This window comes from Taudactylus pleione, unplaced genomic scaffold, assembly GCF_031769625.1.
Source record: "Taudactylus pleione unplaced genomic scaffold, aTauple2 ptg000180l, whole genome shotgun sequence".
Lineage (NCBI taxonomy): Eukaryota > Metazoa > Chordata > Amphibia > Anura > Myobatrachidae > Taudactylus > Taudactylus pleione.
This window is the reverse complement of record NW_028284582.1, coordinates 987929-1055030: the sequence shown is the minus strand read 5'-3', so window position 1 is coordinate 1055030 and position 67102 is coordinate 987929. Positions and strand designations below refer to the sequence as shown.

At 45.7% G+C, this 67102-nt stretch overlaps 2 protein-coding genes across 2 annotated transcripts; one reads left to right on the top strand and one right to left on the bottom strand.

Annotated features, from left to right (window-relative positions):
- Positions 1–6373: 6373 nt before the first annotated feature.
- Positions 6374–36093, bottom strand: ITGB1BP1 (integrin subunit beta 1 binding protein 1). The gene is made up of 7 exons (XM_088476012.1): positions 35948–36093; positions 32883–32982; positions 30442–30520; positions 23530–23666; positions 11721–11813; positions 11409–11558; positions 6374–8377 (listed from the first exon to the last, which is right to left on the bottom strand). Exons 2-7 carry the CDS (start codon positions 32952–32954, stop codon positions 8294–8296), a joined length of 615 nt encoding a protein of 204 aa, XP_088332138.1. The 5' UTR covers positions 32955–32982; positions 35948–36093; the 3' UTR covers positions 6374–8293.
- Positions 35859–62492, top strand: CPSF3 (cleavage and polyadenylation specific factor 3). The gene is made up of 18 exons (XM_088476010.1): positions 35859–36284; positions 36615–36678; positions 40356–40453; positions 41916–42044; positions 43586–43763; positions 44084–44173; positions 44495–44645; positions 44802–44977; positions 46338–46496; positions 46839–46985; positions 47092–47244; positions 55049–55157; positions 57458–57556; positions 58851–58945; positions 59559–59646; positions 60870–60939; positions 61240–61336; positions 61476–62492. The coding sequence occupies exons 1-18, from the start codon at positions 36214–36216 to the stop codon at positions 61578–61580; spliced, it is 2079 nt and encodes a 692-aa protein (XP_088332136.1). The 5' UTR covers positions 35859–36213; the 3' UTR covers positions 61581–62492.
- Positions 62493–67102: the final 4610 nt, after the last annotated feature.

Sequence of the window (67102 nt, the reverse complement as noted above, 5' to 3'; positions counted from 1 at the left end):
CCTCTGGATGAAGCGACCATTCCCCGGGATGCACGTCGTAACGGCTGAGGAAGTCTGCCTCCCAATTGAGGACTCCTGGGATGAAAACTGCCGACAGAGCTGGAAGATAGCGCTCCGCCCAAGCCAGGACGCGGGACACCTCCGACATCGCAGCTCGACTGCGAGTCCCTCCCTGGTGATTGATGTACGCCACCGTGGTGGCGTTGTCTGACTGCACCTGAACGGCCCTTCCGTGAAGAGCGGTGCCGGACGACTGCAGGGCTCTGTATACTGCCATCAGTTCCAGGATGTTGATGGGAAGAATCGCTTCCTCCGCCGACCAACGACCCTGAAGTGACAAGGAGCCTGTCACCGCCCCCCAACCCCGGAGACTGGCATCTGTCGTGAGCAGAAACCGTTCCGGGATCCAAAAGGGGCGCCCCTCTAGGAGATGAGCTGTCTGCAGCCACCAGGCTAGGGACAGACGCACCTCCGAGGACAACACCAGCATCTGAGAGCGGATCCTGTGTGGCAATCCGTTCCATTCCGAAAGAATCAGCCCCTGCAGGGGCCTGGAATGAAACTGGGCAAACTCCACCATGTCGAATGCCGACACCATGGACCCCAAAACTCTCATCGCTGAGTGCACCGACACTCTGCCACTGCTCAGACAGCCGTGAATCCGCAGCTGTAAGGAGGAGAGCTTCTCTGGAGTCAGAAAAATCAGTTGCTGACGAGAGTCCAGCAGGGCCCCCAAATGAACCATCCGCTGTGATGGGATGAGGGAGGACTTCTTCCAGTTGATCAACCAGCCGTGCACCTGTAGACAAGCGACCGTCAGGTGGAGATGCTGGATCAGTACCTCCGGGGAGCTTGCCAGCAAGAGGAGGTCGTCTAGATACGGTAGCAACCGTATCCCCTGGCTCCGAAGGTGAGCCGCCATGACCGCCATCACCTTGGTAAATACCCTTGGTGCCGTGGAGAGACCAAAGGGTAGAGCCCTGAATTGGTAGTGGTTGTGGAGAATAGCAAACCGCAGAAACTGTTGGTGCGATGTTGCTATAGGCACATGGAGGTAGGCGTCCTGGATATCCAGGGAGACCATATAATCCCCCGGTTCCATTGCCAGAATGATGGAACGCAAAGTTTCCATCCTGAATTTGGGAACCCTGAGAAACCTGTTCAGGGACTTCAAATTGAGGATGGGGCGATGAGAGCCATTGGGTTTCTGCACCAGAAACAGCGTAGAGTAATACCCCATCCCACGTTGAGACTGTGGTACGGGTATAATGACCCCCGCCGTCAGCAAGGCCTCTATGGCTTCCTGAACCTGCAAGGCCTTGGTTTTGTCCTGAGAAGGACTTGTGCAAAAATACTGGCAAGGCGGCCTGTGCCGAAAAGACAGGGCGTACCCCTGGGAGACCACTTCTCGCACCCAGGCATCCGTGGTGGTATTGTGCCAGCACTGGGCGAATTGAAGAAGTCGGCCTCCCACTCTGGGGTCCCCCAGAGGGAGGCCCGTCCCATCACGCAGAAGGCTTATCTTCTGGCTTGGAAGAAGGGCGCCTAGCACTCCAGGCTTGCTTCTTTGGCTTTGAGGCGGTCTTGGGTGCGGACTGCCTCGGGAAGGACTGACCTTTTGCCTTGCCCTGAACCCGAAAGGAACGAAAGGCCGAGCTCCGGACCTTAGCAGGTGTAGTAGCTGAAGGGAGGAAGGCTGACTTGGATTTCGCCAGGGTATCTACTATTTTGTCCAGGTCCGGACCAAATAGTAACTCTCCATTAAAAGGTAAGGCCTCCAAGCCTTTCTTTGAATCCGCGTCTGCTCTCCAAGACCGCAACCACAAGGATCTACGAGCAGACACTGTTGCCGCCGAAACCGTAGAGGTCGACAGGCTAGCATCCAAAGATGCTTCTCCAATGTAGGAGGCGGCATCTCTCATCTGTCCTAACAACGCCCTCTGGACGGCCGGAGCTTCATCCGTAAACGCGTCCTCCAAGGCGTTGGCCCACCCCTCAATGGCCTTGGCCACCCAGGAGATGGCCATGGACGGCCGGGCTACCTGAGAGAGAATAAATAGACTTTAAACAAGTCTCCACCTTCCTGTCCGTAGGATCCTTCAGCGAGGATATAGACGGCAATGGCAAAGTAGCACTCCTGATGAGCGTGTTACATGGGAATCGACTGCAGGCGGAGTTTCCCATTTCTTACAATGCGCCTCCGGGAATGGATAATTGGACGCCAAGCGTTTCTGTGGCAGGAAACGCTTACTGGGTGTCTGCCAGGCCACCGCCATGTGATCAGTCAACTGATCAGACAAGGGGAACGCTGCAGAAGTAACCTTAGCTCTTTTAAAACTAGGATACCTCGACTTGGGAGCGGGTGCCTCATCCTCAATCTGAAGAATGGCCCGCACCGCCTTAACCAGAGCCCGCACATTGATGGAAGACTTAGTGTCTACCTCCTGGACTGAGGCATCTGAGGCTGAGTCATCCTGCACCTCACCATCATCCGAGGACCCCTCAGAATCCGGAAGATGCGCAGCCTGCGCCATGACTGAGCGTTTAGATGCCCTGGAGGGCACGTCACTGCGCAACATCGACTGAAAAGCCGAAGATGTTGCCGCCAAATCTTGGACAGTGTGGGAAAGCGCATCCACCCAGGGTGGAGGAGTTGCCACAGGAGCCTGAAACGGCACCACAGCCTGCTGTGCCACAGGGGTGACTGAATATACATTGGCAACCCCGCATAGGGACCAACAGGCTGAGACCCCGGGGGAGTCTGCAATAATTGTGGGACACCCGGGGGATGGCAGGCTGGGGCAACGCCGTAGTAGGGGCGGCAGTCGGGACCGACAGACGGTCCGCGATGGACACCAGCACCTGGGAAAACATCGCCCATGGTGGCTCCTGCGACATGGGAGGTTTAGACATACAAGGGAGCGCCTGGCACCGTCCGCACAGGCCGTCCTGTGACAAATCCTCCCTATCCACTCCTGCAGAACAGCGCCTGCAGGAGAACAATACCGGAGCCCCGGAGTGCTCAATCTCCTCCTCGGACATGACGTTGGAAGAAAACGTGCGCACTCACCCGTGTGCTGGACAACAGCCCACAATATGGCACCGTGTAGCACACAACTGTATGTGACGGACCTCACAAATACGTGATCTATATAGGTGAGGTCAGTAGAAACACCCTTCCCCCGCACACCTGTAGGGCTTGTAGGAGAAGGAAAGGGATAGGTATAGGCTGACAGTAAGTAGAAAAAAGACACAGTCAGGCAGCACTAGCAAAAGTCACATAACATGCAGGAAGATATACTCACTGCACCTTTCCACTACAATCAACCTCCCAGATTCAGTGTCTGGGAGGGCTATAGCGCTGTGTACACTGTCCTTTTGCAGGGGAGAGGTACACAGGGGGACCGGTCCGCGTGCTCCCTGAGAGTATCTGCGCTGCCAGTAAGAAAATGGCCGCTGGAGACCTCAGAGGAGGAGTCCCCCGAGTAATCTGCAGCTCAGCAACGCCAGACTACGAGCTGAAAGGTGCGCTGAGCTGAGGAGCCGCTAGACAGGGAAGGCTTCCTCCCCTGGCTAGCATATTAACCCCCGGGTTGCCGGCATCCCGCTTGCCGCGATATTAACCCTAGTGGTCTGGCAGGGTATGCCTCCGCTGGAGGGGGGGCCCGCCGCCACCGCTAGCGCCCCCGGTCTGTCCCCTAGACCGGGGGCATGGGACTGCATTTGAAAGGAACCCGCGCACCGCCGCTAATCAGCGGTGCGCGGCTTACCTGATCTTCCCGGCGTCTTCCGGCAGCAGTCCCGGGGGAAACCAGAGTCCGGCTAGTACAGACTCTGGCTTCCCTCGCCGCGATCCCCAGTTCAGTGCTGGTGTCGCGGCGCCAGCAGGGAGGAGCGGCAGCGTGGGCGTCTGTACAGACAGCCCAGCGCTGCCGCTCTGGAGAAAAACTGTAGTAAAAAATAAATAAATAAATTTAACTAAGTTAAATAAAAAATTAAAAGCTTTAGGGGGTTGCTCCTGCAGCCCACCCCGCAGGGTGACCCGACTCCGGCCGGGCACCATCTAAAACTGAGGTGTATGTGGCTCGGGGGCGGGGTATAGGGGAGGTTGGACCCAAGTGCATCCTGGGAGCAGCTGAAAGCTTTAACTCCGTGGTGCCCGAGGATCCAGGATCCAGCTATACCCCAAGGTCACCCTGTGGACCCCTATGGACCCTGAAGTAGAAAAAAAAACACTTACCTGCGCAGGGTTCTCCACGGCTCCCGGTTGCTTCCCCTCTCTCTTACTGGAGAGGGGGCTGCTGGGAGTCCCAGGGAATGCTGGGAGTGGCACTCATGCACACACACACACACTCACATACTCACCCCTGCTGCAGAAGAGACGGCTCCCCGACGCAGGATGAAGAAGACAGCGCTGCCGAAGGTAAGTAATTAAGGACTAATTAAACTAATTGGACACTTCCAATTGCTTAATGAGTCCTCGGGGAGGGGGGGGGGGGGGGAGTCAGGGCAAGTCCCGGTGATTTTACCTAAAATCATCGATTTTAGGAAAAATCACGCTTGCTCAGGTGCGAGAATGAAAACCTCCCGGCGCATGTTTTAAAAGAAAAACCAAAACACGCACCTAATAGAATAGCCAAAAACCCGCACCTGCAGGAAAAACCTCTCACGTGAGGGGTTTTTGCTATTCTCGCAGCCTATTGAATATGCCCCATAGTGTTCAAACAGTACTCTAACTTTATTAGGCTTGACAGGGATTTAGATAGCTTCTTCATTACCTATCTTATCATTTCTGAGCAGGCATAATCATTGCTAACAATTTGATTAATAAACTTACATACAATATTAATTGGAATACAATACAGATTAGATTGTGGAATAAGTAGTACTACTTCTAGATATTTGTGTTCTGGCAGACCAAGAGACATTTGACACGGATACATATTTTTTATGACCGAAAACATCATATTTTTCAAGGTCTTATCGTATTATCTACTGTGTGTTTATGTATGTATTTAAATTATATATTACTTATTTAATAAGTACAATATAACTGTTTTTTTAAAAAGGCTACTTTCCTTGCATTCATTATTTGAACAGATAAATAGTCTGTGTCTACAATATGATTCTTTATGCGTAATCGTTTCTAACAATTTGATTAATAGTATACACTGGGAGCTATTAGTTGTATTAGAAGCAAGAGGGCAGCATTGTATTATTAATAAGTACTAATGCTAAACATTCATTGACACATAATTGAGGTTCTGTCATTATTTCTGAGAATGTAGACGATGACCTTCCATTCCAACATTTGTTTTTTCATCTCCGCTACTTCCCACATAGCCACATAGAACTCCTTATCAGCAGGTGTACATCCTGTCTTTCCATGTCAGCATAAATTTGAACAAACCAATAGTCAGAGTTTAAATCTATCGGCAGTGAGTAGGCGCAATATGCCGTATAATATGTCTGTTAGTGCATACTACGACTTACAGTTGTGCAATACCTTGAAAGCACAGAGATCTTGGGTTCGATTCTCACTCTGGCCCTAGCTGTGTGGAGTTGATCTGTCCTCCCCATGTCTGCGTGGGTTTCCTCCCACAATCCAAATACAGTATATACTGAAAGGTTAATTGGCTACCAAGCAAAAAAAACCTAGTTTGTGTATGTGGTAGGGAATATAGGGGCTAATTCAGAGATGTGCAGTAACCTGATGGTTACCGCGTGTCACGCCATCCAAAGCGGGGTGTGGAATGGATGACGCGTACATGCGTGCGTCATCCAGTACCACTGCTCGCCACTTGGTGACACAATCCAAGGGGGTGACCTCAATACAGCAGGAGCAGCTCTGCTATTTAGGAGTCACCCGGTGTGGGCAGCACCCCCTAGTGACACCACTGTTTGAAACTACACCCTACCACTGTTCAGCTGGTAAAGCATGCTGGGACTTGTAGTTTCACAATAACTGGAGAGAGTCACAGTTTGGCCAGGCTTGGCCTAACTAGTATCACAGTCAGCGATAAATCATTAAGTATTAATATTGTATTTTTGGTTTTCTCACAAAATGATGCAAGTTTTCTATTTTAATGTATTTAATGATACAGTGGGGCTGTACACGCCCACATGGCTCTGGCCACACCCACATAGTGATGTCACATATCTTCCCCTTTTCCATATAGGCCCTAAGAACATTTTCAGCCCCAGGCCCATGTGACCCTTAATCCGGCCCTGATGGTGAGAAACACCAATATGGGGCACCGCATGTGCTCTGCACCTTCCAGCCACTCATGTCCATGCACATACTCACACACAACTCATATCACTCACATAACAAAAATATTTGGGGGAAAGTTATAAAAAAAAAAAAAAGGAGTACACATTTGTTTTTATTTCAGCAGAAAACTTTGTAGTTTAAGTATACAATGACCTCAGGATACAGAAGACACGCAGCATGTTTCAGAATAGTCGCATATTTCACAATAAATATTCGTGACCTTTACTAACAGATATAAAGCAAAGGAATAAATTATTGCACTCCGATAGCCCGCTTCCAATGGCAAGAGCTATGGTTAGCGATTACAGGCAAGCTCCAAAAACCAATTAGATTCCATTTAACATTTAACCAGCACCTTCTAGATTAAGATAATAGCTAGAATCTGATTGGTTGCTATGGGCAACATCTCCAATTCTAAAAACTCTCACTTTAGTAAATTTAGCTCCTGATCTTTAGAGTTGGATAAATAACCCAATGACAATATCCCCAGTGTGTTCCAAAAAGCTTAATAGGCTACAAAATAGCTTGAGCTAAAAACCAACCTGCATTTCTATAAGAAGCACTGTGGCAAATTGTAATGCAATGAGAGAGGACAGAACTGGAGCACAGAGTGAAACATGTTTAACATCAAGGTAACATGGGGCTAATGTATTCCTGTTATGTACCTTTATCCTATCAACTCCGTAGGAACCAGTGACATCGCTGCTACAGACTGCATAGCAAGAGCACTTCTAGGATTCAATTCAACCAATGGGGTTACATAAGAAAACATTGGAAGAAATACAAGGAATGTAGTAAAATATGTAACAAGGGGAATCAGGTGAGCAAAGACTGAAGCTGATAAATGGATTACTAAACTCTAACTCCAAATCGCTGTAAGTACATAAGCAGCAGAAACAATAAATGTATTGGGATACTAAGGGGCCAATGCAGCACGTCGGCTGTAATTACACCCTATTGTGTGCACAGAACTAAAGGCGAATATTCAGGTGTACGTATCTCTGCCACCACACCGCCACTATACCTACCTTTGGTTTCATAGCAGTCATCAGTCAGTGGGCACTTGTAATACTTGGTGCAAGAGAGCTGTCTGACAATAGGCGTATTTACTCTCCCGCACATCTCAGCTGAGCCCGCCATTCCGTAGTCACGCCCTCGCCCAGTTTATATCTGCAGACGTATCAAGCACACTAGGAGACGTCACAAAGATATTCATATAGCAGCAATGACAACACTGTGCAAACCTAATGGGAAAGTGTATTTATAAATATATGCAATCAGCAGCACCTGGCACATAGGTGCGAGCAGCAGGGGAAGGTGATACTATCTGTATGGAAGGACACTGAGGAAATGTACAGTGCATTATGGGCAGCGGGATAACACACAAGAGCCCCCTGCAAGTCAGATAGTCCGGAACTAGAGATTTGCTGTAAAAGAGAATGGCTGGAGAAGATGGCTAGGGGAACATTACTGCGATCCTCAGCCCTAACCTGTCCTTACAGAGGGCAGAGGGTGTCCCAGGAGACAATGAACATACGCTTTAATGTACATCTATACATTGTACACGTTGATGTGTCTGGTCAGCCAAACTTATATCGTACAATAGGACTGTAAGAACAACTTATAAGGATATAATGCTCAGAGATTGTACCGACAGCTCTCACATTATAAAGATAACACTAGACATAGGTACCCTGACATATATTATTACATGGATAATACTGTACCAATGCACCACTAAGCATCTGTTTAGTAGGTGGCGTAATATCTTATACCGTCTACAGAACATGGAAGATCGGACACTCTCTGAATTGCCAGAAACACAAGTTTGTGAGTCATGTCTACAATGTTCCGAAACTGCAGCAATAGTTGAATACAAAAATATATCTATGTGATACACAATTTGTATCCTAGGCCTGCATTGTGGCGGGCTTCTGCATCATTGATATGTCACAGTGACAGGATAGCGACTCTCCTGGTATGGAAGGCACGGCTGGTGTGATTACTGGCTGCTTGCCGTCATTCTGCAGGGACCCGGCTCTTCTCAGTTAGAACAGAGTCAAACGCGGTGGAAAGGACCTTGCAGATGGCTTGAGCGTGCTCCTGTACAGAGAATGCAATGAACAAAATTACAGGTGGTTTGGGCGTGCTCCTGTACAGAGAATGCAATGGACAAAATGACAGGTGGTTTGGGCGTGTTCCTGTACAGAGAATGCAATGGACAAAATTACAGGTGGTTTGGGCGTGTTCCTGTACAGAGAATGCAATGGACAAAATGACAGGAGGTTTGGGCGTGCTCCTGTACAGAGAATGCAATGGACAAAATGACAGGTGGTTTGGGCGTGTTCCTGTACAGAGAATGCAATGGACAAAATGACAGGTGGTTTGGGCGTGCTCCTTTACAGAGAATGCAATGGACAAAATTACAGGTGGTTTGGGCGTGCTCCTGTACAGAGAATGCAATGGACAAAATGACAGGTGGTTTGGGCGTGCTCCTGTACAGAGAATGCAATGGACAAAATGACAGGTGGTTTGGGCGTGCTCCTGTACAGAGGCTGCAATGGACAAAATGACAGGTGGTTTGGGCGTGCTCCTGTACAGAGAATGCAATGAACAGACTTAATCACATTGTTTCATCAATAAAATGAAGGGTAATAAGCCATTGTTGTTTGGGGAAAGGTGTATTCTTGGGAATGGCTATGAAATACCGGCGGCTGAATATATAATATTGATTCTCACCAAGTACCAAGTAGTATATTAAAATAAGCTACATTTAAACAAAATGAATAAAGTTGTAATCATTACATATTGTCTCCATAAGGATTTATTTTCTGCACCTGTATATACATTCATCTAGCTTTTTATTTGCATTTTCTGGCCCAACTACTGCTGTATGGAATAGTTTAATGAATGGACCTTCTTGAATGAATGTGCTTCTTTATATTCACTGGTTTCAACCTCCCTGTTGGACTCCATCTCTTGCTGAACTTACTGAATGGTGACTTTTATGTATTATATTATATGTATTTTGTCTTTGCTGTCATTGTTCAAATGCGTGTCAATAAAAAATTTGTAACAAAAATAATAATAATAATAAATATGGGCAGCACAGTAGTGTAGTGGTTAGCACTGCTGCCTCACCTGCTTGACGTTAATCTTGAAGGCACACTGTGTGTGCAGTTTGTATGTGAAGAGAAGAGGCGGGGTGAGGCACATTATGGGAGCAGAAGGAGGCGGGATGAGGCACATTATGGGAGCAGAGGGAAGGGGAGGCGGGATGAGGCACATTATGGGAGCAGAGGGAAGGAGGCGGAATGAGGCACATTATGGGAGCAGAGGGAAGGGGAGGCGGGATGAGGCACATTATGGGAGCAGAGGGAAGGGGAGGCGGGATGAGGCACATTATGGGAGCAGAGGGAAGGGGAGGCGGGATGAGGCACATTATGGGAGCATAGGGAAGGGGAGGCGGGATGAGGCACATTATGGGAGCAGAAGGAAGGGGAGGCGGGATGAGGCACATTATGGGAGCAGAGGGAAGGGGAGGCGGGATGAGGCACATTATGAGAGCAGAGGGAAGGGGAGACGGGATGAGGCACATTATGGGAGCAGAAGGAGGCGGGATGAGGCACATTATGGGAGCAGAGGGAAGGGGAGGCGGGATGAGGCACATTATGGGAGCAGAGGGAAGGGGAGGCGGGATGAGGCACATTATGGGAGCAGAGGGAAGGGGAGGCGGGATGAGGCACATTATGGGAGCAGAGGGAAGGGGAGGCGGGATGAGGCACATTATGGGAGCAGAGGGAAGGGGAGGCGGGATGAGGCACATTATGAGAGCAGAGGGAAGGGGAGACGGGATGAGGCACATTATGGGAGCAGAAGGAGGCGGGATGAGGCACATTATGGGAGCAGAGGGAAGGGGAGGCGGGATGAGGCACATTATGGGAGCAGAGGGAAGGGGAGGCGGGATGAGGCACATTATGGGAGCAGAGGGAAGGGGAGGCGGGATGAGGCACATTATGGGAGCAGAGGGAAGGGGAGGCGGGATGAGGCACATTATGGGAGCAGAAGGAGGCGGGATGAGGCACATTATGGGAGCAGAGGGAAGGGGAGGCGGGATGAGGCACATTATGGGAGCGAAGGGGAGGCGGGATGAGGCACATTATGGGAGCAGAGGGAAGGGGAGGCGGGATGAGGCACATTATGGGAGCAGAAGGAGGCGGGATGAGGCACATTATGGGAGCAAAGGGAAGGGGAGGCGGGATGAGGCACATTATGGGAGCAGAGGGAAGGGGAGGCAGGATGAGGCACATTATGGGAGCAGAGGAAAGGGGAGGCAGGATGAGGCACATTATGGGAGCAGAGGAAAGGGGAGGCGGCATGAGGCACATTATGGGAGCAGAGGGAAGGGGAGGCGGAATGAGGCACATTATGGGGGCAGAGGGAAGGGGAGGCGGGATGAGGCACATTATGGGAGCAGAGGGAAGGGGAGGCGGGATGAGGCACATTATGGAAGCAGAGGTAAGGGGTTAGGCACGTCTTGGGAGACACTTTTAATTGCAATAATTACTGTCATTAACATCACTGTCATTGCAGCATTAAGAATTGCTGTCATTGCACCGTTGTGCTTGTGTGACCAGCTGAGTGTATGTACTCCACATTTTACTTATTTGTAATTGGGCACCTGAGGCATGTACACAGGCCCTGCTGCATACGGACATCACCGGATCTGCTATTTGGAAGTATCAGGGCGATATTACACACTCTGTGATAAACTAGAATAAGGGCAAATAGAAAATTTCACCTAAATAAAATACATAGAGTATGCATGTCAATACACTGCACAGCAAACGTATTCATAGATCAATGAATGATATTAGCATTATGTTAAATAAGCAGACACAGATTTTAGGGTTAGTGGCTTGTTGAGAGTTGAATATGAAGTTTTGTATAATGAGAGTACGTCACACTTTTATTGTAACCCTTCCTGTAACACATAGGGAAGCACTGCGGGACATCTATGCAATGGCAATCCTGCAGTAAGGTGCCTGGTCTCATAGCAGCCAATCAGGCAGTTTTCTAGTGCAGCTCAGACAATGACACTGTGACCTACACACTGTACTGAGCCTGTACCCACCAGATTGTTACACTGATAAACCCACAGGCTGCTCTGGTCCTCGCTGGCATCTTTAGTCTTCAGAGCCAACAGACTCTTCCCGGCCACCAGCCCGTCATCGTAGCACACCATGGACACAATGAGATAGAGGGGGTGCCTGTGCAGCACATCCTGAAACACAGACAAGTGTTTATTGCCTAAGTACTGCAGGAAGATCCTGAAAACATGCCCTATCTGGAGAATGACAACTGACAGTGGGGACACCAGATATATACATAGGAAGAAGCAATAGTCAGCAACTTTTTCAGTTGAAAATATGTTACAATCACTTACATACTGGTCGGAGGTAGTTACTTTGATGCCATATTTTGAGACGACCATAATGAAGTCTTCATCCGGGGGCACAAAGGGAAGTTTTCCATCTTGCTAAAATAAAGAAAAAGACATTAATCAAAACCTATAGGGACTTTAACTGTATTTAAAGGGACATAAACACCAACATTTTTCTATACAGATCCTAACAGATCGCTTTTCAAAGGGTCGCTCATTATAAGTCATGATCCCACTCCAGGAAAGAAAACCTGTCATAGCTGCTGAGCACATACCATCCACTGCCAGAAGGTGGAGCTGTAATTCAGCAAAAGACGACTATGAGCCTGATTCAGAGATATACGCTATTAGGAGATTTACGCCGCGGTCACACTGCGCATGATGCATGGTACCTTTGCTATACCATTCGCTGTGAGGGTTATTTTGCAAAGTGATTGACGGTCAGGGATCGTATGGGGGAGATAACAGGGAGTGGCGCAAAAAACGCATGTGTGTCCCGGACATTTTTTTGGGGGGTGTTGTAGCCTGCACCTGCGATCCTGTATGTAGATATAGTGGTTCTGACGTTTCAGTTTAGGCACCCATTCTGCGAGATGTCGAAGCTGGATAATTGGCTGAGACAAGATCAGTTTAAAATTGGATCGCAGCGACGCAATCTTGCGACTGGTCGCAAGACGCCATCTTGGAAATGAGATCGCAAGACGCCATTTTGCGAATGACCGCCTAAGCGCCATTTTAGATAAACTCACACTTTAGTACATGTGGCGATATTACTATTAGCATCATGCGATTGCATCTGTGACCATCGCCATAAGTTACAGCGATTCATCAAAAGCCCATTTCATGACTTTACGTAGTTTGGGTGCTCTGGATAAAGTGTGTGTATTATTATAATTCCCCTAAAGGATATATTTCAGAAATGGCTGTACAGTATGTCGAAATTGGATTGCATTAGCTAAACAGAGCAAATGGCCACGTGACAACTACCCTGTGTAGACAAGCTTCATGGACAGAACGTCTGCTCTCACTCCAGGTGGTCCTGCTCGAATACAGCAAGAGGGTCGTTTGTAGCACCTTACATTAGCAGGCTTCCTACAATAAAATACCTTCAAAGCCAAGAGTGTTATCTGAGGTTTGGGTCTTGTAGCTGTGCTAATTTGCATCTACACAGGCCCTGGGAGAACAAAGACCAGTATTTTGGAGCCTGAAAAGGGTGGGGGCTGCTGGGGCATGAGCAAGTCATGGAACTATAATGCTCAGCATTCCACACTGCTAGGTGTTCACTTCTAGGGATAGCTGAGAGTGAAGAAGTGCTCCCCATGTCGGTCTATGGTGGTCTCCCTCCACACAGATTCTCTAAGACTTCAGATCAGCGTTATCTCTGTGCTCTAATGAATTCATGTGCCTGTAGAGGCACATGCTATAATTGCGTAATCACCGTGAGTTTAAGTGAGATTTAAGTGCACCATTTCTCATACACACATTAATACGCACAATTGCGCTGTTAACTAGTCGCATATTAGCAAATGCATAAGACCCTGTATGAAAACGCTGAATATTAGCTCCATGCACACGCATCTGCCCCAAGTTAACTAGCGTCTTTACATCAAACCCCACATACTCACACATTACATATTCACATACAAGGTTCCATAAGCTTTAAGGTATAAGATTCGAGTATGCACATTTATTATCATTGCTAGGAAATAAAGGTTATTTCGTAACTAAGGTTTTATACGTGATAAGTAAGCCATGTTTGGTATTGTACTGATGCGTACTCTCTCAACAGTATTCCGGTAATATCGATGGAGAGATCGCAACATGCATTCTCAACTTATGGACCGCAGAGACTTCAAGCAACAAAATGTACATTATATGAACAACTGTTAGGATTTGCATGAGACGGGAAACCAGAGACCACCAGTTGTTAGAGGCTGGATTGTGTCTATTTGAACCAACCTGTTAAATGCCTTGTAACATATGCCCTCTCCTTTAGGACCAATGGTATTAGCAACAAACTTCTCTATTGTGTTGTTATTTCTGGGGGGTATAAATACGTGTGCTCTGACCCTGAGTTCTTAGTCTTCGTGCTGAATGCTGATTGACGAGGGGTTTCTTGCTGATGCCTACATCTGGACCAGAGAGCGCTGCATATGTATAATTGTACTTGGGTCTGTATAATCTCTTTGCGCTAAGATCATATGAGGATCATAGCGTGTAACTGCTATACTTTTACTTGAATAATACTTTGTGCTTTGGAACCACAGGTTCTAGGTCTGGAGTCTTTATTTACTGTATGACTGCGTACGCAAATTAGCGTCATCCTTAGAGGTTTAGAGGAAGGATATTAGATGGTATAGGCAGGGGTATTTATAAGGTTCAAAGACAGAATCTTTAGTTGGGGGCTCATAGTGAAGTCACTTACCCACTCACACGGCACTTACGGTTATCGATTTCTCACCAAAGGGTGGAGTGGCCACATGCAGGGTTTACCTGCAACCGCTCGGTGCTGAGAGATCGCTACCCGTTTTCGTGTGAGCCAGGCACGCTGACTAGAATCCAGGGACAAGAGAGGAAAAAGTTTGATTTCCTTTGTTGATAGAACCTAACATTGAAAGGGGTGCCGCAGTATTGAACACGTGGTTGAGTCGCAGTTTTGCGCACAGTAAAGACGCACTTTTGTGTACGCAGCTAAAGGTTGTCATACGGTTGTGTGGTAGTCGCATTATTGTGTATGCGACTGGTCGCACAATAGCGTATACGTACTTCCGGTCGTGCTGCCACGTATTTAAACAAAACCGTTGAGGTTTACATTCTTTTCAATTGTTGTCAATATCTGGGTTAACATGTATTTTTCTGCGCAGGAAAAAAGTGTGTAACAGTGAGTATTTGTTGGTAGGGGTAACTTGTTCCCTACCGTATGACCTTTAAGGGCTAAGTGCTAGCCGCTCGGTTAAGCAGCTTACCGTTCTATACACAGTAGCAGGTGTACATGTCTTTGTTGTAGAGAGGTGCGTGGAAGTAGCCGACTTAAACTTCCATAGGTGTGGAAGTTGCCTTCTTAAATCTTATCCGGGTGTGTGGAGTAGCCTTCTTCAAATCTTCACAGGTGTGTGGGCGCTGCCGTTTAAATCGTCCACAGGTAAGTGAAAGTATCTTGACTGTCTTTCACCAGTTTAAATCTTTATTGAAAAACATAGGAATTGTCTCAGAATGGGAGCCACGCAAACAATAGAGATGTTAGACAATGATGTGCTGCTAATGGAAGCGCCATTTGGATCGGCCTGTCGTATTATGCATACTAAGTACGGTACTTATGCAATAAGGTATTGTGATGTATGGTTTAAAATGACGATGAAGAGTGTTAGACCGTTTCCCTGAATTGGTAGTTTTGATAAGGATGTATTAGATAATGTCCGGGATCACATCAGTCTGATGCGCTCCCGAGAGAAAAATGTCAAATATTATGAATGTATAAAGATGTGGCAGCATGAAGGGGATGCGTTGGTTAAAAATGCGCAAGCGTCGCAAACTAGCATTGCCAGCGCATTGCTAGAGAATACATCCGCGACGCTGATTTGCAGTGCGGGCGAGCCGCAAAATGGCACGCACGTGCAGAAAAGTAGCGTTGCGGAAGGTATTGCCAGCAGTTCACGCGCACCACCCCCACCTTATGTGGATGGAGGTGCAAGTACAGTTATCAAAAATACCCATAAAAATGTAACAAGCAATTTGTACCCTCTCTTAAGCAACTGTAAAGAAAATGCTCATGATGTGGATGACGAGCCTATGGTAATGTCTGCCATTTCCCATGCTGTACAGATGATAGATGCTGCATCACAACAATCACGAGTGGTGCCGTCATCTCCATCAGTAACAGTAAGGGAAGTGCTAACACCCTCTGCACCCGTAGAGGAAGTTGTTAATACCAAACGTAGCAGCAACACATTAAACCCCCAGCCAGGTAACAAGGCCAAAGGTAGCAGCGCTACCGGTCTGCATCCCATTCGGACAATAACTGTTCCAAATGGAAATGTAGATGCGAACGGTGTAGTGCCCACGAGGGAAGTAGTAATGCATTGTCCTTGGACAAGAGCAGAACTAAATTCCATCATAAATGATTTCCCCGATCACAAAAAGGAACTAGCCAAATGTCAGAGATTTTTGAGGAATTTGGGTAGTTCACATGAGCCAACTAATAAAGATTGGCGTGTGGTGTTAAGGGCCTGTCTACCACGCAATACCGACGTGACAAAATTTATCCCGGATTGTGTATTGGATGGTGACGTTCCCTTAATAGACCAAGTAAACCAAGATAATATTACCCGGGTTCAGACCTCACAGCCTGGCTGGAGGGGAGTCACAGTAGATACCCTCGTAGAATCTGCCATAGAACATGATAAAAACATCTCAAAGAAGAGAGAGACCCAGAGCAAAAAACTAATGGCTGTCAGTATCCAAGCTCTGGAAGGAATGACTGTAACATCACAGCCAGTAGACACACCTGCACTATACACACACTTGCACCTGAACAGTTACACGTCCTCACCAATCCCACACCACAGCAAACACATCCTTACCCCACATATCATACACAACCACAGGTCCCATGGTACCCACAAATTTCATACCTCCCACCATACCCTTATCCTCCATATTCCTACCCATACCCACCATCTTTCCCTCTTGCTCAACTCCCACAACAATCCTTTCATCCACCCCGTTCAAAAAGATGTTTTAACTGTCACCAAGTGGGACACATAAGTAAGTACTGCAAAGTGAACATAGGCAACCCCACTATCTTCTCCCAGGCCTTATATGACTGTTTACAATCTTTTCAACCTGCCAATGGATCTGTTCTAATGTAAAATGATTTATTGTTGTATTTAGGTCATGTTTAAATTATATTTAACTGTTGTGCTTTATCTCTCACGCACAGGACACAAGGTTGCTAAGGATAAACGGCAGCCATGCCAGGCTAAGGTCAAATACTCGGAATACTATCTAACCCAGGGGTCCAGGCATTATTTAGAGCAGTAGCTATTAATAACAAGATTTAATTGCAGGAACCTGTATGCAGATATTATATCCCTAGAATTATTTAAAGTGATAGGGGGACTCATTTTACAGGTGACGTTTCCCAGAACATGTGTAAGGTGATGGGTAATAAAACCAAGATCGTTCCAGACTGTCATTTCTTTTATCTGTCCCCCCTTTGAGATACGAAGATGACTAAGAATAACAGAAATTGAAAGTGTTATTAACTAACATGTCTAATGCAAACTGTCATGATGTCAAACCTGGGGAATTTGTTGTGATTAGAATCTTTTTAGCTCAGGTCGTTTGACTGATTGGTGGAAAGGTCCGTATCTGACGATTGTTGACAAAGTACCACATCCTCAAAGGGTGGCCGGGGAAGATACGTGGGTCCATTCCACTCACTATAGGGAGGTTAACCAACCGGTGGAGATACAAGGCGGAGACGAGGCCGATAACGTGGACCTGTCAATTGCGAGCTTGTGCCGGAAGGATTAAAAAGGTGACAGTGAGATACCTGAGCTAAAGAAATGTGTAGATCAGTGCTCCCAGCAATGGAGTGGTCTGCTGTGGTCATCCTAGTTCTTTCTTCCAGAGTTTCTGTCGTGATGATCTGTTTGGGGATACCCAGTTTTTGTGATGGAGGACCGATAGAGGAGATGGGAGCTGATGGCAGTGCTGATGGAGTGGAGTCAGGAGGAGTGCTATGCCAATAAGGGGAGTGTCTGACCAATTTTAGTACTGTTATTGTTAAGAGAGCTGTTATTCCGGATACTCGGGGACGGTGTGAAAGTTTATCGTCTGAAGATTCCTGTATTTGTGAGTTTTGTGGGTCCCTAGTTGATGAGAATTGTATCCAACGGTGCCAGCCTAAATATAACCCGTACTGGGGTGGGTATCCTTTAGAGGATTATCATAGCATGGTAGGCAAAGTGTTAAATCAAACTGATTGCTGGGTGTGTTCACATGTGCCACAGGGACAGCATAATGTAGGGTTGGTGCAATTTCCGCTGAATATCACGGAAATTTTAGAATTACAGAAAGGGAAAATTCCTCTCATCCAAACCACCTCATTTCAAACTCTATCAATTCCAAGTAGATAGATCACTTTTGTATTTAAACATAACCAACCCCAATAAACCCGGGAGTTGGGAAGTGACAGGGAATAATCAGACGATGACCTTCTCAGAAAGAGCTGATAATGAGTCCATAAACCATGATCTGTTACGCTCAATTAAATCTAGTGGGAGACATTTTAGCTATCGGTATGCATTGAGTTCCACCAAAGAAATTATTGGTAAGGTGCCAGATGGTTATTGTGCTAAAATAATACAGCCAGAAACTTGCATGTACCAGATGGAAGACCCAGAAATAGAATTGTTTGCAAGGGAAATATGCTTAATGATAATGATGCATACCATTCCTTATGTTCTCCCTGATAATGTATATTTTATATGTGGAAGAAAAACGTATAAGTGGTTCTCCCCGAGTTTTGTGTTACCTGGGAAGAGTAGTCCCAGAGGTTATGACCCTCACACATGTTGAAATGCTTGGTATACATAAAAACACACTATCACCATATCTTCACACACAATATGAACACAGAGGCAAACGAAATATGATACCTGCTGACGTGCACAAAGCCACTCAGTTAATTAGTGAGACAACTGGCTTTCAAGTTTTAGTCGCATTGGATCCCACCAGGATCGCTCGAAGTGCATTAAACTTTAGATATATTCAGGAACTTGCTAAATTGATAGATAATATCACCGAGATGTACGATGACACATTCAGGTATACAGGGAGAGAATTGCAAGCGTACAAGAAAGAACTGGTGCAACACAGGCTAGTGTTAAATTATTTAACTGCTGTTACTGGAGGGTATTGCGTAACGTTGGCCACCCAATATGGAGTAAAATGTTGCACCTATGTCACCAATGATACCAGCGACCCTAAGGAAGTGATAGACCGGAAGATGGATGAAATTCTGCAGCTAAAATGGGAATTTCGTAAGAACCATAATGCTTTAGTGGCTGAAGTAGGGGAGAAGATAGAAGGATGGGTTTCATGGCTGAACCCAGTGAAATGGTTCTCAGGTCTAGGGGAATGGGTCCAGGAAGTGATCACCAGCATCGGCAAATTCTTAATCCTTATACTGATTGTCATCATAATAATTGGCATATGTGTCCGGTGTGTTCCTATTGTGTTGAAGTGTGGAAAATGTAAAAATAGAGTAAAACGAAAGAATGAAATCATGATGATGGTCAGTATGAATACTGAGGTAAATACAGAACTGCATTACAACCCTGAACTAGAAAATACCATCATTTAATGTATTATATTTAGACATGCATAGAATGTATTATTGAAATGTTATTTTAAAACAGCTCAGATAATGTAAAGTCTCAAATTTCCCCTTCAAGACTGCCTTTATAGGACTGGTGTATCCCCACACCTTTCACATGATCTTCCAAGATCCGCGGTGTGCGTATAATAGTAGTTTTATGTCCCCACTCAGAGACACATTATTGATGGATTAAGAACCACCTTGTGCCATCCCATAATAATACTAAGAGGGGTATTCAATATGAAACGTTAACTTCACTGTCGAAGTTAACGTTTCATATCGGAGTTTTTACCTGCGTTAAAGTATCGGGCGCGCTCCCGCTTATCCCCGTATTCAATATAAAATTAACGAAAACGGGAAACTCCGAAGTTGGATTTGCGTAAAGTTACGAATTTTTCCTTAAAATAATTGTAAGACCCCCCTAAAGTTGTAAAAACATGGGGGAACACTATGGGTACCCCCGTTTTAGCCTTTAATTGAAAGTCGGGGATTTAAATAGCCGCAGCAGGTGTTTTTTTCCCGACATTGAAGAAGTGTTGCAGAAGAGCACTTAGGTTTTTTTTCTTGTTTTTTTAAGTGGTCCCATCAAATTTGGGGTACATGAAAATGGGTACTAGCATATTTTGATGTCCCTAAAGTAAGTTTTTAAAAATTCTGCATTTGTGCACCTGCCGCTATAATTCTATTCTTCAAAACACCTGCTGCATCCTTGCAGAATAGCCCTGAACCTATTTCCCTATTGTTAAACAATTTTTTACCACTTTTTTTTTTCACCCCAATTTTAAAATTAATTTTTTGGGGTGTCCCTATATATTTTTTTTGACACAGTTCTTTTTCAAATGTCAGTCCCAGGGGTGCAGGCTATTTTTTTTAAGTCTGCACCCCTAAACCCCAATTCTGCACTTTTTTTCGACACCTATTCAATGGTGAAAAGTTATATCCGTTTTTTATCAAAGACTTTTCAAAACTGCGATAAGTCTTTCATATTGAATACAGTGTAAAACTAAAACCTGCAATAACGACGTCATAGCTCCGATATTAACGCAAAAACGATGTTATCGCACCCATATTGAATACCTCTGTAAATAGTATATAAATGTAAGCCTAAATTATATTTTAAAATCAGATTGCGATAGCATGTTGTTCGCTATCAAAGGGTGGACTGTCGAAGCTGGATAATTGGCTGAGACAAGATCAGTTTAAAATTGGATCGCAGCAACGCCATCTTGCGACTGGCCGCAAGACGCCATCTTGGAAATGAGATCGCAAGACGCCATTTTGCGAATGGCCGCCTACGCGCCATTTTAGATAAACTCACACTTTAGTACATGTGGCGATATTACTATTAGCATCATGCGATTGCATCTGTGACCATCGCCATAAGTTACAGCGATTCATCAAAAGCCCATTTCATGACTTTATGTAGTTTGGGTGCTCTGGATAAAGTGTGTGTATTATTATAATTCCCCTAAAGGATATATTTCAGAAATGGCTGTATAGTATGTCGAAATTGGATTGCATTAGCTAAACAGAGCAAATGACCACGTGACAACTAGCCTGTGAAGACAAGCTTCATGGACATAACGTCTGCTCTCACTCCAGGTGGCCCTGCTCGAATACAGCAAGAGGGTCGTTTGTAGCACCTTACATTAGCAGGCTTCCTACAATAAAATACCTTCAAAGCCAAGAGTGTTATCTGAGGTTTGGGTCTTGTAGCTGTGCTAATTTGCATCTACACAGGCCCTGGGAGAACAAAGACCAGTATTTTGGAGCCTGAAAAGGGTGGGGGCTGCTGGGGCATGAGCAAGTCATGGAACTATAATGCTCAGCATTCCACACTGCTAGGTGTTCACTTCTAGGAATAGCTGAGAGTGAAGAAGTGCTCCCCATGTCGGTCTATGGTGGTCTCCCTCCACACAGATTCTCTAAGACTTCAGATCAGCGTTATCTCTGTGCTCTAATGAATTCACGTGCCTGTAGAGGCTCATGCTATAATTGCGTAATCACTGTGAGTTTAAGTGAGATTTAAGTGCACCATTTCTCATACACACATTAATACGCACAATTGCGCTGTTAATTAGTCGTATATTAGCGAATGCATAAGACCCTGTATGAAAACGCTGAATATTAGCTCCATGCACACGCATCTGCCCCAAGATAACTAGCGTCTTTACATCAAACCCCACATACTCACACATTACATATTCACATACAAGGTTCCATAAGCTTTAAGGTATAAGATTCGAGTATGCACATTTATTATCATTGCTAGGAAATAAAGGTTATTTCGTAACTAAGGTTTTATACGTGATAAGTAAGCCATGTTTGGTATTGTACTGATGCGTACTCTCTCAACAGTATTCCGGTAATATCGATGGAGAGATCGCAACATGCATTCTCAACTTATGGACCGCAGAGACTTCAAGCAACAAAATGTACATTATATGAACAACTGTTAGGATTTGCATGAGGCGGGAAACCAGAGACCACCAGTTGTTAGAGGCTGGATTGTGTCTATTTGAACCAACCTGTTAAATGCCTTGTAACATATGCCCTCTCCTTTAGGACCAATGGTATTAGCAACAAACTTCTCTATTGTGTTGTTTATTCCTGGGGGGTATAAATATGTGTGTTCCGACCCTGGGCTCCTAGTCTTCGTGCTGAATGCGGACTGACGAGGGGTTTCTTGCTGATGCCTAACATCTGGACCCGAGAGCGCTGCGTATGTATAATTGTACTTGGGTCTGTATAATCTCTTTGCGCTAAGATTATATGAGGATCATAGCGTGTAACTGCTATACTTTTACTTGAATAATACTTTGTGCTTTGGAACCACAGGTTCTAGGTCTGGAGTCTTTATTTACTTTATGACTGCGTACGCAAATTAGCGTCATCCTTAGAGGTTTATAGGAAGGATATTAGAAGGTATAGGCAGGGGTATTTATAAGGTTCAAAGACAGAATCCTTAGAGACCATAAGACTAATCAGATAGCCAATTATCTAATGATGCAAAGGTGACTGCATATTTGTACGCGCTTGGTGGGCCCTGTGAAGCCGCCGGTGGGAGTCTCAATGCATTTGCTGCCGGTTACAGCATCAGCGTATTTCTGTACAGCAGCTGCGATCCCAATTAGCGCCACAACTGAATCAGGCCCAGTCCGGCCCTATGGACAGTCAGTAGCATCAATACCATTTTCCTATGCTAATGCAGCAGGAGGTTTCTGGCATAATTAGACGTCTCCTGCACGCTTGTGTGATCGGCAGCTGCATCCAAGGATGCAGCCAGCGGATCACTTGCAAGACCATGGGTCACCTAAATAACCCGTAGGTTACTCAGATGGCAGTCTCTGAACCATAGCCAATGCTAGGAAATCTGCGTCGGAAGACGCAGACCCTGGCAGCGTGACGCCCCCGTTTTCCGGAACGCTGCCCGACCCCTCCCCGCCCACAAATGGCTGCAGCCTATCAGGCAGCGCCATCTGAGCACTTCGAGCTCGCAAAAGATATGCACATGCCAAGTACAGATCCTGTGCAGATCTTCTAACTTTGGAGTTGTGCGCAAACCATAGGTTTGTGTACAAGTCTGTATCGGACCCTATGTCCATCAGACCCAGGACCAATGGACATAGAGATTGATAACTGATAACCTGTTGGTTCGATGTGGTGAGGCTGGGCAGCTACTACCAGGTGGATCACTTTGTGAATATGCCAGCTTTAGCTTGACAAGTTCTGCCCATCCCTGAAAATGTGAAGACACATTCTACCAGGTGGGAGAGAGCTACCTGGGCAGCACTGCACGGGGTTCCTGCTGAGCTAAGTACCGGGAAGCTACCTGGTCCTCCATGTACATCTTCACAAAAGTCTACAGAAGTAATACTTCTGCATCTAAAGAGGCCATACCCTCCCATAGTGACAGCATAGGGGCGCCCTCAGTATATGGAAAGTGGGATTTGTGAACCTATGTTAAATCCTTCTTTCAGTCCATTGCAGTCCCCAACCCTCCCCTCCTCCCTCCACGCTCTTTGTGTTTCTGCTCATGTTCATCCATTTATCGCTATCATAGTTAGGACACTCTGACCTGTCTTTTGGGGGCTTTGTTAGACAACACTGAGTTCCCAGGCAGCCAATGGAGTATAGAGGGGGAGGAGCTTGAACTTTCTGCTGGTAACATTAAAGTACGTAACTCTATACCCATAGTAATCAGTGTCTCTCCATGGACTGAGAAGATAACAATGCCATTATTAAATCTCAGCCATCTGACACAATGGTTCAAATAATGTTTTCTTTACACAAAATGTGATGTTATTTAACAGTAACTCATTTATTAATGGTGCTTGATGTTAAATCCTTCCATACATTTCACCTTCCACATCCTCACTGCACATTGTTATGGAGATTTCCAGCCCCACACCTTACGGTGACTGTTACCTGTGCATTATCAATGTAATGTATGAGATCCAATGACACCTGGAGCGATTTGCTTTCTTCCGCCTTCACTCTTTCAATGGATCCCACATATTTCACCTTAAACTCAGCGCACGGTTCAGAATTACCCCCGGCGTGTCCTGTGGGCAGCAGACAGGAAATATTTAAGGGATCACGGCATGTACAAAAATGATGATAGTCGCTAATTCCTAGTTACGTCTCAAAGAGGTCTATTTACTAAGCATTGGATGGAAAGTACCAGCCAACCAGCTCCTGTCATTTTTCAAACGCAGCCCGTGACATGGCAGTTAGGAGCTAATTGGCTTGTGCATTATCACCATTAAAGGCTTAGTAAATTTACCCCTTAATCTCTTATTTGCCGATGGCTTGTGGTGTGCAGGCTGCATAGTCTGTACAGTGTTGCACTGTCGGTTACATCTGCAGCGATAAGAGGAAGGTCGCTTCCTGTCAGCTTGTTCCATGAGATCACAAAAGGCACAGATTATTATCATCCTTTATTTATATGGTGCCACAAAGGTTCCGCAGCGCCTTACACAGTACATAAATGAGCACAGAAGAAAAACAGTTACTAGTAATACAAAACAATGCAGGACAAGGTCATGGTTTATACACACAGCTGCATAACACAAGCAGCAGGACGTCAGCAACCAGGTGTTAGGTGCCGTTGTGGGGAGTTAGGAGTAAATGATACTATAAGTAGGGGAAGAAGCACGTGAGGGACAAGGGCCCTGCTCGTAAGAGCTTACATTCTAAAGGGGAAGGGCAGACAGACAGGGGCGACACAGATGGGGTAGATAGTGAGGAAGGAGCATGGAGCAGTGGGTCAGGATATGTGCTGCGGAATGTGTGTGTATAAGGTGACCTGATGTTATGTAAGTCCTTCATACATCTATCTCTATGACAGAAAATAGATTTTGTTTATGTGTTATTTACATGAGAGATGTACAAAATAAAGTTGTAGCACTTTAATTATAGTGTTACAGATCTATATTTCTATTATGTATCATGTCAGGCATGTAACATCTCTTGCTGCATGCAAATAAAATAGGGGGGGGTGGGACAAGTGCACCACAGCAGAACCCTACCCACTAGAATTGAGTTGCAGTATATCCGGCCAGACAACAAATGTACTTCCCCCATGCAAACTCTGGACCACAAGGTAACCCCCACTCACCGACTGCTGCAGCCATCAGCACATCGCCCCTCAGAGCTGCTCTATTCAGACCACAGCTGTACCCCTAACTCAGCTCCATAACATTAACCTGACCTAGTCCTAGAACTCCGCCTCTGCTCTGTCACAGCCCTAGCAGCACAACGTGCTCATCTCCCTTCCTCATTGCTGGGTGCTGGCAATGAATGGGTGTAGGAAACAGGATGTTTTCTGGGCTGTGTGGCAGACACTACGATACACTGGTAAAGGGGGAGGAATTTAGCAGCATTAATGGTGGTTAGGGCCACTGTGGCTTTGGGAGTGTTGGGCACAGTATACGGTAGCACCATGAAGCGGAGATAGGAAATGACCACAAAGAGGTTTTTGTTTCTGTAGGCTTACTACATCCGAGTAATGACTGCAGCAGCCAGAGTTTTATGTAGGGTAGGCGCAATGGCTTCTATCCCTAATCTTGTACGGTAGTGATGCTGTGTGTTATTGACAGCTGTTAGGTGATGACCCTCTGTGTGTATGACAACCATTAGGTGGTGCCCTACTGTGTGTGTAGGACAGTGGCCCACTGTGTGTATGACAGCCGTTAGGTGATGGCCCACTGTGTGTATGACAGCCGTTAGGTGATGGCCCACTGTGTGTATGGCAGCCGTTAGGTGATGGCCCACTGTGTGTAGGGCAGCCGTTAGGTGGTGGCCCACTGTGTGTAGGGCAGCCGTTAGGTGGTGCCCCACTGTGTGTAGGGCAGCCGTTAGGTCCTGGCCCACTGTGTGTAGGGCAGCCGTTAGGTCCTGGCCCACTGTGTGTAAGGCAGCCGTTAGGTCCTGGCCCGCTGTGTGTATGGCAGCCGTTAGGTCCTGGCCCGCTGTGTGTATGGCAGCCGTTAGGTCCTGGGCCGCTGTGTGTATGGCAGCCGTTAGGTCCTGGGCCGCTGTGTGTATGGCAGCCGTTAGGTCATGGGCCGCTGTGTGTATGGCAGCCGTTAGGTCATGGGCCGCTGTGTGTATGGCAGCCGTTAGGTCATGGCCCGCTGTGTGTATGGCAGCCGTTAGGTCATGGCCCACTGGGCGTGATTCAGACCCGCTCGCGGTCGATGTTGCCCAAGTGCGCATGCGCACAATGGAGGCGGCTCTGTCGTGCACATGCGCGAGACCCGAATAACGATGGCCAAGCCGTCGTTATGGGTCTCGCACCAAAGGGGGCGTGCTGTCGATGGTGATTGACAGCACGCCCCCTTTGGTGGGTGTGCCAGGGGCGTGGCTGCCCAATATCTGTCAGCGATAATTGACCAACATGTTGGAGAGACGAAAGACACAATTTGTCGGCCGCGGGAGTGCGCATCTGTCATCGTTCAGGGCCTATCCATGACAGATAAATTGAACGACTGAACGATATATCGTTCAAATTATCTGCTAATGGATAGGCCCCTTTAGGTGATGTCCCTCTGTGTGTATGTCAGTCTTTAGATGGTGGTCATCTGTGTGTAAGATAATAAAACCTTCCAGACACCACACAAGTAGTCCGTGGTCCCACAGTTGGGGAGCACAGAGAAGCATAAGTTCATACTAGGGCAGAGTACCAGTATTAAAGGTAACCTACAGATGATGAGAATACCTGTTACTTAGATGTCACTGAGCTGCATTCACTCTGATAACAGATAATAGGAGGACGTCAAACTGGTCCCAGTGGCCCCTCTGCTGCACTACTATAAGTATGGTTAGGAGGAGGAGGTGTTGTGTGTGTATGAGAACTATGAGCTGGTGGAACTTTGTGTTGCGGGTAGTGATAGTCCTGTGTGTGCTGCCAGGAGTCTGTGTGTGCAGTAAGTACTGTGCAGTACAGGTGGCGCTCCCTTCTCCTGCACCACTGGAAATGACACACTGTAATTTAATTAATGAGGCAATGGACCAAGGGCCTGATTCAGACACGGTCGCTAGATGCGTACGCTCGCACTAAGCGAAAGCAAATTTTCCAAATTGACGTCATGGGATGCGATCGCTCGCCAAGGCATAAGCACACCCACTTTGCAGACACCCACGTATGCAGACACCCCTTAGCGTATGTACAGACGCCTACTGGCACACGTCATCTCCAGGAAGTGTATGAAAACATTTGTACATCGAGGACCATCGGATCCGAACGCAGTGCTTGTGGTAACCTTACCCTACCGCAAGCTCTGCGAGCATTACAGTGTAAAAAAAAGGCAAGTGATGTGTACTATGACGCTGCCTGTTAATTAAGCACGCCTCTGAAACGGCGTTGAAACACTCATTCACGCCTGCGTTCGCATCGCCAACCCCCCGTCATTAGTGTCCTGCCCCTGTTACCACCCACAAACGGCCTCTCCTCTCACTCATTACACTGGGCTGTCTTTGCAGGGTGAGCGAGTGGTATGAGATCACAGTGAGTAGTTCATGCACACGCACAACGACGCGTACGCAAAACATCGGGCCGCTTGCGAGCACACACATCTAGCGAACGGGTCTGAATCAGGCCCCAAGAGTGCAATGAGTGCGACATCCATCTTTAACATTGTATGTAAACCAGGGAACCTAGAACGCCAGTTTGAGGAATTCAGTCCCATGAAAGGGTTATAGTAGTTATTACCAGTTATATAGTGCACACCTATCCTGCAGCGCTTTACAATGAATATTTCAGTCATTCACATCAGTCCCTGCACCAGTGGAGCTAACAATCTATTTTATATATTTTTGGTTATTGGAGGAAACCAGAGTACCCAAAGGAAACCCATGCAAGCAAGGGGAGAACATACAAACTCCACACAGTTAGGGCCGCAGTGGGAATAGAAACCAACACCTCAGTGCTGTGAGGCAGCAATGCTAACCATTACACCAACCATGCTGTTTATTGTGGCAAGACACTTTTCCTATATAGGGCCGGATTCAATTAGATTCGAAAAGCCTTAATCGTTTTACCTATTGTCGCTTTTCGCCTGTTAGCGGCTTATCTCCATATTCAATTCCAGGACGTTTTCGCCTAAGCGGAAACTCAATGCATTGTAAGAGGCGGAAACGTTTCTCCAATGAATGGCAGGCGGAAAAAAGTGCAAAATCTCTATTTTGGGGTGCAAATGTGGAAAATTTATTCAGAACCCTTTGGACAACCTTTCCGCCCCCCAAAGGACAAATCAGCCAAAAAATAAAAAAGAAATCCCCTAAAAACAGCCCTAAAAAAGACATGGCCTTTTTGGGGAGAAAATGAAAAAAGTGGGGGGACAAGGATAAAAACTAGCGAAATAGGTTTCTTGGGGGGGCTGTATTGATGGGGCAGGTGTTTTAGGATTGCAGGTGCATGCAGCAGGTGGATTTTTCACATTTTTTTTTTTTTTTAAAGTGCACTTTAGAGACTCAAAAATATGCTAGCACCCATTTTCAAGTACCCCAAATTTGACTGGACCATTTATTTTCCCCAAAACATACTGTTCTATTCTATTCAGTACTTTCCGCCTGTTCTGCATTCACCTATTCTGCAATTGAACAGGGCAAAACGCGGGGACACGCAAGCCGCGAATTTGCCTCCCAAACAGGTGAATGTGGTGGAAAGCACAACAGGCGAACAGTCCGGGTCTTTACGCAGCCAACTGAATACGGCCCCTAGTGAGAGTTGCTAATTTATGCTGTGCTATAACCAAATACAATACTAACTATATATATATATATACTGCCAGCTATTAACATAAAAGAAGCTAGTTTGGTACATTAGAAAAGAAGGAGGGTTTGGAACAGTGTGAGATGTGTGAAGTCAGTTGGATTAAATGATCTATTCAGCAGAATGTAGTGTACATGAGCTACACAAAGATAGCAATGGTGATATACTCAGGTATATAGTTATATGGGTAACGGTTTAAGAAAGTGAAAATGGTTTTAATAAAAACTCCTAAGTATAATAAAGAGATCACATATATCTGTGCACAAGAAAAAACAGCAATAATCTAATCACATCCGCTACAATGCTGTATAACAGGACATAGGCTCTAGTAATAGGAAGTTGCAGCACTTGGATAGGAGTATAGAGTTCTCCAGAGATCTGTGTGGCTGGAGTCTCTAATTAGAAAGTGAAGTGGTGTAATATCACCAGCTGTAAGTACAGGCGACTGGATGTAACAGCAATTGAATCAAAGTTTGGGTGCCAAAACCCAACAGCAGAGATAGGATGCAGAAGTATCTGTGTGTATCACAGTAATGGCCGCCTGACACGTTTCCCTGAGTATCTCAGCTTCCTCACAATAAACTGCTGCAGTTTCCCTTTACAAGAGTCTCTGGACCTCATTCAGACCCGCTCGCAAGCACTTGAGTGCTCGCAAGCGGGTCGATGTATGGCTGTGTGCACGCGCAGGGGCCGCACTGCGCGAGCGCCAGCCCCGGAGCAAGAGAGAAATTCTCTTGCTCCGTGGCTCACTACAAAAGGGGCGGCTGTTGATGTTGATCGATAGCTCGACCCGTTTTGTAGGCGTGGCGGGGGGGTGGCTTCACAAACGGAGGCGTTCCCAAGCGAACGCCTGCCGTCTGTGGGCGGCCCCACTGACATCACCCCAGCTCTCCCACTGACATCACCCCAGCTCTCCCACTGACATCACCAGCGATGTCAGTGGGAGAGCTTCCGGCTCTATTAGAACCGAAAGCTCTCTGGGACTTGCGGCACACGAGACCCTACCTCAAGAGTCTCGTCGCAAGCCCCGATGGTCGCGATGGCATCATCCTGGTCGCTCGTTTAAGCTGTGCGTGGTAACCCACAGCCTAGCGAGCGTTCAGGAGGCCGGCTCAGAAAATGGAAGCGGCCGCCCTCATTCAGAGCGAGCATGTGAGCGGCTCTGAATGAGGTCCTCTATCTACACATTCTAAGTTCTATTATTATATAGAATTCTGTTTTTTAACCATATTAAGGTACCGTGTACATCCATTTTATACTAATGGCTGGTACTGAGTTCTGCTATACACTTCTTATCTTGGCTCATAGCAGCCCCCAGAGCACACCTCTCTCCAGTTTGGTACATTATACTCCTGCTTGTGCTGTAATATACATTTTCCGCTAAGGAGTCTTGGTGCCTTTGATAAAATAGCATATACATACATAAATTGTACACGTAATATATTGGAGACCAGCACTGTGAAATCTATTACGTTATCAGCGTTCACATGGTAAGGTACAGCAATGGCCTCCTCACTAGTAGCCATGTGTTTGATCACATGAGGCATGTGTGTACGTACAAGTCACACACACACACACAAAATACATATATGTTAAAGAAAGGAATAGGGCAGAAGTTGCAAGCCATTATGCATACACGGATGAAAACATAGTTTCTGTATGATATAATGTGACATAATAATGACTGAGCAACGTCTGAAATTGGCATTATTTGTAGAAGAAATGAAAGTCCAACCCGGGTGTGCCATCATCTCACAGAGAATAATAGATTATCAGTTACTGTTAGACTGAATTGTATAGAACACTGCTTCTCAAATACAGTCCTCGGGACACACTAACAGTGCATGTTTTCCATATCTCCTTGCTGGAGCTCAGGTGTATTCATTACTCACTGACACATCCACAGGTGGTTCTAATTATAGCCCTTGTGATTCTGTGAGGAAACCTGGAAAACATGCTCTGTTAGTGTGTCCCGAGGACAGGATTTGAGAAGTACTGGTCTAGAACATCAAAAGTTGTAACAAGGTGCAGGGCCCTGTTTACCAATAAGGACATGAACTTACCAAAGCTTTTGGCAGAGTCAGTGTCCAGGCTAGCCACGGTGCTGGATCTGGAGAGGCCCCCAAGGCTGGAATCTACAGACTAAGAAAGCACAATGTTACCTATATAACCACACTGTATACAGCACTCACCCTACTAGTGTCACTCAGCCAAATGATTATGTAGAAAGTAGTTGGATGTATGAATTTGCTCCCATAGAGCTGTGCTTCACACCACAATCTTATCTCATTAGTTTGACTGGAGCCTCATATCACTACTCTGTACAGTTGGGAGACCCTGCACCTCCTGCTACCTATTTCTCAGTCTGTTGCTTCCAGCTGCCATCATTATCCATCTCACATCATGTCATATGCAGCCCTGTCCTCACTGATACATCAGTTATATCCTGATATACTCTGTGCACCTGGAATACCCTGGGCCTTCCTCTATATAATTCTCAGTCTGAGGCTTCCTGCGTCCTCATCCTCACATCAAGTCACTGCACCTGTCGTATGCAGCCCTGTACAGGCACATCACTCATCTCCTGATATACTCTGTGCTGCTGGGGACCCAGCTCCTTTCACTATATAACTCTCAGTCTGTGGCTTCCTGTTGCCTCCATTCCCCTCCTCACATCATGTCACTGCCCCTGACACATGCAGCCCTGTCCTTACTAACATATCACTAATTTCCTGATATACTCTGTGCTGCTGGGCACCCTGCTCCTCCCACTATATAATTCTCAGTCTGAGGCTTCCTGCGTCCTCCTCCTCACATCATGTCACTGCACCTGTCATATGCAGCCTTGTACAGGCACATCACTCATCTCCTCATATACTCTGTGCTGCTGGGCACCCTGCTCCTCCCGAGGATTCCTGCGTCCTCCTCCTCACATCATGTCACTGCACCTGTCATATGCAGCCCTGTACAGGCACATCACTCATCTCCTCATATACTCTGTGCTGCTGGGCACCCTGCTCCTCCCACTATATAATTCTCAGTCTGAGGCTTCCTGCGTCCTCCTCCTCACATCATGTCACTGCACCTGTCATATGCAGCCCTGTACAGGCACATCACTCATCTCCTCATATACTCTGTGCTGCTGGGCACCCTGCTCCTCCCACTATATAATTCTCAGTCTGAGGCTTCCTGCGTCCTCCTCCTCACATCATGTCACTGCACCTGTCATATGCAGCCCTGTACAGGCACATCACTCATCTCCTGATATACTATGTGCTGCTGGGGACCCAGCTCCGTCCACAATATAACTCTCAGTCTGTTGCTTCCTGCTTCCTCCATTCACCTCCTCACATCATGTATCTGTAATATGCAGGCCTGTCCTTGCTGGCATTCCATTCACCTGCTGATATACTCTGCGCTGCTAGGGGACCTTCTCCTTACACTATAGATCACTCAGTCTGTGACTTCCTCACTGCTTCCCCTCCTCACATCAAGACACTCCACTCGTCACATGCAGCCATGTGCTTACTAAGACATCACTTGTCTCCTGATATACTCTGTGCTGCTCGGAGACCACATCCTTACACTACAGAATACTCAGTTTATGGCTTCTCATTGCTTCCATTTCCCTCCTGAGATCACTACGCTCCTCCTGTCACACACAGCACTGCCCCCACTAACCCACATCTCCAGATATATTATGAGCTGCTGGGGACTCTGCTCTTTCCACTATATACCACTCAGCCTCTTCATTCCAGTTATCTTCATTACTCTGCTCACATCATGTCACTGCTCCTATCACATACAGCCTCACTAACATAAATCACGAGCAGACAGATACTGGGCTCCAAGATCAGCACACTTGTCTCATGAAACACTATGTACTACTGTGAGCGTTCTGATTATCATATTCACTAAAAGCTGATCTAGACCCGCATACAGCAGCTTTAAAAATAACTATACAAATGGAGGAAAGAAAAGCTTGTTCCATATAAACTACTCCACTGAGGATGAGTATAATCAGAAGTGAGTGCAAGGCGCAGAAGAAGTACATCTCTCTAAATCCAATTCCCCACAGGCCGTACAGAAGCCAGGGTCTTTCAGGTACCCCTGCTGTCTTGTGTAAAGGAGTAATGCTTTTTCCAGACTATTCTACTCATATAGTGTATTTGTAAATGGCAGAAATCAGTTCGTGTGAATGGAATTTGCACAGTATAGTATTTGTTAGGCTGACCATGCACTGTGATCTGCCTGTCCTGGGCCATAGGTGAATGAACAGTGAATAGACCTGCGGACAATTTGACTACACATGCAGAAAGTGAAATTTGGGAGATCAGATTGGTCACTGTGCAAGCTCTACAGACGCCCAAAACACAGCGATACACTGGCAGACAGGATTTACCACCTGGCTCCATCAATCTTCTGGCGGGCATGGAGGCTATTCTGGGTCTACCTACCTGACGATGTGTGGCCACCTTCCCAACATGAAATAGTGAGTACAAACCTTACTCTTGGTGCTGATCTCACTGCTCTGGGAGCTGCTGCTGCTGTGTCTTTTCTTTCCTTTGCGGAACATTCTTTTCTCACAATTCCATCCAGGCTTCCTGAGGGGAGAAGGTAAAACATAATGGGGGACATGGAGAGAGATAAAGTGACAACCAATCAGCTCCTAACTGTCAGTTTACAGGTTCTGTTTGAAAAAAGAGTTAGGAGCTGATTGGTTGGTACTTTATCTCTCTCCAAGGCTCCATACATAGACCCCATTGTGTGACAGACTCACGGTGATATTCTTGCTTCCACCACTTTCTACGCTATGTTACAGACCACAGAGAGCGACACTTATTAATTTCTCTGCACTTCATGCGCACTACGAGATACGGAGCCATATCTAAGGTAGGCATGGGACATACAGAGCTGCAATATGCTTCACTATAATATAGAAACACTGTATACAAATAATTATGCCTACATAAAAACCTGGGGGGAAACTCTGCCATTCAAAGGTAACAAATTCATACTTGTCCAATGTCCGACAGACTCTTTCTGTGCAGCATTTTATCCACATCTGCCTAAAACTTTTGCACAGTGCTGATACATACATACACACAGACGTATATATACATAAAGAAATAAAAAATAAAATGACAAAAATTTTAATTTTAATGTATATAATGGTGAAATAATTAATCAAATAAATTTAAACCAAAACTAAACAAAACAAACAGAAGAACAATAAATATGTCGATAAAGAAAAAAATAAATGGTGCAAATGTGAGATAAATGAATCAATAGATCAACAGAGGGCTTTGTTTACCCTAATAAGATTGGAACCATAGGGAAGTGAAGCTGGCTGAACGGATTTCTGACTGACGGCCACTCGGCTAATGCACATCCAGTGTGAAAATACTAACCCGTGGCCAAGGAAATGGGGGCAGGATTTGTGGCCAAGACAATCGGGGCTGAACCAGTGTTTTGTTGGTTCTCTCCACAGTCAGTCAATTGGTGTCAAGGTGACAAGCAGTGATCATTGCCTCCCTGGGTGTGACCAGAGTCACACTGATAGGGGTATATTTACTAAAGTGAGAGTTTTTAGAAGTGGAGAAGTTGCCCATAGCAACCAATCTGCATAAAGCTGCATACACACACAACGATTTAGTAAATGAACGATTTTAGTAAACGATTTTCGTTCATTTTTTCAAAGGAAAATGGAACGAAAATAGTTTACTAAAATCGTTCATTTACTAAATGTAATGAACGATTTTTTTGAACTACAAATTAATTTTGCATATTCCCTTACTGAAAATCGTTGAGTTGGTCAGTCTGACTGAACTACAAACGTGAAGGCGCATGAACGATAATCGTTCGTTTTAACTCAGAAAGTGAGCGATTTTTTCAACCACTGAACGATAAACGATATCGTTATCGATAATTGTTCAAAAAAATCATTGTGTCTGTATGCACCTCAAAGGTGCGTACACACAACGATGTAAGTAATGAACGATTTTCAGCGCCGGCTAAATTCCGTGGCTGTTCCGGGTTGGAACCCTGTTCCAACTCCAGGTCAGACCCGGAATTTAGGTGTAAAAGTGGTATTACTGTGTGATAGCAGCATTGCCCTAATAACCGCTCAACAGATGAAAACTGCACAGTCTATTAATTATATGTCCTAAATGCTCATTTTATTTACACAGAATTCATGATGATTTAGAGCCACTCATGGTGCATTCTGCATCATTTCCATGTTTTGTCAGTAGTTTTATCAGTGAAGCGATGCCCTATATATCAGAGTGACTATTGGGAGCAGTATCTGATTGATATTCTGTTTGTCTCAAATTATCTATATATTGTCTGTAACATAATGGGATTTGAGATGCAAACATGGCAGGTTACCCCTGGCTAGAGGGTAGTCGCCTCCTGAAGCCTTCCCCAGTGGCTGCCCATTCCTGAGTGAAGTTGGTGGTCTAGGTGACTTGGGGTCTAGTTACTAAGCAGTGTTAGGAGACAGAGTGAAAAGTGATAAGGTGCCAGCCAATCAGCTCCCAACTGTCATTTTTCAAACACAGCCTGTGAGATGACAGTTGGGAGCTGATTGGCTGGCACCTTATCACTTTTCACTCTGTCTCCTAACACTGCTTAGTAAATAGACCCCTATATGACGTGATTCACACTGAATTGCATCATCTTGGCTCTGCCCCTGCTTTACAGTGCTCAGAGTGCTGGTAATCGCAGATATGGGGCCACAATATCACAGACGTGGCATCCCACTGCCCGCACCACCCACTTAGCTGCGCCCACGCTTCGCCGACCAGGCTGCCCCGCTCCCAGAGGGGACAGCTAAAAAGTCGTATTCAGGGGGTCACAGTGCGGCCTCGTGCAGTTTCTAAGGGCTGGACAAATGGGGGTGGTGCTGACAAGAGGGGGAGGGCCAGAGGAGTGGGCCTCCCTGTCTTAAATGCCCCAGGCCCCCCGAAGGCTCAATCTGGAGGACCTGCATATATACTTGCCTACTCTCCCGCAATGGCCGGGAGGCGCTTTTTGGCCGTCCGGAAAAAAGTTATTATACCCCCAGAAAAGCCAGATCCACACTAAATATATAGAAAAAGCTGGATCCATACTAAATATATAGAAAAAGCCGGATCCATACTAAATATATAGAAAAAGGCGGATCCATACTAAATATATAGAAAAAGCCAGATCCACGCTAAATATATAGAAAAAGCCGGATCCATACTAATTCGCACACACTCTGAAAAGAAAAATGTGGATCCGGCTTTTTCAATGTATTCAGTATGGATTGGTTTGTTCAGGATCTGCCTTTATCAATGTAGATGTAGAGGAGTCAGTAATAAAGCAGATGAGAGGCCAGAAAGGCTCATCAGCGGGTGGCAGCCGTTCCTGCACGCAGAGAATATTGACAATAACCACAGACTCATCACTAGGGGGAGTTACACCCTTGTTACACTGGCTGGAGCTACTACTGTAGTTGGTGCATCAGGGGGTAACCTGGGGCTGAGAGTAGTGTCAGAGAGATTCCCTGTACACAGCTGCACCCCCCGACCCTGCACTCACCGTGCACCCTGCAGGCGGAGGAGCAGCCGGGGAGAGCGCAGGAGGATCACTGTCAGAGCCCACAAGCAGCAGGGAACCCCCTCCACGCCATGATTGTGTCCATGTAGCTCAGTGTCGGCGTGTAGCGGAACCTGGCGGCAGGGAACTGGTACTCAGGAAGTAGGGGGGTAGTAGATGGAGACGGACCAGTTTAATAGGGGGAAAGAAAACGCGGCGGACAGGGAGAAGGTTGCCCGTCTGCGCCTGGCAGTGTGTATGGATGCAGCATGTCTGTGAAAAGGAAAGCAGAGAGTGTGATCCCGGCCGAGGAGAGTGACCAGCTCCTTATCAGACCGCTGTAAGTCTGGCTGTAGCTTCCCATATGCTCTGTATACAGGGGACTGTATTGTAGTTCTTATTATTTACACACCTGGACAGGGGCTCTTACACTGACCTCTCTCCCCCCGACCACACACACACACACACACTCACACTCTCTCCCTACTGTAACATTATGTTGAATTGAGGTGACTTTCCCTCTGGGATTAATTAGTAGAAAGGTACGGTTCTGAAGCATCCTATATATCTCTATTTGATATAATTAAGCCATCTTGCCTAAATAGAAATTGCCATTTAACCATCGGCTGGTAAAGGAACTTTGGTGTTTATTTGAATGTTCTTATTTCAGAGGTGCCGGTCAGGAAGTTGGGAGATCATGTATCATTTTAGAATTCAAAGGAAGGAAGATCATGGTGAGTGAGGTTCTCTGGGAGGCTGGCGCTGCTACACCAACTAAGGGCCATATTCAATTTGGAGCGAAAAGTCAGTTGTCGGACTATTCAGCGTCATCGGAGGTTTTGCTGTCGGAAACTTATCGTGCGTATCCCCGTATTTAATTCCAAATTGGTGAAAACGGGACCCGGCAAAAATGAAATCGGCGAAAAGTCCTGTCGTTTTTTGGGAAATCAGCCTGACACCCCCCTAAAGATGCTCTGACATTGGGGTTCACTATCGGTACCCCCGGATAGCCCTGCTAAAGGTATTTGGGGTTTTTAAATGGTCTCAATAGGTGCTATTTAGCGTCTTTGAGCAAGTTGTGAAGAACAGCATTTTGCAAAGATTTTTTTCAGTAAAATAGTCACATCAAATTTGGGGTACATGAAAATGGGTGCAAGCATAGTTCAAAATCACTGAAATAAAGCTTTAAAGTACACCAAAAAGCGCACCTTCAGCAAGCACCTGCAATCAAATAAAACCTCCCCCATACTTGCAGACCCCCCCAAAAGCTATTTTGCTAGTTTTTGAAGTTGTACCCCCACTTTGGACTTTTTTGCCCACTTTTTCAAAGTGCCCTTTGTGTGTTTTCAGCGTTTTTTTACTCATTTAGCGTCAAGGGGGGTGTACAAAGAGTGCAGAGTGGTTTCCGCACCCCAAAACTCCAATTCTGCACATTTGTCGGCCGGTAATAATAGGCAAAACTTTTTTACCCATTGCTTTGCGTTTTCACACCTGCGAAAAGATGCAAAAATTGAATACGGGGATAAGTGAAAAAGAAAAAGTTTTGCCGAAATCTCCTTTTCGCTCCAGATTGAATACAGCCCTAAATAACAATGTACCGGTTGTGTGTGTTCTGTTATTAATACTACAGGCTGAAGAAATTGTAATTGTGGTTTATGGTGCATACACACGGTCAGATTTTCCCTTCAGATCTGAACGATAACGATTTAAAAAATCGTTCAGTCGTTCATATCTGAAGGAAAATCTGACATATCTGTCAGATGAACGATGCGTGTTCCCGATAGTCAGATAACGATATCTGACATCTGATGTGTTTGCAGTCAGACTTGGACGATTTCCATTCATTTTAATGCAGTCAAAAATCGTTCAAATCGTTGGTAAAATCGTTCATCTGACAGATCTGACAAATTTGACAAATCTGACCGTGTGTATACTCCATTACAGTTTGATGATACCATCTTCCATTCGGTTTGGTGGGGTTCATTCTGTGTTATGTATAATGTGGAGGACCACCTACATTTTGATATCCCAGAAAGCACATTAGGAAAGCTTCTGCAATACTCATAAATGTTTGCTGCCTGCCCAAATAATGACTGACAATAACTTGAACGCATTATATATTGCTCACATCATGGGTGCTTGAATTGCAATATTTATAACCTTTCTATACACTAATAATGCTCTGTGGTGTTTACTAGGAATGCACAGAACCTAGCTTTTAGCTTAGATTTCAGCATATTAATGGCTTTAAAAAAGGTTTTGATTAATTAAAAAAAGGGACTTGAATTCAGCACAATGTGCTGCCGCAGTGGTCGTCTACGCACATTATTGCTTACTATGGAAACCAAACATCACTAATTTTCTTTCACACCTCTGTGGTGAGTGAGAGAAAAGCTGCAGTGTTAAGGGCCCCATACATCTGCGATGGATTGCCACGATGCTGCAACCCGACATCGCAGGATCGCAGAAATCCAATATGTTGGATTTTCCCGATTTGACGGTCGCGATCAAAAAATTATCGCGATTGTCTAATCGGGGATATTTAACATGTAAAAATTCAGCTATCCTGCGACAGATCGCTGAACAGCGATGGTGGGCGGTCGGCGTTTCCACCCGGAAACGCCGGCATATCTCATTGCCAAATCGCGACAATCAGTCGCTGATGTATGGGCAGCTTTACTTGTCACAAGGACCCTTTTCCCGACCGTTCTGAAGGCAACTTGTGTCCATCGCGCTGAAATGAATTTCCTTTAAAAAAAAAAGTATTTAGAACTAGGAGTGTATTTACTAAAGTGAGAGTTTATAGAAATGGAGATGTTGCCCATAGCAACCAATCATATTCTACTTAACATTTAACTACTGTAGCACCTTCTAGAAGTTAATAGCTAGAATCTGATTGGTTGCTATGGGCAACATCTCCACTTTTAAAAACTCTCACTTTAGTAAATATACCCCCTAGAGTAACCTGTAAATGTCATGCAGGACATATTATTCCCTCCTGGGAGCTAAATTACAGATTTAATTTTATGAAAGGTTTTAGAGTAAAATTTGTATTTCCCTAATGCTTACATCTCCAATTGTACTGATATTAGCAAAATCACTGATTCAAGGCCACATTGTGTCTCTATTTTCCCCTCTCTTTGTCAGCTGAGGCATAGAGGCAGACTGATGCTTTGCATTAAATAATTAGTTCTAGATCAGTGCCAAATGTAGGTGGAACATTTAATGCTGGGCATACACTATACAATTATCTGTCAGATATCTGTCCAATCTGGCTGGTTGGACTGAAAACCTGGTAATGTATGGGAGCCAATGACAATCGATTTTATATGGTTTTAAACACTGGAAAACAGACAAAAACTATTGTTCAAATTGGTTAAATTTGTTTTATTTAACCAATTTGGCTGAATGTCCATTTTTGTCTGTTTTCCAGTGTTTGTGAAATGTTCGATTGTCATTTGCTCCCATACATTACCAGATTTTCAATCCAACCAGCCAGATTGGACAAATATCTGACAGATAATTGTATGGTGTATGCCCAGCATTAGAAACATCTTAAAGCTGACAATATATATATTTTTTTTTGAACATTAAAGGTGCATACACATGTAACGATTTTTTTGAACGATTTAACTATAACGACGTCGTCGTCGTCATCGTTCAATCGTTGAAAAATCCGTTCAGTTTCTGAGTTATAACGAACGATTATCGTTCAAGCGCGTTCCTGTTTGTAGTTCATTCTGACTGACCAACAGAACGATTTTCATTAAGAGAAGTTACAAAAATCGTTTGTAGTTCAAAAAATCGTTTATTACACTTTAAAAAATCTGACAGATAATCTGACACAAAAATCGTTCATAAAATCGTTGGTAACAAAATCGTTGTGTGTGTATGCAGCTTAATTTTTATTGAATTTTTTGGTTTTTTACAAATAAAAAGGAAGGGGTACAGAAAAAAGAAAAGGAAAAAAGAATGGGAAGAAAAAACATGGGGAAATACAGGCAAAAATCATTCAGGAAAAAATAAAACATTGCATTATACCAAAAAAACAAATCAAAATCAGTGTATGACATACACAAATAATAGAGGATGCTCCACAACTGCAATAGACAAACCAAAATACAGAACACATCAAAACCTTGACGTATCTGTTTGTGTTTATTGGAAGGCATGGACCCACCGTGATAAATTCATGCCAGCTGAACCACTTTATCATTGGTGAGTTAGTAGAAGAAGAATAAAGCTGACAATATCTTAAATAACGCATGCAGGAGGCTTTCTTCTGTTCCAGACTTCCTATTATTGGAATCGTTACTAGCAATGAGATCGTTTTATTTTTTAGATTGACCCTTTAATGGACATGATATTTTATTTCATGATCTGCTAGTGATTGTACTTATTCTGTTCTTAGCTGGATTGCGGGATCCACCCAGGAATGGAGGGAATGGATGCGCTTCCATATATTGATCTGATTGATCCTGCAGAGATTGACCTACTTCTGATAAGTCAGTAAGTAAAATGCTGGTGGTGACTTGTTACATGCTGGAGCTGTTGAGTAGAATGTTTATCCTATCTGTCCGCAGTGAGTAGGCATTATTACACTGGCATGTCAGGTCGAGGGGTCCCTCCTTAAAGTTTAGTGATATATAAACAATTGTGTTATTGGTTTTATTTCCATCGATCCATAAATAACATGAAATGTAAAATATAATGTTTGATATTAAGATCACGCCTTTCCGTGTTGTGTACAGAACATATAATATGACATGGTAATTTTTTTTTTTTTAAATATAAACCATTTTACATTCTGCTCTTAATCAGATTAATGATAGTATTGTATTAATTGGCAATTATCCTTTGTGCCCTGCTTTGTGGGTGTTTCTGAAGCCCAAAGGGGAAACGTACATCGGTGTGGAGTTACATGACCTATTCTCATCACTATAGGCGTACCCGACGCGGTTTGGGGCGCTATGCGCAACTCTGCAAATACTGCTACTAGCGCCTGTTTTGGAACAGCGTGATATTACGCTGCCAGCACTGATAATATGTAGACCTAATCTTCTTTGTTCTGTCAGAGGCGATCAGTTTAGCTCCATGAATTGCTTTGCTGCTGTGTTTCCAGGCTAATGTCGGCAAGGGTTTCTTCAATCAAGTTTTGTCAAGTGGGCAGGTTTTCCCTAAAGAAAGAATGAAATGCTTGCCTTTCCCTTTTTTTTATCCACCCACATCCTCTGCAATGTAAGCTCTTGTGAGCAGGGACAGATCTCCCTGAATTTGCATTGACCACTCCCACATTTTTGGGCTGGCGTATACACCTTTTGCTAGGCTGCTATAATTCCTCATGTGGTCTAAAGCTTTGCTACATCATACATAGGAAATACGTGTGTTGAAGTTTACAGCCGTTGTCTGTTTCATGTCAGTACTGCAACTTATGTGTACCAACAAAGTATAGCATCCCTGGATAGATATATAGGGGGTGATTCAGCATTGGACGGAATTGCAAAACTGCAGGCAGGCAGCTTTGCAATTCCGTCCTTACAAATGCAGCAGGAGGTGTGTGACGCCCCCCTGCTGCACTTTGCGATCCCAGGACTGCGACCACTATCGCGATCTTTGATGGTCGCGATGGCGGAGGCCACCGGCTTGCGGGGCCATGAAACTGCGTCTATCGATGCAGTCCATGGCCTTGTCACTTTCAGGAACGGTGGCCGCCCCCCCACACCGCCACTTAAATGCAGGCAGAGGCATCGAAGGGGTTGCGTGCAATTACGCAGGACCCATTCTGTGCACACGCAGATTCCTGAACCGGGATAGATATCGCATAGATAGATAGATATCGCATGTGTCTTTAGATTCGATCAGTTTGTTGTTAATGGTAGTTTGTATATATATATAATTTGGAAATCAATATTAAAATATGTATTCTGTTTTAATAAATAGCATGAAACACTACTTTATTCTACACTTGCAGTTTCCACTTGGATCATTGCGGGGCATTGCCATGGTTTCTGCAAAAGACGAGCTTTAAGGGTAGAACATTCATGACCCATGCGACCAAGGCTATTTACCGATGGCTGCTGTCAGATTATGTCAAAGTCAGGTAAAGCTACTTGTATCTCCTTGCAGATAATGAATGCGGCGCCATAGTGACTAAAGTGAACTGTTGTATTGCACTGAAACTTATTACTAACTACACACAAATAAATGAAAATCATGTTCTCAGAGGTAAATGTGACCCTGCTCGGCCTTCAAAGAGTTTGACTGTTTTATGATGGCATAAAACCATAGACTGGGAACCTTTGATGGTTTCGCCCCACCGATGGTCATCCATGCTTTTAGTCACTGGGCAAAAGGTCAACTGGGAGTGGGGCTTCGTGGGTCACATCCGAGGTGGAGATAGGCTCCGTGTCCTGGCGACAGGCTGGGAATAAAAAAAAATCATATGGCTCTGTGCCATCGATGGTTTAAACCGTCAGCCTTTGGGTGTTAACCATCAATGGTTTATTACATTAAATGGTCGATGGCCTTCCCTAGTCTGTCATAGTGCATCTGAGTCCAGCAGCTTTGTAAGAAATAACCAACCTTTTGGGTTTATAGAACGTTTATTTTTAATTTATATGATGGGTCTCTGGCAGCATTGTTGCTGTAGTAAAGTATTTAAATATGAAGAAAAAAAAAATTTAAGTTCTTAGATATTTTAACACTTTTCCAGTAGATTTCCTATGTAGGGTTTTAAGGGTTGAAGCATTATGCAATGAAAATACTGGACCGTCACCATAGCAACCTGTTGAGGAGACATTTATCAAGCACATTTTATAAAATGATAGGTAGAAGCTAATTGGTTGCTATGGGCAACTTCTCCACTGGTTCTCTTCTCCATGCTTTTCACTGCTTGATACATCAACCCATAATTTAGCATGAAAGGGAAACCTATAACTTGTTGTTTGCCCCTAGAACACCAGTTACTGCAAATAGAAAGATCTGTATTGAATATTCTAAATATTATTGTGTGTGGTAGTAGAAACAAAGAAGTGATGTTAAATTAAATGGGAATCAGTATGTAATGCCGGCACTTCGAATCCCGGCAACGTCAGGCCGACAGAGGAACAGATCCCAGCAGCGGCAGCCCGACAGCGCTGGAAATCCTGATCGTCCCCAGGTAAGTACTAACTAATCTAACCCTCCCTTAGGGTTGCCTAACCCTAACCTCCCCCCCCAAGTGCCTAAGCCTAACCCCCCCCCCCTTCCCCGCTGCCTAAACCTAAGTCCCCCGGGGGGCTGCCTAACCCTAACCTTAAAAAAGGTCCCCCCCCCCCTCCCCTGCGGTTGGCGCCCGGCGTCGGTGAAATGAGCGCCGTCTACATGTAGAGCCGGTAATTTCACCCTCGCTGGGATATGACATTTGGGAAGCCGGCTGTCGGTATAATGTCAGCCGGCTTCCCGATTGCATCCCATTAAATGTAAATAAAATAATGAATAATATCCTTGCATGTGATGATTTTGTTAAATTGATCATAATCTAGTTTGTTGTCTTTTAGCTCCGGTTATGCCTATAATGTGTAATCCTATTTCTCCAGGACAAATGATGGAGTAATACCTTACATATATTCTATTGTGTTTGTTTTCCCCCCTTGCCTTTAGTAATATCTCTGCGGATGATATGCTGTACACGGAGACCGACTTAGAGGAAAGTATGGATAAAATAGAGACCATCAATTTCCATGAAGTGAAGGAAGTGGCCGGTATCAAGTTCTGGTGTTACCACGCTGGGCACGTGTTGGGCGCTGCCATGTTTATGATCGAGATTGCGGGCGTCAAAGTACGTTATCATTGAATCTTGAATTTGCTTCAAGCTAAAAGTAAACCCCCATCCTGCATCGTTAGGAGCCAAATTCAAAGTACATGTTTAAAGAACCACAGACCACCTTCTGGTTTAATAACTTCAAGTTGTTAACTATATGACTCATTCACATTGTCCACTTCTATCTGTTCTTTATCACACTGTAGATTAGATTTACTAAACTATTCTATATCATATTAAGAAAACCTGACTCAATGAACAAGTCTTCAGTGCACCTATATGAATCTAGGCTTTGTTGCAGTGAGCGTATTCACCTTGTTAATCCTGCTATATTCCAGCTGCTGTATACCGGTGATTTCTCCAGACAAGAAGACCGACATCTGATGGCGGCAGAAATACCGAATATTAAGCCAGACATTCTCATTATAGTAATTCTCATCTTTATTTCAAAATTTTTATTTCATTCTTTTTAAATCCTGTTCCCAATGTCTTAGCATGAAGTTCAGTTGTCCATATTAGAAGGTTAGATCGCTATCAGATGAAAGCAGGGGTAAAGAATTGGGTACTAAGGGGAGGAGGGGAGATACAGAGAGTGTTGCCTCTTAATGACATGGATGTGAGACAGGAGCCTTTGCCATTGTTAGGATGTGGTCATGATGGTGACGTCCTGGAGATGAGTGCGATTAATATTATGTTGTTGGGTCCTGCATGTGTACGTTCAGCTCTTGTCTGCTCTGTATGCTGTGTAGGAATCTACGTATGGCACGCACATACACGAGAAGCGGGAGGAGAGGGAGGCGCGCTTCTGCAACACTGTACACGACATTGTCAATAGGGGAGGAAGAGGCCTCATCCCCGTGTTTGCCCTTGGACGAGCGCAGGAACTTCTATTGATTTTAGGTGAACGTTTATCTTGATCTAACCAAAGCTGCCACAACTGGTGATATCGCTATATAATACAGTATATTCTATTAATAAATAGAAGCAACCCATTGTTGGGGATTGTTGATGTGACCCTAAGTCCCGGTGACCACGTTGTGTATGATTCTCCTGCAGATGAATACTGGCAGAACCACCCAGAGCTGCACGATATCCCCATATACTATGCCTCCTCCTTGGCTAAGAAATGTATGGCTGTGTACCAGACCTACGTCAACGCCATGAATGACAAAATCCGCAAGCAGATAAACATCAACAACCCTTTCGTCTTCAAGCACATCAGCAACCTGAAGGTATGGTCTATTTATGCGTGATGTACTGCCACTGGTATTTGTTACGTTGCTTTCAATCATTTAATTAAAAAAAAAACACATTTACAACATAAGAGCAGATACAGTTGCTGTTTGAGATTAATGGTATATAGCAGAGTCTGTGAATTGCCAACCTGTCTACGGTGCTCTCTTGCTCTGTGCCAGGTAGCCTCGCCCAGAGGAGGAAGGTGACCGTTTGCAGACTGGCTGCGCCAACATGCACTGTGTGAATTATTTTATTCATACACTGGGACAGAGCCAGGGATGTCACAATAACTCTCATACCTGCAGGACTGCCTATTTGGCATGTATAAGGACCCTGTAAGGACACTAGGCCTGATTCATTAAGGATTGCAATTACAACAGCGCACGCATTTGGCCATTTGTTGTGTACTGCGAATGCATCGCATTGCGCCATGGCTACAGTGCGATGGCAATGCAATTATGCAGAGCATGGTAAGCCATCACAGAGTGGGTGACGGGTAGTCGCCGTTGGGGGTGGTGATGGGGGAGTTGTTGGAGAAACGCAGGCGTGCCTGTCTGAACACTGTTGCATGGGCGTGCCTAAATTAGCCAGTGCTTACTGCGTGCAGCGAGGTTAGCAATTTCATTGTAAGGTCAGGGCTGCTGTAATTTATTTACTACCAGTTATTTATATAGCGCACACATATTCTGCAGCGCTTTACAGTGAATATTTGGCCATTCACATCAGTCCCTGCCCCAGTGGAGCTTACAATATATGCTGCCTATCACATGTGCACACACATACACACTAGGGTTAATTTTATGTTTGGAGCCAATTAGCCTACCAGTATATTTTTGGAGTGTGGGAGGAAACCGGAGTACCTGGAGGAAACCCACAGGGAGAATATACAAACTCCACACAGTTAGGGCTTGGTGGGAATCGAACCCACGACCTCAGTGCTGTGAGGCAGTAACGCTAACCATTACACCATCTGTGCTGCCCTAAATGTGCGTGGGGGGCCGATGTTACTCGACGATCACGATGTATACGCAGGACTGCAAGGTATTACGGATATGAGATAGCGGTAGATTGAGGCAGTGGGCGTCTATGCTGGCAGTGCGACGGCAGACCTGCGTGCGATTACGGAGCTGCGATCGCAACAGCGATCCGTAATGAAGAAGGGCCATTGTAAAGTTGAGAGGACTTTAGCTGTCTGTAATGGAGTGTAGATGTAATGCTCAACTACGGTATTAGTGGGAGTCACGCATACAATGTGTTTCACCTTTATGGTTGAGATGTGCGTTTAGTGCTGAATGAAATTGGACTTGGCATATGTTTCTAAGTGGGAGACCTGATGAGTTCCTGACTTGGTTTCAGAGCATGGATCACTTTGATGACATTGGCCCCAGTGTGGTCATGGCTTCCCCCGGTATGATGCAGAGCGGTCTGTCCAGGGAGCTGTTTGAGAGCTGGTGCACAGACAAGAGGAACGGAGTGATTATCGCTGGCTACTGCGTGGAGGGGACACTGGCAAAGGTGAGGAAGGAGACTGGAACCTGCAGACCACTTGTGCCCTATGGTGAAAGAATATTTGGGTAGTGTGTGTCCTTCTTCTAGTTTCTAGCAAACCAGGAGGTTACATGGAAGTGTCTTTAGTCCTCTGTATTGTAGATGTTCGGCTCTCTATAAATTGCCGCTAGGATGGTGGAGATCTGGAAACTGGTCTGATGAGCCCATATTTAAACTGCATTAGCCATAAAACTTATAAAGAAATTGTTCCACTATTGCTATGTTGGCCAGCAGGCTGGCTTTGTGGTGCTAGAGGATCTAGGCAAAGCAATATGGAGCTGATGTTCTGTTACCACTTCTCTCCCCCAGCACATTATGTCGGAGCCGGAGGAGATCACCACCATGTCTGGACAGAAGCTCACTCTTAAAATGTCCGTAGATTACATTTCATTCTCTGCACACACAGATTACCAGCAAACCAGCGAGTTCATCCGAGCCCTGAAACCCCCCCACGTGGTGAGTCCCCGTTACGGAATGTAATAATCTTTTATTTTTTTCTATATGCAAAATATATTCGGATTAAACCGCGTTAGAGCATGAATGTAACTTGTGGTCTCCGCAGATATTGGTGCACGGCGAACAGAATGAAATGGCGCGTCTTAAGGCCGCCCTCATCCGAGAATATGAGGACAATGATGAAGTTGATATTGAGGTTCACAACCCCAGGAACACAGAGGCAGTGTCTCTAAACTTCAGAGGGGAGAAACTGGCTAAGGTAAGAGATCTGGGTCTGAGAGGCAAAGGGCCTGATTCAGACTCACTTGCGAGCGGCTGTCCGCTCGCAAGTGGGTCGATGGTCTGCACTGAGCATGCGCACGACGGAGGGAGCTCCGTCGTGCGCATGCGCCAGACGCGACGAGCGAAGGACTTTCCTTCGCTCGTTGTGTCTGATCAAAGGGGGCGTGCTGTCGATGTTGATTGACAGCACGCCCCCTTTGGTGGGCGTGCCGGGGGCGTGCCTCCCTGACGGGGGCGTTCCCAAGGGAACGCCTACCGTCAGAAGCCGGCCCACTGACATCACTAGTGATGTCAGTGGGAGTGATTTTGGCTCTGATAGAGCCAAAATCACTCCGGGCCTTGCAGTTGAAAACCTCAACTGCAGGCTCCGGCTCGCAGTGGCGATGGTCACGACCATCGCGGCCATCAAACTGCACGCTAGTATAGGCTGTGGGTGGTGACCCACAGCTATACGAGCGTCCAGGAGGACGCTCCATAATTATGGAGGGCGGCCCTCATTCAGAGCGTGCGCTCTGCTCAGAGCGTACGGCTCTGAATGAGGGCCAAAGATCCCTCATGTAAAGTGTAGCAAGCACCAAAGTTATGTAGGAGACCTCGCTTTATATGTGTGAACTTTAATCATTCTTAGTTTTTCTCCTTCATCCACTAGGGGACACTGGAGCTTCATGACAGTGGGGTATAGACGGTGGGTTGAGTTGAGCCTGGCACTTTAAAAATCTACAAGTGTGACTGGCTCCTCCCCCTCTATGCCCCTCAACCCCAGTTTTTAGAATGTGCCCGAGTAGAGCCGGTGCACAGGGGCTGTCTCCAGCCCTTATATTAATTTTTATATAGATAAAAGAATCAAAGTCATCAGCAAGAGGACAGGCAGACTGTTAGCTGTGACAGTCTGCCTGCATCGTGGGAGCCGCCATAGAGGGGACCACACGGCTACTGCAGCCTGTGTCCGGTCACCCTATGGAGGGGAGGCTGCTTTAGGCAGTTAGGAGTCATCAGACTCAGCGGGGCCCGCCACAGCTACCACTGGCTTGTGTCCGGGTCCCCGCTCTCCCCTCACTGCCCAGCGCTCTGGCCGCAGCAGCCCGGTGAGTAGCACACCTCTCCTGACTAGCAGGAGAGGTGAAAATAACTGCTGGGTCTGAAAACAGCGCGCGGCTGTCAGTGCCACGCTGGTGTTGTGATAGAACACCGACGCTGGCTGTTAGGTAGGCGCGCTCACAGCAGTCCTGCCTCTGCGTGCCGGTGCTTGTGTAAAAGGCACCGGCACGGTTATCACTGGCGGCGGTCGTGCCGCTGGCCCCCGCTGTCAGTGCGGGGACAGAGAGTGAGAACGTCCCACTGTATAAGTGTATGCCGTGCGCATACAAAGCGGCGGCCATTAGGAGGAGGAGCTTATGGGTCCCTCCTCCTCTTCCTCCTTCACTGCCTGGGCTAGTTTGGCGCGCTCTGAACGGGAGTGGCGTCTCAGAGAGACTGCAGGCACTGAGCGGAGGGGGAGAGGAGAAGACTGAGACAGCTTCTACAGGGGGTCTGTAAATACAGAAGGTGGTTTTAACTACTTTCTGGTCCTATTGACTGCTCCTCCCTTATATGCCTGTCTGCCCCTGTTACTGAGTTGCATTATTCTTGAAATTCTGCTCCTCCTATACTGCTCTGCCTGCAATTTGAGTAGCATTATTATTGAAATTCTGCTCCTCCCTTATTGCTCTGTCTGCTCCCATACTTGAGTAGCATTATTATTGTAATTCTGCTTCTCCCTATACTTCTTCTGCATTCCTGAATTGTATGTGGTGCTTGTCTGTGAGTACATGATGACATCCAGGACAGAAAAAACTGCATCACAAAAGCTGTTTGCCTGCACTAAGTGCAGGAAGAAGTTTACCCATGCTCGCTCCGAAGGGTCTTCCCTGTGCGAGACGTGTGAAGCAGACAGTGCTAACACGCAGTCTGTCACTCCCTCCTTCATAAATAGTTTGGCCGGGGTCATGGCGGACCTTTCTTCTGAATTAGCCGCTTCCCGTAGGGAATGGGAGTCTGCCAGAGATCTACCTGGCACATCTCACCCTTCTTTTCTAGCAGAACCAGCGTGGGCTCAGAATTTAGTCCGCTCGGTGAATAGCCTTGCTCAAGCGATGGGTTCTGCGTCTAAAGCTCCTGAAGCTACGGTAAGTCGCTCAACCACAAAATGGGCTCTTCCGGCGGTTCTCCAGTCGGATGAGGATTCGGCAGCGGATCACTCGTCTCAGGAGGAAGGGGAGATGCTGGACGAATCAGACGTAGAGACTTACTCACAAGAACCTGAGGCATTGCAAGGTATTGACGCACTCATTCTAGCGGTAAGGGAAGTTCTTAAGATTTCTGGCCAGGAAGCTCCAGAATCGTTAGAAGACTCCTTATTTGCCAGGTCACAGAAGATGGCCGTCACATTCCCTGTTTCTCTCCAGTTGGATGAACAGATGACGGCAGCCTGGCAGAATCCGGACCGTAAATTCCAGATTCCTAAGCGTTTTTTCTCTCTTTACCCATTTCCTGCGGAAAATAGGAAGAGGTGGGAGACCCCGCCACCTGTGGATTCTTCGGTTTCTCGGTTGTCAAAGAAGACCACGTTACCTGTTCCAGGAGCTACTACATTGAAGGAAACCTCAGAGCGGAGATTAGAAACCACTTTGAAATCCATTTATACGGCCGCAGGTGCACTTCTCCGGCCGGCCTTGGTAGGATCTTGGGTCAACAAGGCTGTGGAAAAGTGGGCGGAACAATTGACTGAGGGTCTTAGATCCAGCACTCCGCGGGCAGATCTGATTACCTTGGCAGAACATATTCAGGAGTCTGCTGTATACTTAGGAGACTCCTCCAGAGATATCGGCCAGGTAGGCGCTAGGATTTCTGCTTCGGCGGTCTCTGCTCGCCGGGCACTTTGGCTTCGTGCCTGGCAAGCGGATGCGGAGTCAAAAAGAGCAGTGGAAGCTCTTCCTTTCACAGGCGATATTTTATTTTGTCCAGAGCTGGACAAATGGATCTCGCTGGCCACTGGAGGTAAGAGTACTTTTCTACCTTCATCAGCACCTCCTCCGCGTCGCTCGTTTAGGGGACCTTCCTTTCGTTCCTTTCGAGCATCGGCAAGATTTCAGGGACGATCGCGAGGTTCGTCTTCAGCGGGGCGAGGAGGCCGTGCTAGAGGACGTCAAGCAAATATTGGCCGCCGTCCAGATCCCAAGCCAGCAGACAAGCCTGTGGCATGACGGGCTCCCATCCCATCTCGGAAATCCGAAGGTGGGGGCTCGCCTCCAGCGTTTCTCGGAGGTTTGGAGACGGACTTCTCCAGACACTTGGGTTCGAAATCTGGTATCTCAAGGGTACAAGATCGAGTTCGCTTTCACTCCTCCTCTGCGTTATTTTACAACAGGTTTGCCCGTCGATCCCTTGAAGCAACTAATTTTGCGTCAAGCTATCGAGAAACTTTTGCTGGCCGAGGTCCTTGTGGCGGTTCCCACTGCACAAAGACAACAAGGGTTTTACTCAAACCTTTTTGTGGTTCCGAAACCAGATGGGTCAGTCGGACCCATTCTGAATCTGAAATCCTTGAACCAGTATCTTTCATTTCACAGGTTCAAGATGGAATCTCTCCATTCTGTCATTGCGGGACTAGAGGCAGAAGAGTTTCTGGTGTCGATAGATATCAAGGACGCCTATCTGCATGTCCCAATTTGGGTTCCTCACCAGGCTTTCCTCAGATTTGCCATCAGGGAAGCTCATTTCCAGTTTCAGGCCCTGCCATTCGGTCTCTCGTCAGCTCCCAGGGTATTCACCAAAGTGATGGCCGTCATGGTGTCTCACTTGCGCTCTCGGGGGGTGACGATAGTTCCTCATCAAGGCTCCGACGGTAGAAGTCCTTTTACACCAAGTGTCCCTTACACATCAGATTCTCATTCAACATGGATGGATTGTGAACTTCCAGAAGTCTCAGTTGATGCCGTCCCAGAGACTTCAGTTCCTAGGAATGATTCTAGACACTGTTCTGCTTCGTATATTCTTGCCAAGGGACAAGGCCATAGCCATACAGGAGCTGGTTCGTCTAGTGCTCAGACCCAGGAAAGTATCTGTGCATCTTTGCATCCGTCTCCTGGGGAAAATGGTGGCTTCCTTCGAGGCCATCCAATTCGGCAGATTTCACTCCAGAATATTTCAACTGGATCTTCTGTCTCAGTGGTCCGGGTCCCACCTACAGATGCATCGGCTGGTGCGTCTGTTTCCCCGGACCCGCATATCCTTGCTCTGGTGGCTTCGGACGGAGCATCTGTTAGCGGGTCGGCGCTTCGGAATTTGGAATTGGACCTTGGTCACCACGGACGCCAGCCTCCGCGGATGGGGAGCGGTGGTTCTGGACAATCACTCCAGGGGCTTTGGTCGCAGCAGGAGTCCCTCTTACCAATCAATGTTCTCGAACTGCGGGCAGTCTACAGAGCTTTGATACAGGCTGCTCCTCTGTTACGAGGACTTCCGGTTCGGATACCATCCGACAACGCCACGGCAGTGGCATACATAAATCGCCAAGGGGGAACCCACAGTCGGATGGCAATGAGAGAAGCCAGTCGCATCCTTCTGTGGGCAGAAAGACACGTAGAGGTCATTTCCGCAGTGTTTATTCCGGGGATCGACAACTGGGAAGCGGACTACCTCAGTCGTCAGGATCTTCATCCCGGGGAGTGGTCCCTTCATCCCGAGGTCTTTCATCAACTGGTTTGCAGATGGGGGAAGCCACAGATAGACCTGATGGCATCTCGGATAAATCATCAACTACCCCTTTACTGCTCCAGGACCATGGATCCGGCAGCGGTGGGAGCGGATGCTTTACTGATCCCTTGGCCGTACAGCCTTGTGTACCTGTTCCCACCGTTTCCGCTCCTCCCTCGGATTCTCAAGCGGATCAAACGAGAGTCGTCCACCGTCATCCTAGTGGCTCCGGATTGGCCTCGTCGGGTTTGGTACTCCGATCTTTTATTCCTTCTGGCAGACGAACCTTGGCCTCTTCCGCTACGATCGGACCTTCTACAACAGGGTCCATGTGTGTACCCGGATTTACGGCGGCTTCGTTTAACGGCGTGGCTATTGAGACCGCCATCCTAAGAAGCCATGGAGTTCCTAGGTCGGTCATTCCTACCATGCTTAGGGCTAGAAAACCGGTAACATCAGCGCATTATCATCGCATTTGGAGGGCTTATATCTCCTGGTGTGAAGGTCGTGGATCCTCCACTTCCTCTTTTCATTTACCACGTCTTCTTCTTTTTCTTCAAAAAGGCCTCGATGCGGGGTTACGCTTGGGATCGCTTAAAGTGCAGATTTCTGCTCTTTCTATTTTTTTCCAGCGTCGCCTAGCTCTGATTCCGGAGGTTCAGACCTTTTTTCAAGGGGTACTTAGAATTCAGCCCCCGTTTGTGCCACCCACGGCTCCTTGGGACCTGAATCTTGTTTTATCTTTTCTTCAGTCATCCACCTTTGAGCCTTTGCAGGAGGTGGAATTGAAGTATTTGACTTGGAAGATGATCCTTTTATTGGCCCTGGCTTCGGCCAGACGTGTGTCTGAACTTGGAGCCTTGTCCTGCCGTTCCCCTTACTTGATTTTTCACGAAGATCGGGCGGAACTTCGTACCCGGCCTTCCTTTTTGCCCAAGGTGGTCTCGGGTTTTCATCTGAATCAGCCGATTGTAGTGCCAGCGTTGTCGGACTCTTCTGGGGATTCTCACTCCTTGGATGTGGTTCGGGCACTTCACATTTATGTGTCCCGTACTGAGGGGCTACGTAAATCAGAGGCTCTATTCGTCCTTTATGATGCTAATCGGCGTGGCTGGCCTGCGTCTAAACAAACTTTGGCCAGGTGGATTCGTCTGACTATTCGTCAGGCATATGATGCTTCTGCTCGACCACCGCCGGTATCCATTTCTGCGCATTCTACGCGCTCTGTGGGTACTTCTTGGGCGGCACGTAGAGGTGTCTCGGCTTCACAGCTTTGTAGGGCAGCGACGTGGTCTTCGGTTCATACTTTTGTACGTTTCTACAGATTTGACACTTTTGCGGCTTCTGCTTCAAATTTTGGTCGTAGTGTCTTGGAGGGCGTTCAGCACTCTCCCCCACAGGAGGGTAGCTTTGGGACGTCCCTACTGTCATGAAGCTCCAGTGTCCCCTAGTGGATGAAGGAGAAAACAGGATTTTGGTACTTACCGATAAATCCATTTCTCCGATTCCACAGGGGACACTTGACGCCCACCCAGTGCTTCTTGCCTGTTCTCAGTTGCTTGTTCTGCTTCAGTTCTGTTGCAGTTTTGTCTGTTTTTATTGTGTGACTGTTTATCACTGCAGCCTGCTGTGTTCTTGCAGTGTGTCAGTATGTTGGATGTTTCTTTTCCTGTTCTCCTTCTCTGTTCTTCAGTCTGTTCTCCGTCTCCTCTCGGGCTCAGTTCTTTAAAACTGGGGTTGATGGGGCATAGAGGGGGAGGAGCCAGTCACACTTGTAGATTTTTAAAGTGCCAGGCTCAACTCAACCCACCGTCTATACCCCACTGTCATGAAGCTCCAGTGTCCCCTGTGGAATCGGAGAAATGGATTTAATGGTAAGTACCAAAATCCTGTTTTATATAATGGTGAATTTCACCAGTTTTACAGTCTTGCTTCCTCTAGAGTGTGGGCTGCTGCTATGGTGATTCCAGTGGTTGGTTGTGTTCTGAGGCTCTAGGAATATTCTATGTTAATGGCTGTGCTGTCACTGTGATGTGACTCTGTTTGTGTAGCATGACATGAAAAAGCAATTAAAAAAATAAAAACGAAATTAAATGTGAAGAAATCTTTTGCTAAAAAAAAAAAAAATCAGCTTATTTATTGCTCCAAGTCAGTGACTTTTCACAGTACACATTGTTTTACTATGAGAGTTTTGATCCTCCTTGTTACGTCACCTGGGCGGTATTTCTTCTCCTGGCCACTGTCTCGGCAAGGTGTATCTCAGATTTTTTTCAGCTTTTTCATACTAACCCTCCTTTTCTCATGTTTTAGGAGGATAAAATGGTGCTTTGAACAGCCCTTAACCCCCTTTTTTTTTTTTTTTTTTTTGAGTTTAGTCCCCAGTTTTCATATAAACCAGGAGTTAGTGGTGGTGTCCTATGGTCCTCTCCATCCTCTGAAATTCCTTGGAGGTTACACCAAGCGTATCCTGTGACAGTTACTGACTTCTGATATCATGGCACAGCTAATTCAGGATGGGTAGCTGCTCCTGAACAGTCATCAGCAGACCAAGTCGGTAGAACGACCATCTGCATTGTACACGTTTTTACTAGGTGGGGCAACCTCGTGGCAGCAAGTTTTCCCAGGCAGTTGTTCATTTGTAGGCATTCCTCCTCTTCCATTAAGAGTGGCTTTGGGAATCCCGCCATCTGTACTGCAGAGGATCAGTAGGGTGATTCTTTGTGTGATGCACGGGTTCTTTACATACATACGTTAAACCATTCCTTCTGGAATTTTTTAAAACTCTGCGTGGTGCACGGGACTCGGAGGATCCCTTATACGGCCTCAGACAAAGGGAATTATAAATATACCCCATATCTTTCACTATAAACCTAACTGGAGGTGTTGGTGAGCATCACATGCATTCAAGACCTTTACTAAAGTGACAAAAGTGAAAGTGATTGGTTGCTATGGGCAACATCTCCACTTCTAAAAATTCTCACTAAGGTAAATTTACCCTCTTGAGTTTGTGTTCCTAAATAATTCTAAAATGTACATTCTTCCCACAGGTTATGGGTTCCCTTGCAGATAAGAAGCCAGAACAAGCTCAACGGATATCGGGCATCCTTGTAAAGAGGAACTTTAACTATCACATCCTGTCGCCCAGTGACCTGTCCAGTAAGTGCACGATGATAAACGAACATTAAATGGATTTACTAGGTTCCTCAGCCAAGTCTTTCAAAGCTTCGGATGCCAGGATGTATAGCATGTATTCTGTAAATAGGAAAAAACACACACAGGAGACCTGCAACTCCCGAATTAAAATATATAGAAATTCATTAATAATAATATAAGGTTGTTCCCCAACAAAGACTCATATAATACAAATACCAATACAACGAATAATCCAAAGATCAATAAAACACTACAGAGATCTCTTCATAAATACGCAAAAACCTTTTAAATATCTGTGGCCACAGTAGCCATATAAAGTCCAATAAATTGTATAGAGACGTGATAACACGTAATTTAAATAAATTTAATCCAACTGGGTCAGTGGTTGTGACCCGTTAGTTGGTAACGTTTGTTAATATATAGCCAACATGTAACTGGTTTCAATTAAGCCGTCTTAGATATTTCAGTTTTCGTATCTGAGTTGATAGTTTTATTTCCTACTTTTAAATGTAGTACTTTTGAACAGGGAACTTCTCTACAGTGATCAGAGTAGGTGAACTGGAACCTGAAGCACCACTGCTGATTATTTGAACAGGCCTACAGATGTGTTCTCATACATCTATCCACAATACGCCATGCTTGCATCCGTCATCTTTTTTTTTTTTGCAGAAAATGCATCTTAGTCGCAAAGCGATGCGACTAGGACGCACCAGGAGACTGTGTTGATTCATTTGATATGCAACACTTGTATATCTGTGTGCGACCAAGTCTGTAAATGGAACTTGGCGTGGTAAAAAGCCATGGCCGCTGTATCGTAGCACTTCGTATACTGATTTAGAAACTCTCTCACACACAGATATACAAGTGTTGAATATCAAATGAATCATCACAGTTTCCTGGTGCGCCCCCGGCATTAGCAAAGTCTCACGGGACCTGGGGCGCTAAGAGGGGCTGTTTGGCGTGACTGCAGCAATGATGTGTGAGGACACATTTGTAGGTCGAATGTAGATATTTTTGCTAGTCCTCTGTAATGTGGTGTAACTCTTAAGTGTCTTTCGTAGCAATAACACAAACCAATCTGGTTACCATCAGTTGACTTGCCGGCTTCAGTAAGCAACACAAATATGCAGGCAGAGAATTGTTAGCAGACCATTGCAACTGCAGTATAAAGTACCTTACACATCCTGATGGCAACATGCTTGGGTGCTGTATAGGAAGCAGCTGCTCCCTGAAAAAAACGCTCTCATAAGAGCTGCGCAGTATTTCTGCAGGCAGCTTGAGTGTGTGCTGTATCCGGACCATGCAGCAACTGGCGTGTCCAGGCCCAGAGGGCTGAGGTCTGTGTCACAGTATGATTAAATCAACAGCTGCAGGCTGCCTGGCACATCAATCCGTACTGTCCCGCGCTTCCAGTTCTATCAACAGCTGAAGTTCTAGATCAGGCACACCACACTAGGGGGTACATTTACTAAAGTGAGAGTTTTATAGAAGTGAGTTTTAGAAGAGATGATGCCCATAGCAACCACTAAGATCCTACTTAACATTTAACTGGGATCGGTTGAAATTCCTTGGGGTAATGGACGGACAGCCGGGCATGCATATGATATAATCTAGAATGATTCATATGCATGCCCGGCTGTGCCGCAGGGAGGCTCAAAGCCGGATGCCCGCTGAGATGTTATTACTAGCGGGTGCCCAGCTCCTTCCCTGCAGCGCCGCGTTAGCCAGAGGCTGGAGTTCTCTTCTGAACTCCAGCTTCATGCTCTCTCCACGTCATGACGTCTCTACCATAGTTCCGAGGAGCAGCCGGGCGGACAGGACGGCGGCAGATGCAGGAGCAGGGATTAAGGTAAGTGGGTTTTTTTTTTTTTTTTTTTTAATGTATAAGGGGGGCACTACTACAGGGGCATAATATGGGGGCACTACTACAGGGGCATTATATGGGGGCACTACTACAGGGGCATTATATGGGGGCACTACTACAGGGGAATTAAATGGGGGCACTACTATATGATTTCCTTCCTTTCAAATCAAGGGGGTAACGTCGGCGTATCTAAATATATTTTGGGGTAAAAGGTAAAGTTCCCTGACCCCTGTTCTAGAAGATAATAGTTAGAATCTGATTGGTTGCTATGGGGTCAACATCTCTTCTAAAACTCACTTCTAAAAACTCACATAGTAAATTTACCCCTAGGTCTCTCCAAAAGCCAGCTAATTAGGTCAGCTGACTGGTTTCTCCACCCTTAATGACCTGGTGGCTTTGTTAGAGGAATATCCTGTAAGTAACTTCCATCTCGCTACAGGTTACACTGATTTGGCCATGAGCACCGTGATACAAACACAAGCCATTCCGTACTCTGGCCCCTTCAACCTGTTGTTCTTCCACTTACAGCAACTCACAGGTGTGTATCCTATTAAGAACTATGTTGTTAATTGTGATGATTGAACTTTTCCACCACGTCATGCTTTTCTGTGACTTCCCATGATGCTTTTCTGTGACTTCCCATGATGCTTTTCTGTGACTTCCCATGATGCTTTTCTGTGACTTCCCATGATGCTTTTCTAGCTGGACTTGAAGTTTTGAAACCAGACTCGTAACGTGGCTCTCCAGCTATTGTGGAAAAGCAGGGCTCCGTATGTTATACCAGCAAGAGTAAATGATTCCTTTATTACCAGACAGCATTCACATTGCCTGATTTTACAGCGTGTCACTTAAATTGTGTTTTTGTGTCCTATTATTTTTTTGTTTTTATGGTGAGATGACATAGAGAGCAGTCACTTATTGGCACAACAAAATAAATTTACCTGTATAGGACTTTGTGTTTGGAGGACCAACTCTCTGCTAGTTATGATTGGACCCCATAAAGACTATAGCCAGATGGATGAGGGCCACTATTCAGCAGGCTTTAGCCTGGTTCCACCGAGCACCCAAGTTGGGCAGCCACCTGCTCCTCTCTTCACACATTTACCAAGTTTTACTGGTTTTCTATGTCTTCACATACAACGATGCTGGCTTTGGACATAAGGTTTTGCGTTCTGCTGTATCTGAGCGTAGTCTTCCTCAGGGCAAGTGTTGCGGCCAATTCCTAGGTAGCAGTGTTCCCCACATAGGTTGAAGGAAAATCTGTTAAATCCATTCTCTTAATCCATCTGGGGGACAGTGCGCTGCCACTCTCACGCTCACGCTCAGTCTTCAGTTCTGCTGCTTGTTTGGAATGTTTGTTCGATGTTCCTTTGTTGACCCTACACTATGGGGCTTTGTAGTATATGAACTGGGGAGGGGAAGAGCTTCAGCCTTCAAAGGTTGGGTCCCAGCTCCTTTGCCCTCACCACAATCCTAGGTCCTGGTGTCCCCAGCTGCATTCAGACATATATGGATTTATTTTTAATTTCCATAATTACTTTACCCCAGAAATGTAACCAAATTTTCTTTGATTTTCTAACATAGTGAGATATACCTCTATAGATATTACATGTACTTGTGAAACTACTTTCTTATATGCTTTAAAATCTATATGGAATTAGAGGCCTTTTACTTTAATTCTAGATCTAAGAGCACTGTTATACCGGCCTTTACATTGGACAGAATGGCCATCCAGGCAATGTCTCTGAGTGAATAGATCCATGTTCATTATGCAGAATGGCTTTATTAATCAATACATGTATTTTCTTGCACCTAAAATCTACGCGTATCAGGAGAAGTGGAAGAGATTGAAGTGAATGATAAGGACTCCCTGAGGGTTTTCAGGGCCATCACAGTGGTGAAGGAGCCGGGCATGGTCATGTTGGAGGTGAGGACGTTTCCCCTTACATTAGGCTGAGAGATGTCATATGTCGTCATGGCGCTATTCCTGCAGTCTCTGTGTATCCTACAGCACAGAAAGCTGAGAAGCGCTGTGTGGTTTGTGTGCTTATAGCGTTCTGTGCACAAATCACACAAATGGTCTGATGGAGTCTGGTGCGCCAATTGTGCCATTAAAGCCTAACCATGCCGCACTTGCATTGGCATACAGGGGAGAGTGGCCATGGTTAGCTGAGTGAGATGAAAGAGACTTGCAGCTCCGGCACTCCCGATTGTGTCCTATGTTTGGCTCAGTTATAGATATAACGTTTTTAATCCTTTGTCAGTCTTTCCCTTTAATGTACTGCTTTATATTTCATCATCATATATTTCATCATCGCTCCCCGTTGTTATGGAGGTCTACATCTAAATCTTATATAGATGAGCTAGTCTGCTTGGTGATCAGTTGATATTACTGTTTTACTATAGAATTAAATATCCATCTTTGTTTCTCTGATATACATTGTGTTAGTGATCTGCCAAAGATTATGAGCTATGTCGGGTTATGGAATCAGATGTGCTCTTGATCGCCGGTTTAATCCGATTGTCTCTTCTTCCTGTAGTGGGTGGCCAACCCGTCTAATGACATGTATGCCGACACCGTGGTCACAGTGATCCTGGAGCTCCAGTCAAACCCCTGCTCTCAGAAAGGTGAGGCTTCAGCTGATGCCCACAGATTCTGTGCATCACGCGTCTAGCTGGCATCACATAGTACAGAGATCAATCTCTGCCATTGTCTGAGGCTAATGATTGTTAAACCTGTCATTCATGTTTACTTCTATTAGAGCTCGATAATTATTTGAAATTCTAAGCAAATTTTAAAAAAATTATTCTATGGTGTCCATTAATAAATAGCAGATTATACTCCTAGGGGGTATATTTACTAAAGTGCGGGGTTATAGAATTGGGAGATGTTGCCTATAGCAACCAATCAGATTCTAGCTATTATCTCCTAGAAGGTGCTAGATAAATGAGTAGACTGGTTGCTATGGGCAACATCTCCAATTCTATAAACCAGCACTTTAGTAAATCTACACTCTAACCTTTCTCTATCAGTACACTGTGCTGAGTGACTATAGTTATCACGGTAGAGAGCTGGGCGGGGCCCTGGTACCTTTTTGGGGGGTGTGACCTAATTGTGGGACATGGCCATGCCCCTCTTAGAAAAAAAAATGTAAAAAGTGAGCCCCTAGGCAAATCCACCCCACCCCACCCAGGCAGAGGAGATGGCGGCTGCTGCTGCTGCTTATCACCCCCCACCCCCTTCCTCTTGGCATCCCTGCACGGTAGCCATATAACAATGTGCAGATATATAAACAGACTAAGACAATAGTAAATCCCAATGATTTGGAGTTTTATTGCCCATGAGATTGTTGCTTTAGGGCCTGATGCAGGAGTAAATGCAGTGTCGCTGCCGCTCACAGTTGGCCGATGTTGTAAATCTGTCACTGATCGGAGACGCAGTATAGAATGGGAAGCGAGAAGTGTGGAATTTAGTGGGCATAAGGGAGGTGGCTAAGCCCATGTGGGCGTGTCGTGCAAAGACGCACCGCCACTCACACTGGAGCACATGGTCAGACGGAAATACTGCACCTGCCATAGAGCTGCTGCAAGTGTCGGTGCTGTGACCGCGGGTGCATCTAAAAACGCTTTGAGCCGGAAATGCGCCGTCTGAGGACGCTACAAGAGGGTGTCTGCGTTTGGGAAGAATTGGCCGCAACATTAGCATAAAATCTGTTTTAACACCTTGTATCCAGTTTCATACATCACATTAGATTGGTTTGGAGGATACTTGGATATGAACAGGTGAGAAATGAAGGGATTTGTGTATATAAAGAGGTCTCGGGTCTGACACAGACTGGTGTTTTTTCCAGTGGTATTGCATAAAGCCAATGAAGACGTGGACATGGAATCCTACAGGAAGAGGCTGGAGATCATGCTGCAGTGAGTATTGCTGGGTAACCGTCTGTCTGTGCTAGAAGTGATAGAGGGGGAGATTGATCAAATCTCGGAGAGAGATAAAAGTATCAACCAATCAACATCTATCACTTTAGATAATGACACAAGCTGATTAGTAGGTACTTTTATCTCTGAGATTTGATAACTCTCCCCCTATGTCTCATACACACACAATGCAGTCACCTGTGCAGGCTTTATAAATGGGGCTGGTGTTCATTGATGAGCTCGGACTGAGATCACCGGCCTCTATGCTCTGCTTGTCTTACATGATGCTTTTGCTTTCAGGGACATGTTTGGTGAGGAGTGTGTGACTAATAACACTGATAACACCATCACCGTAACTGTGGATGGGAAGGCGGCCGTCTTATCTTTGGAAACACGGGTATGTGAATATCGTGTAGAGATAGAGATTGGTGCCACCTTCTGCTGTGAATACCGATGGCTTTGTAAAGTCTAGGATAACTCTGGTGTGTATTTGTATATCTGGCAAAACTCCTCTTAACCAGTGTTTCGTTCCTTAGACGGTGGAATGCGAGGAAGGAATTGATGAAGATGAAACCCTGCGGGAATTGGTGCAGCTAGCCGCTCAAAGATTATATGATGCTCACGGCCCAGCAAAACTTTAACACGTCACTTTATGTTCGCCAGTGGAAACTATTAAATGTGTTGTCTGTTTTTTTTGTTTTTGTTTTATTACTATGTAACTAGTACTAGTGGTGGGTAACCATTTTTTAGTTGGTAACTGAAGCATCAGTGCGGTGGTCTTGGGAGCCTAAAAAAAAAACAATTTCCCATAGTATGTATTACATATCTGACCCCAAATATGGCTTCTGGCACCTTATCAGGTATGACAGTGCTAGGAACCAGTGACATCACAAGCCTCAGTGAGAATACTAGATTTTATTAATGGACAGGCCGCATCCTCATCATTGCTGCCTACGAGGTGGCTGTCAGCATGCGTGTTTTTCAGAGGTAAACTTTACTATGTGTCGTTAATATTTCAATTTCCATATATCATATCCATGATTTTACAAAACATACATTCCAGTTCTCATAGGATCCAGTCGTCAGGATAATGAGCACTTCTGTACATGTTTTGTACAGTATCTGTAAAGTCTGGGAAAGGACTGTAAGGGGGTGATTTAATCCCTAACATTGTGCCGCCAAGCAGTGCCACGATTATCAGCTGTCCACGTATCAGCCAGTAATCGTACCCCTGACATGGCAAGTTTTCATGCTGACCTCTGTGGTGAGTGAGGCAAAACTTGTGATGTGAATGGGACGCAATGTGTTATTCCGGAACGGCACATCGCAGCCATCACATTAAATTGAGCCCCTCCCCAAAGCGGTCTCTATTTTTCCAGACTGAAATATATTGCACTACTCCTTAAGTAACCCAGAATAATACCAGGCAGGGAAACAAGTGTAATCCAATCTCCAATGAGTGTTAATAGAATGTTTCATGCTGTAAATAATTTGTTGTAATAACTGAACTGTGAATAATCAGCAGCAAAACATTAAAGTTTTTATAAAGAGTCCATCTAGTCATCTGTGTTCTATTTAATCCTTATGGGCCTCGTGGAGATTAGGCTGCAGTTTTGTTGCCAGAACATCAGCATAAAGTTGTGGTGTATTATAGGTGTTATACATAACAAATTAATTAAAGCTGCATACACACACAACGATTTTGTTACCAACGATTTTCTGAATGATTTTCTGTCAGATTTTTAAAAGTGTAATGAACGATTTTTTTGAACTACAAACGATTTTTGCATATTAACTTAATGAAAATCGTTGAGTTGACAAGTCTGACTAAACTACAAACGTGAACGCGCATGAACGATAATCGTTCGACTCAGAAAGTGAACGATTTTTTCAAACGATTATCGTTAAACGTTATCGTTTAACAAATCGTTGTGTGTGTGTATGCACCTTTTACAGCGCAAAATACTCCTGCAGCCTGTAAAATTATAAAAAGAAAAGTACCATCCACCTAGTAATCTGAGTTATTGGTGCAGGGGTGCACACAGACGCCACCGATTCTGTGCCTACCGAGACACTTCCATCATGGTGCGTATTTTAAAACTTTCTCCAGCCTTATGGCAGGCGCAGTTTTGCCGTCTGACCATGGCCTCCTGTGTCAGGGAGGGCTCCTGCGTCTTTTGACGTGCCCACTGTCGAGGACACACCCGCGTCTGGTATTCACCCCTCTGGTACCTCCCAGGAACCCCTATTGAAAAATTAATATCCCTGCGTCCAAATTTGTTCCGTATCTCAGAGCGATAACCATTGGGATGCATGCGCAGTGTGTCTCCAATATACGCACAGACTGAGAACATTGGTTGCTTGCGTCTGACATCGCCACCGCGTGCACCTCTGAGTCATGCCCATTGTCTCACAGCGTGCACCGGTCCATTGATGCAGTGGTCCCAAATATCAATAACCTTTACTTGAAAAAAAAAAATATATCCAATATGGTATAGTGATTCATATCCTTGTGCAAACACAGCACTCAGAATATCCTCACCCGAAAGATGGAACACACTTCTCCACACCCATGTGTGACCGCCCTTACTTCATGTAGGTAACTTTACAAGGTCTCTTTAATTCCTTCACTCTATGGGACATGCTCATTTAGCCGCGGGGTTTCACCCGCGTTTAATTGCCGGCCAAAAGTCCCGCGGTGCGGGGCATAGCTAAGCAATTAAATAGCTTTTTTTTTTTCCCTCGTCGTTAAATCGGGACTCGAAAACAGCGGAATCAGTGTGTTTTTTGCTTCGCGCGCGTGGCCGAATAGGCTGTTTTTCACGTGGATTTTACCTCGCACCTCAATGAGGTGCGAGGTAAAGTCCGAATGTGGGGACTCAGGCGTGAGGAATCCCCCGATTGAATTGGATCAGCGCAACAATAGGCTGATAGAATATCCCCCTATATGTATCAGGATTTGTCCTCCATGTGTTCAAATGCATGAAAATAAATAAGAGTTCAATTTCATTATCCCAATTTTAATAGTAACAATTAGCACACATACATAAAAAACAAAAATACAAGCACATCATAAAAAGCCCAAAAGTGTCCATAATGAAAGTCCCAGCTTTCCTACCAATTGGTGTACAGGCGTATAGCAATTAAGTGCAGTGGGTTCCGGATGTTCCACCAGTCCGTATCTGGCAATAATCTGCATTGACGGATGTGACATTTTGGAATTTATTATAAGTATTCTTCACACGGTATATGTAATGTCATTCTTTAAAAGCTTTAGTTAAAATTAACATATCTTTATTGGCTCCTGAATCGGTCACATGATATTTCAAACGTAGATGATTGATAGTTTGTTTAGTTTTTTTTAATAAGTACACATCATTGGCATGAAATAAAAATAAAATACATATACAAGTATTAAACAGGATATGGTCAAAGTCCCATCAGTCGGGATGGCGACACAATCCTGACTCTTCTCAGAATCCAGGTGCTGGCATCCCGACGGTAAGTACTGGGGTTAGGGTTAGGCTCTAAGGAGGGAAGGTTAGGGATCCCGAGCGCCGTCATACCGTACCCAACCCGTATTAAACCATGATTTTTTTATTTTCAAAAATTAAAAAGCATTTCAATTGAAAGTCTGCATTTAAGCCATCAGGTACCAATGTTCTAAATCTATGAATTGGCTTAATTTCTGATTTTAGCCAAAATTTATTTTTCCTTCATCCACTAGGGTACCCTGGAGCTTAAAGCACTGGGTTGTAGACTGTGGTTGAGTGGAGCCTGGCACTTTTCATTTATTTAGAAGAGTGACTGGCTCCTCCCCTCTATTGCCCCATCAGCCCCAGTTTTAGAAATGTGTCCGAGGGAGCAGGATGCACCTTGGGCTGTCGCTGCAACCCTTTTGGTTTGATTTTTATTTTACTTTAATAAGAATTAAGTGAGACTACAAAGGCAGACTACAAGCTGCGGTTGTCTGCCTGCGCCACAGTAGCTGCCAGGAGGGACCTGCCACGGCTTATGTAGGCCGGTGTCCGGGTTCCTGCCCCTACAGTCATCAGACTTTGGGGACCCACCCACAGCTTACTGCGGTTATTGCCCAGGTCACCACCAGAGAGCTGGCAGCGGTATGAACCACCACCCTTTACTAGCAAGGGGGGTAAGGTTGCTTTATCAGAAGGGGATCCCCAGCCCGGGCAGCAGCACTGGCAATGACCATTATTGGTGCTCGCGATGGACAGAATTTTTAAGTTTGTCGCTTCTAGAACTGGAGGAGCGGAGCTTTGCAGGCGACGCTTCCAATCTCGCACCGCGGCTTACCTTATTGCACTGGGAAGGCCTTTCTAGAAAGGCAGCTCCTTATTGGCTGGTGTAACTCCAGGATGTCATGAACCTTGTCAGAGACGCTAGAACCAGACCCCACCACTTGCCTGTCAGGAGTATGTGCTGGTATGCCGGAAGATCTCAGCATCTCCATTTATCATCCGCAGCGGGTCCTGCTGTTCCGAACCGCTGGCTGTCACCAGCCAGAGCAGTGGCGTGCCTGAGCGCTGTTCTCCACTCTTAAACTGGTTGCATCCTGCTTCACTCCATTGGCAGACATGCTACAGTCTCCCCAGCATCCCACATGGATTCTTTCCCGCTGGCTGCTGCTGCTGGGCGCAGCCATGTTCCCAATCAGGTGACTGACAGCCAATCTAATTCCCTGACTACTGTTACCTGACTCCACTACCCAATCCCTGGCTAGCTCAGGGTATTTAAGGAAGTTCCCAGCACTATGCAAGTTACCAGTGCAATGTCTTCAGCCTAGCTGCCAGATAAGAGTCTGAGCTCCTTCAGAAATCTGTTACTCAGTGCAGATTCCCATGTTGCTGCACCACTGGCTCCCGTTGCTATCTGGTTCCATTCCGGTGCATCCAGTCTGGCCCTATCCCGGTTCACACACACTCATAGCTACCCACAATGTTCTCATTGCTTCAACCACAACCCAGACAACACCTTTACAGCATCGGATTCAAGCTTTGGCCCCAGGGTTTTGCAGGTTTCTCAGCACTCTCTCCCTTAATATTAACTTCCGTGAATTTGTTGTATTCCATTTTGACTTTTTTACACGAGGCAATAGCCACAGCTATGAAATCCTTGCGTTCTAATACTGTATGTTCTTTATTTTCCTGGAGAGAGCTTCTTACTAGATGGGTTTTTAAATATGGAGCTCTCCGATATAATAAACTGTTAATTGGGTAGATTTTTTTCTTATTGCATTTTCTATTTTATGGTTCTTGCCTTTTGAAAAAACCCCTGTAAGAGGGGAGAAACGCGTCAAGGAATAGAGTAGACTGCTTTTTACCACCACACGTGCTTGGATTGGAATTTCACACACCGGCTGATAGCGGTCTTTGCCACCACCTCTACTTGTGCCTGCGCTATTTGCACTTGCCCCTAACTGCACACGTGGAGCCCACATCCTCGACCTTGCCTCCCCCACTCGCAGCCCGTTTGCTATGGTGAGCCCACCACACCCGGTCATCTGCCCATCCCCTTTACACCGTGGTCGGGAGCCGCCATAGCGGCGCGACCCAGCCAGACACCTTTGCTTCTATCTACTCATTGGGAACCCTTGGTAGGGTAAGGATTTGGGCAGTCCATTTGCATCATTGCCACCACCGAGACAAGGGAGCGTGCATTTGGTCTGGAGACCGTCCGATGCCACACACCGCGACATCAGCGGTATCATTCCACCTAATACACAGCTAAGGAACAGTTTCTGGCCCTGAGCTAAGTATGGTGACTATATTCAATAGACTGCCTTGTTTACAATTTTTACATTTACACTGTGACATTGATTCCAAGCCAGCAGTGACACATTGTGTCTGAGCTTTAACAACTGCATTTATTCAGCCACAGGTTTGCACTGTATACAGTCTAAAACATATCCCATGTGTGATGATTTATTTGTTTTAATATTATTGAACTGCAGTTCATTCATTTATATGGTTAATAAATTTATATGTTATAACAGGATTTTGGTACTTACCGATAAATCCCTTTCTCCGATTCCACAGGGGACACTGGAGTTCAAGACAGTGGGGTATAAACTGTGGTAGAGCAGAGCCCGGCACTTTAAATAATTTAAAAGTGTGACTGGCTCCTCCCCCTCTATGCCCCATCA

What these genes read in the sequence shown, in the direction of transcription:
- ITGB1BP1 (XM_088476012.1), bottom strand. Translation starts at nt 32,954, where the DNA reads ATGTTCCGCAAAGGAAAGAAAAGACACAGCAGCAGCAGCTCCCAGAGC. An exon ending in TAACTACCTCCGACCAGTAT is followed by an intron (nt 11,559 to 11,720) that starts GTAAGTGATTGT and finishes TCTGTGTTTCAG; the next exon opens with GATGTGCTGCACAGGCACCC. An exon ending in TTTATCAGTGTAACAATCTG is followed by an intron (nt 8,378 to 11,408) that starts GTGGGTACAGGC and finishes TTCTCTGTACAG; the next exon opens with GAGCACGCTCAAGCCATCTG.
- CPSF3 (XM_088476010.1), top strand. Translation starts at nt 36,214, where the DNA reads ATGTCTGTGAAAAGGAAAGCAGAGAGTGTGATCCCGGCCGAGGAGAGT. An exon ending in TCAGATTATGTCAAAGTCAG is followed by an intron (nt 42,045 to 43,585) that starts GTAAAGCTACTT and finishes CCTTGCCTTTAG; the next exon opens with TAATATCTCTGCGGATGATA. An exon ending in GGAACTTCTATTGATTTTAG is followed by an intron (nt 44,646 to 44,801) that starts GTGAACGTTTAT and finishes ATTCTCCTGCAG; the next exon opens with ATGAATACTGGCAGAACCAC.